The sequence below is a fragment of the Pinus tabuliformis genome, chromosome 5_2 (assembly GCF_031772625.1).
Source record: "Pinus tabuliformis cultivar Carrire ecotype Pingquan chromosome 5_2, CPIR1, whole genome shotgun sequence".
Lineage (NCBI taxonomy): Eukaryota > Viridiplantae > Streptophyta > Pinopsida > Pinales > Pinaceae > Pinus > Pinus tabuliformis.
Window position 1 is genome coordinate 214,307,489 of NC_142306.1, and position 72,089 is coordinate 214,379,577.

Consider the following 72,089-nt stretch of genomic DNA (forward strand, 5'->3'; position numbering starts at 1 on the left):
CGACTCTAATAGAAAGGAAGGAAAGAAAAACATGCATTAATGAATGATGATGATGATGGAGATGATGAGTTTTCATATGGATCTAAGAAGGTAAGGATAAAGAGGGAGTTGAAAATTTCCCTCAAATCCTTGAAACAAAGTATCATTACTTTATACCTCTCTCTTCCTTGATTATTATTGTTTTTCTATTAGTCAATCTCTTGTTGTTTCTTTTGTTGGGTTATAATAATTTCTTCCATGACCTCCTAGAGAGGGTTGCAAATACATCGTTAAGCTACCAAGGAATTTGAAATAGATGAAAGCATTGGGAAGATCAAAGCAAGTTTTGTGGCAAGAGATTCTCCCAAGATCGAGCATAAACTCAACTAAATTGATTTGTGTTCAAGAGGGAGAAATTATATTGATGACCAGAAGAGCTCCTAGTTCAGAGGGAGCAAGGAAGCCAACAAGTTTGAAGGATGATGTGGAGGAAATTGTACCAAACAAAAGTTAGTGGTAACTTCCAAGTGCATATAAGACGAAGTATGCAGTAGATGGAAATAGAGAGAAGTACAAAGCAAGATTCATGAGGATTCTCCTAAAAAGAGGGAGAGGACTATGAAAATAAATTTTCTTCAGTTTTCAAGTGCACTTATGTTAGTACTATTATTTCTATTTATTTATGGGATTACATCAGGTGGATGTGGAGATTTATTTTCTAAATGGAGTAAATGAGGAAGAATAAGTGTATATAGAGCTATCTCAGGGATTTGAGGTACATGAGAGGGAATCTCATCTTTATAGACTAAAGAAGGCTTTGTACGAACCTCGGGCATGGTATTCTTGGATGAATGGATACCTGATGAGTCTATTATCATATGACTTGTTTCTAATGAGAGTATAAGGGCTAACGTGAAAGAGGGAGAAATAATGGCAGGAGGATTTTCCTATATGATAAACGAAGCAGTGAAGCCCTGCTTTAGTGTCAGAGGGATTTGACCTCTAAGTTCAAGATGAAGGATCTTGGTTGGATGTATTACTTCTTAGAAATATAAGAATGGGAGAAGTCAGGTAAGCATATTATCATGATCCTTTAGATATTTGGGAGGATGGATAACCACTCCATGTACATTTACATTGTAACTAATCTCAAGAAGCACAGTGGTAGAGGGAGTAGCCAGAATGCTACAACAACATCTGCTTCAATGTCAAGAAGTTCTAGTGATGGTTCTAGTGAAGGAAGCAACTATAGTGATATATAAATTGAAATTGGGGAAAGAGTGGTGAAGATATGAAGAGCAAATCAGGATGATGATTTGATTTGGATTATGCTTGGGTAGGAAGAAAACTTCTATCACACTTAGGATTGGAGAGGCTGAGTATATTACAACTAGTTTAGCGAGTTGTGAAGCATTCAAAATATACTCACAGCAATGTTTAATTAGGTGCACGAGATGACCATGATGATAGGTTGAAGAACATCGATATCATGGTACCACCCCATTTGGGACATTGTACATAATAGAGAAGTGAGGCTCCAATGAATTTCTATATATGAACATGATGCTAACATTCTCACAAAGCCTCTGTCCCATGATGAAGTTTGTATACTTCAGGGATAAGCTTAGAATAGTTGAGAATGATTCCCTTTGTTAGATGGAGTGTTGATGTTGTAGCAACAATGGGAAAACATTCTCCCTAGGTATGGATATTGATATGTCAAAGACAATGACCAAGGGCCATGTAATATGGCTAGGGAGAATGGCCCATAGAATATCAAGGCCCAGAGTGCTCCCCTAGATTTCCAATAGGTACTTGGCTAACGGGTAGAGTGAGTACATTTTGCATCAGGAAGGTATGTTACCATTCATTTTTCTTGTAGGAATGGTAATAGCCCAAGTTTTCATCATAGGTCATAGGTGTTGAGAATGATGTTGATGCAGAATCCTTTCCACATGGTTCTGTTATAGAACATGAGGTGTATGGATTCATCAACATAGCAAACCCTTTCAACCTTTTATTGGGATGGATAAATTTTTCAACAAGATATCAACTGAAGAATTTATTATGAATAACTCCCTGGATAAGAATGAGTGTTGGATTTTGTATCTATGGTTAGTTAACAAATTGACCCTAAAAATAAAATTAAAAGAAAAAAATTAAAAATTAAAAGTGAATTTATTTTGCCCCAAAAAATCAAGTGAGCTCTTCAAAAAGGTCAATTCGGCCCATCATGTAGAAACACCAATTCATGCTCATTTCATAACTATATAAAGGCCATTCGACCTCTTCCACTAGACATCAATTCATATTGATCAAGTATTATATCTTATGTTCATCTATGCGAAGGAGAAAGGAAATAAACAACCCAAAGTTTAACCGAGCTAGTCCAAGCATTGACCAATAATTTCATCTCTATTTGACCTCTGTTTGAATTTGCATGTGTGGGAGAAGGCCAAAGTTTTTTTGTATCTTTCCAGGTAGTAGTTGAAATTTCGAGGAAGGTGCAAAGGCCAAAAATTTAGGAGGTTGAAATTGTAGCAGGCCAAAAGTTTAGGAGACCAAAATTTCTCAATTTTTACTAAGTTTGACCTGAGCTTTTTTTCTAGGAAATTTGACTTTATTTGACTAGAAAAACCATATTGTATCTATTGTTTAATTGGAAATATTCTCTAAGAAAAGGTTGTTGAGTTTTTCTCTAGAAGAGGGATTTCCTAAGGTAAAAATTTGATTCTCTTGTGTTTGGTTGTCTCTCTATGATCGTACTATCATTATTGTTTTTATTATTGACATCTTATGTGTAATTGACTAATGATAAATGTGAACATGCGAAGGATAAATTAAGGAATCATTAGAAGTGATTACCATATTATAAGGCCTTAAAAAATGAATATTAAATAGATTATCCATCACCCTTTGGAACTTGGAGATTTTTTGATCCCAAAGGTCATGACGCTCCATTCATAGTTCAGCTGGAATACTGAAAGTTGTTTTAAACTTATCTTCTTCTTTTATGGCCAACTTTTAGAATCCAGACTTGGGATCAACTTTTGATAATATCTTGGCTCTTGGAATTTTGTTCACCAAGATGGATTTGTGAGGTATGTGATATGTGACATCTACAATAACTTGATTCAAAGATATATAATTAATTGTTACCACTCTTGGAACACGCCTAATTTGTTCAAAGTGTTTGTTAATATAGAATCCATAATAGTTCCAAGGAATTTTTTATTATTTGATCAATCCCCTTTTTAGCAACCCTTTGATTTCTTCTTTGCATATTTCTTGATATTTTTCATTCATTGGGATTGCTTTGCTTTTGTAGAGTTTCTCTTAATATGAGGACTTATATGGAAACTAAAAAATATATTTATTTCCTTCCCAAAAAGTAGTGGTATTTTCAGAGCATACCTCTTTCTCAAACTACGACTAGAGTTTTGTTATTTCTGATTACTAATTTTCATATTTGAGTTGATCTTATATCTATTTATTTATCTTTACTTGCTTCAAATCTTCAACATTTTGTTTTTTTTTCCTGACAGTTTATGCTATTTGGACCATAGTAGAGAGTTGGGGCATAGATATCAAAGGAAAGATAATTTGTGTACTTGATTGGGCATTTGTAGGAAAGATAATTTGTGTACTTGATTGGGCATTTGTTGATCCTTTAATACTGGGTACACTGATAAAATATCTTGCTCTTCCTTCTAGTGTTCTCATGGATCCATGTGGCTCTACTATTGCTAAGAAAGGAGTCCACATCATGTAGGAAATAATAACTAAAATTAAGAACTTCATATCTAGATAGAAATGTCGAAAGCATAATGTAGCTTGAGTAACTTCATAATTCATTTGCATATGATTGATTTCCTAATCAACAACTGAGTGGCTTGTCTTATGCTAGTATATAGATGGAATCATATCTTTATGCAGGAATTTTAAATTAAACCAAAAATCACTAAGAGATTTTAATTTGTAATTTTTTCCCTAAATTTTGAATTTGATAAGCACATGATATTTCTAATGTTGTATTTCCATTATCTTCATGCAATTTATCCCTTAAACTATTTGGGCATGACACATATTAGTATTAGGGTTTTATTCATTTAAGGGGACATCCTCCAAAGGTGGAGGTCCCACTTCAAGCATCTTTATTTGGTTTTTCAATTCCCTAATTTCTTGCCTTGCCCATAAATCGATTCTATATGCATCTTCTTCCTCACTTTGCTCCTCCATCCTATGTAACTTTTCCTTTTAATTTTGTAACCTCCCTTTTACGACAATTTATTTCTTTTCCTAAATCATTTATTGTCAAAGGTTAGGTTCTTTCATTTATGTTATGTTTAATAAATGATTTATATTCTTCTCAAAATGTGCATCAACAAATAGTGGTTTCTTACTTGTGGGATTTTTAGACTTGTATGGTTTTACAATAGCCTTCAAAAATGAATCTAGTAGTATAATATTCACGACTCCTTTAGGATGTGCTTTCATCAGTGAAAGCATTTGAACGTCTCGATATGATATTCCTTGTGCCATACAAACCTTTAATTTTTCGACTGGTATATCATCTTCAAAATTTGATTCTTTTATTCCTTCAATATTATTGCATTCTTCAGAGGTGCAATCATAAATTTAATGATTTATGCATGTACAATGATTTATAATTAGCAGGGCTTCCTGTCCTAATTCTGAAATATCTTCTTAATCATATTCAAATTCAGAAGTTTCAGTGCTAGAAGAACAAAATCCTTCTTTCATTGCATAAACTTCTTCACTTTTTTATGAGAAAAATGGTTTGTGTCATGCCTTTCAGACCCACATCTATTAAAATGAATAGAAGTGGGTTGTCCTCTCTATCATTTCTATTTTTATTTTTTTTGCTTTAGCCTCTAAATCTTTTCCTTTTCCTTTATTTGAGGCTTCACCTTGTGGGATATGTTAGTAAGATGACTTGCTTCCCACACAACTACAAAGTAAGGCCTTGTTTAGCTTGATGTTTAAATGTTTTAAGTTTTATATCCTTAAGAGAATAATAATGAGATTTATGGAAATTTTTATACTTCTTTCTTTGTTGAGGTATTCTCTTGTGAAAATCTAGCCTCGATTTATATCCTCTTTTTGTGATTTTCTTTAAAATGGTCATAGCCTTTTTCCTCCTCCTCCTGATAGGGTCATCGAAAATGAGTCCATATTTTTCAAATTTGATTTACTATCTGGAAGTCTAGACAATTTTTGTGTAGAATTGTTGAATTTCATATTTTTACATAGGCAAACTAAAGCACTAGTGATGATACAATATATTTCACCTCAATTATGAAGTTCATAAGGTCGTTTAAATACATCTTGTGCTTTAAGATACTCAACAAACATACTTGGGATGGTTGTAAGATATACCTATTTCCAGAGAGAATTTTGTTGTCCTTTTCTTCATAACTTCTTTGGGTCCATTCTCTATGGAAATCCTCATGTTATGACATTTTCTTGCACTTCATATTCATCAAAATTAATGCATGCTTGATTGTAATATCTTTCTACATTCCATACCAATGTGCATGGATCATGGTGGTTAATTCCCCAATCATATTGTTTTGGGTTGAACCATTCTCATGCAATGTTATTTCCCCAATTTCATCTTTGAGCACTTACTTTTCCATTTTCTCAATTAGCATAGGGGATGATTCTGTTTCCCACCATTTTTCTAGGCTAGTAGTAAAGAATTTATTATATAATTACATGCGTCTACCTCTATTTTCCCTTCCATGCACATAACTTTGTATGAAACATACATTCTATCTATCACTTGTCTAATCTACCCTACAAACATACCACCAATGTTCCATTAAGTACGAGGATTTCCACAAATAATGGACCCAAAGAATTTATGAAGTAAAGGACAACAAAAATTTGTTCTGAAAACATATATATCTTGTGGCCATCCCAAGTAAGTTTGTTGAGTATCTTAAAACACATGATGTATTTAAATAGCCTTATGAACTACATAGTTGGGTTGAAATCTTTGTATCATCACTAATGCTTCAGTTGGCCTATGTACAAATATGCAAGACATCAAGTCTATACAAAATTGTCTATAATTCTAGATAGTAAATCAATTTGTGGAAATTATGTATTGACTTCGGATGACCCTATAAGAAGGAGAAAGAAGGCTAATATGATTTTAAGGAGAAAAAAAAAAAAGAGGAAATAAATCTAGGCTATATTTTCATAGGAGAATACCTCAAAAAAAGAAAGAAGTATAAAACTTTCTAGAAATATCATTATTATTTTCTAGAATATATAATACTTAAAAAGGTTTAAATAACAATATGAATAAGCCCTTGCTCGTTTTGTGGGCAAGCAGGTCATCTTGCTAACAAATTCCCAATAGGTGAAGCCTCAAAGAAAGGAAAGGAAAAACTGCAGAGGCTAAAGAAAAGAAAAATAAACAACAGAAATGGCAAAGAGGACACAACCCACTTTTGTTCACTATAATTGATGTGGGTCTAATAAACATGTCACAAAATATTGTCCTTGTCACCCTTTTCACATAAAAAGGGAAGAAGTTCACAGTTCATGTAATGAAAGAAGGGTGTTGTTCTTCCAACATTGGAACATATGACTTTGAATATGGTTTAGAAGATATTTCATAATCATAAAAGGAAGCCTTATTAATTACAAATCTTTGTACATTCAAAAATCAAGAAATTTATGATTGCAGCTATGAAGGAATTAGTAAATATGAAGGAACATAAGAATCATATTTTGAAGATGACATACCAGCCAAAAATTAAAGTTTGTATGGCACATAGAAGTTTAGATGGAGACACCCAAATGTTTGCACAAATCAAATCACTTCCTGAAGGAAACATGAAAATTTCACTATTGGGTTCCTTTTTGAAGACTATGGTAAAAACCTACAAGCCTACATAATACATTGGTATGAAACTAATATTTTTTTATGTATCTTTTGAGAAGAATACTAAATAATTGATTAGATATAATATAAATGAAATAACCCAAACTTTGACAAAGGTAAATAAGATGGAGGAGCAAAGTCAAGAAGAAGGTGTCTATAGAAAAAATTTATGGGCAAGGCAAGAAATTATGGAATTGAAAAACCAAATAAATATGCTTGCAGTAGGAACTCCACCTTTGGGGGATGTCCCCTTAAAAGAAGAAAACCCTAATATTAATCTATTCCATGCCTAGAGATTTGAAGGCCTAAATTCCATGAAGGTAATTCCAATACGACATAAGAATATCATGTGCTTATCAAATTTAAAATTCAAGGAAAAATTTTCAAATTAAAAGATCTCATTGATTCTGGGTCTAATTTAAACATCTTATATAAAGATATAATTCCATCTCTATTCTGGCATAAGACAAACCACTTAGATGTTGGCTTAGACAATCAATATATGTGAATGAATTATGATGTTCCTAAAGCTACATTGTATTATGGACATTTCTGTATGGATATAAAGTGCTTACTTGCAAAATTCCTTATTGCCTTCGTAATAGGCATTCCTTTCTTAGCAACAATAGATCTGTATGGAACCATGAGAACGCCAGAAGGAAGAGAAAGATATTTTATCATTGTACCCAACTTTAAAGGATCAATAAAATCACAAGTGAGTATAAAAATTATCATTCCTTTCATATCTATGCCCCAACTCTCTACTATGGTCCAAATGTGACAAACTATGAGATAGAAACAACAAAATATTAAAGAGTTGAAGCAACTGAAGACTAATAAAAAAATATAAGATCAAGTCAAAGATGAAAAAATGCAAGCAGAAGTAACAAAACTCCAATCATAGTTTGAGAAAGAGGTATGCTCTGAAAATCCAACTTATTTTTGGGAAAGAAGGAAATATTTTGTTGAGTTTCAATACAAGTATGCATATTAAGCGGAACACTAAAAAAGTGCAATAATCCCAATGAATGAAAAATATCAAGCATTATGCAAAGAAGAAATCAAAGGGTTGCTAAAAAGGGGACTGATCAAACAATAAAAAAGTCCTTGGAACTGTTATGGATTCTATGTTAACAAACACTCTAAACAAATTAGGGGTGTTTCAAGACTGGTAGTAAATTATTGACCTTTAAATCAAGTTATTGCAAATAACACTTATCCCATGCCTCACAAATCTAGCTTGGTGAAAAAAATTGCAAGAGCAAAGATATTTTCAAAATTTGAATTCAAGGATGGATTTTGGCAAGTGGGCATAAAAGAAGAAGATAAGTTTAAAACAACTTCCAATGTTCCATTCGATCACTATGAATGGAATGTCATGCCCTTTGAGCTGAAAAATGCTCCGGCCAAGTTTCTAAGGGTGATGGATAGGGTCTTTAAGCCATATTTCAACTAGTTGATCATTTATATTGATGACATTCTTGTGTTGTTTGATTCTATAGATCAACATTTCAAGCATCTAAGAATGTTTCTATATATAGTAAAAGATGAAAACCTGGTTGAGTTGAAGAAGGAAATGGAATTATTCAGGACTAGCATCAAGTTTCTTGGCCACACTATTTTTAAAGGTCAAATAACACTATAGACTAAGGCAATCAAATTTGTAGAAAATTTTGATTAAATCACTGAAAAAACCGAACTTCAGAGTTTTCTAGGGAGTCTCAACTATGTCAGCCATTTTTATAAACATTGTGTAAAAGATAATAAAAATTGAATGAAATATTAGGCAAAAATCCTCCTCCTTGGACTCACAAACATACAAAAGCAGTACAAAACATTAAATACAAGGTATAGGCTTTCCTATTCTTTATAAGTTGACGACGCATTGCATGAGATTGTAGAAACAAATGCAAGTGATATTGGTCAAGGAGCAGTGTTGAAATAAGAAAGAAAAGACAGAAAAAGAAGAAAATAAGGAATAATACAATTTGCCTCTGGAATTTGGTTTGAAGTAGAAAATAGTTATGTTGTTATTGACAAAAAATTTAATACATATTTGAATGCTATAAACACATTTGAAAATTTTCTAATAAATAAGTTGTTGTTGTTAGGAATTGACACAACAATAATGAATAAATTTCTGCACAAAGAGATAAAAAAGGTTAGTGAAGCCAAGTTTGCTCGATGTCAAGCTTTGTTTTCAAATTTTGGTTTTGATATCGAACATATTGAAGGTGGCCGTAATATCATTCTATATTTTTTTAGTAGAGACCATTTGCAGGCGAGCGAGTGTGGATCTCAAGCAAGTAGGAAAGTAAACCATAGTTACCAATATAAATCATCATTATATATATATATATATATATATATATATATATATATATTTCTAGAATTTTCTTTTTGTAAGTCTATCAACTATATATATAGAGAGAGAGAGAGAGAGAGATTATATCCTATGAATATTGTTTTCTGTTTCTAAACATCATGAGATATGTATTAACATTTTAATGTATAGAATGTGAATCATATATAGAATATTTCAACATCAACTATGTATATAATACATAAAACAAGTGAAGTAAAAAAATTATTAGAGTTAAAACATTGTTTTAGTGTGTTGTTCAAAACGAACATAGGTTAATCTTTAACCTTGGATCTACTAAGAACAAGAAGAGTCATTGTATATCTTTCCTCAAATTTTTCACTAGAAAAGGGTTAATGTCTTGAGAGATTTGATCCCTCTATACACTTGGTGCTAAAATTTAATCAATTTATATATATATATATATATATCTATATATATATATATATATATATATATATATATATATATATATATATATATATATATATATATATATATATATCATTAACCTGAGATTAAATAATTAAATTAAAGTCTCTAAAAAGTGGATAGCAAATTTCTTTGATCTATGAGTGGGTTATTTATTCAATTCCTGTGCAATACTTGTAATTACGCCGAAGGTGTTTCTATGATGGGTTTGGATGAGCAGATTCAACCAATAGTAGAGGCTTAATTTCTTCCTCCTCTATCCAAAAAAAATTTAACACATGGCAAAACACAACAATTATAAAGTTTGGTGAAAACACAAAAATTAGAAATTTTTAGCAATGTGAAATCCTTTTCCAAGACTATGTAATGGCATCGATGATTTTGGAAATTACATCCAAAAAGATTCATTGCATATTTTGGAAATTACACAATGAGTAATACCTAAGAATGCTAAATAAAATCACGAAAAGAAAAACATCAAATTGGAAACCTTACTCTTGTATAGTGCACATGGGTATACACATGCTTTTTCTATAGAGTGACTCTTGAATAAATCTTTATTGAATGACTCTTGATTTTTGATATCCAAACAAAGCCAATCAAAAGTTTAATTTTTTTAATGTTCAAAATATAAGTTATACAAAATTGAGATGAAGACACTCTAACAAAATATTGTATTCCAATGAACCAATTAACATTAAGAAGTTATAGGTATTTAAATAATAAATGGAACAAAATTATACATACATTAAGAAATTAAAGGAAAAATAAGCATCACGACTCTTGATTTTGTATATCCAAACAAACCCAATTAAGAGTTTAATAGTTTTTAATATTTAAAATATAAGTTACACAAAACTGAGATGAAGACACTCTAACAAAATATTGTAATCCAATGAGCCAATTAACAATAAGAAGTTACAAGTCTTTATTTCTCCCCAAAATAATCTTTCCTAATTTTCAAACCAACCAACTAGGCCTTCCATTTACAATAATTAAAAGTCTTCTTCCCCAGAGGACAAATTTCAGACTAAGCCCAAATTCAAGGGCATAGCTTCAATATTTTGGATGATCCAATTCACAACTTAAAGTATGCAGAGTGACCAAATGGAATTTGACCTCAAGTTCAAAGCTTCAGTTCAGTATTACACAGATTTTGCAGTATACATGGTGTCTAGATGGATACTAACCCCAAAATCAAGGTCTTAATTCAACTATTTTGCAGAGCCCATTTTACGACAAGTATCCACAGTGCCCACTATAATATACAACAAGCATCTTAAAACTCATATGTTCTTCATACACAACTAAACTTAAAAGTACCCAAATGCAAATATATAGAAATCATCGAGAACTGTAAGTTCTTAAATAAGAGAGCACCCAAAACCACCTAATTTTGTTCAGACTTATGCTATTTTACCTACTCTAATCTATATTTTAACTTAATTTTACTTGTCATCTACCATAATGATATGTTGTATAATAATTTGAAGATGATTGCTCACTTAGAATCTCTTTGATTGATAAAGTAATGATCCCAAAACATACACGATCTGCGAGGAGGACCACAACATCGTTGGGGCATTGGAGATGGAATTTGCATCATAGATCCAGGGATTGATGTGGATTTTTCTGGATGCCAATCAGCAACGAAGTATTAAACTAATTGGATAGTTTATCTTGGAAATTATGGGGTATAGAAAGTTTTAAATGAAATTTTCCACTAGAATTTGTGACCATATGCAACTTGCTCTAGCATGCACTTACAAGAAGAAGGATCTATTCTCTCTAATTCCAATTTCCTTTGTGATTCTCGATGCCCAATTTGTTTCATTGTGTGGGGTGTTTTTGTGCATATCAGTAGGAAGCATGGGCGATATTTTAGAAATTATGAATGAAGATGTTGTTGATCCCAAGTTTCCAATACCGGGGAAGAGGAATGTGTTAATAACAAGTGCGCTTCGTTATGTGAACAATGTTCCACACCTTGGAATTCTGATAAAAAATGTAGCTTGATTTGGCCTCATCACCAAAACCTATGCCATGTGCCTATGGAGTCGTCGTCATCATCCTTATCTATTGTAGTCATTGAGGTTCCTGGTATGGTGAGAGTCTACGAAGATGGAACAATTAAATGCTTGGTCCTCCTAGCTACACTTCCCCCTTCTTCACCAATGATTGGTGTAATCATGACTTATGTTGCCACAGTTTTGTGACTTGAAGACCAAGGCGGGGAATTTCTTCTCGTTGACGCTGCAATTTTTTTTACTGTGAAACAATTCCACGCATAAAACTTCTAATCTAATTTTTTTGTTTCTCTCAATTCCTAGGAAATTTTAGACTTTCAGTCTCAAGTCCGCAGAATATATTGCAAGATTTTTACCGTGCCATAAAACATTTCATCCCATTGATTGAATTTTTGTTTGAATTAAGCCAAGATTAGGATTGACTCTAAATTATCATTTTGTGTTTCATTTTCATAGAATTACTCGGCGCAAACAAATACCATCCATGGTGGATTAGAAATTACAACTGTAACAACGAACTTCACGCTCTTAAATCATGGGGCATATTTTATTGATGTTAATTTCACGTGAATGGTACTGTGCATCTCATAATAAGTCAAGACATATGCATGTGTTAGTTGGGTAATGGAAATGGACTAACTATATGTCTTCCAGTAGACCTGAACCTTAAACATGGGCTAACCATTAAATTATTTATTTCCTATTCATACAGGAATATTATATTTAACTTCAATTAACCTGTTGCCTATCTTTGAAAAATGTATATTAATTTTATCGAACTTCCAGAAGATTAGCAGCTACACTTTTAACAGTTTTAAATACCCTTTAATAATAATAATAAAAACAATAACAAATTTGCAGACTATTTCCCTATCTCCATTAAACAAAACTAAACAAATTTGCTGACTATTTCTATCTAACACCAAATGTCTTGCTGACAAATTTCTTACTAGATTTGAAACTTGCATAGAAGTTAAACATCTGCATTTTAAAAATGGAACCAAACCTCCAATGAATGGAAGACATATCAGTGACATTTCGAAGGATAGCAAATTGGTGAATGGATGTTGGAACAATATAGGGTCGGCAAATATTTTGACAAAAATTGGGAAAGCAATATTAGAGAGGCCAAACCCGTTGTGCAGCCTAGGGAACGTGCCATTGGCCTTATCGATCTTTATATAATATTTACTTTATTAGAAATAAGAGATTTTAATGTTTAGTGATTTAGTTTTTCAAAATAATCAAATTCCAAATATGTTATTCCTTTGGTGTACCTTTTCACATTTAGAAGCAATTGCTAGCTATTTCCTTGTTAAAGTTAAAATATATCATTTTCAGATTTTAATTAATTAAAAAAAAAAAACACTCCATTATGTCCACTATATCCAAAATATCACACATTCATATTACTTTCCACTACAAGGAAGACGTCCAAATCCTTTACTATCTAAAATCATTTCAATGTGTGCTTTCAATAAAGTACATGAATATTAATATTAATATTAAATAAGTATTTTAATATCAATTTTGTACATATAGAGAAATAAAATGAAATATTTTTATGTTAATCATAAATGAATAAAATTCTTCAATTCTTATTAATCAAAGGTGGATTTATATTGTGATTCTTTAAAGGTTTAATATGTTGGGTTGTGTTATATTCTTTCCACATAGTTAATAGGGGGTTTGAGGGGCACCTGTAACCCCACTTTATGGGGTCTGGGGCAGCGCCCCGGAAAATTTTGGTTTTGGACCATATGTTAGGTTGGGTGGACCCACCTATGGTTTTGTGCATGATTTTTGCACATGTTTTTTGGACGCGATGGTTTTCGGTCCATGGTATTGGATGCTTCGGCATGTATAAATATGTATTGTAACATTGAAAGGAACATAATGAAAAATCAAGCTGGTAGTCCCGGTTTTGGGATCCAGGGAAAAATCTCTGTGCATATGTGTTTTATGGGTTATGCTCTCGCATTGTTTATTTTCTTTGTTTAATAATTCGTATGCAGGTAATTTCTGTACAGGGTTAAAACCTACATTTGGTATCAGAGTTGTTTTGGCTTCAAGGGGACGCCTTTGTTGCTGAGGGGTTTCGCTTAGGCCTGTGGTAGACCCTGTTCAGTGGGAGATCTGCGAGATCGATTCTGGTGGTGAAAGAAGATGGCGAGCAGTGGAAAGATAGAGATTGAGAAGTTCAATGGTCAGAATTTTGAGTTGTGGAAACTCAAGATGGAGGATCTGTTGGTGGATAAAGATTAGTGGATCGCGGTAGATCCGGGTACTAAACCATCGGGAGTGACCAATGAAGAATGGAAGAAGTTGGATCGGAAGGCAAAGAGCACAATATGATTGTGTGTCTCGGATTCAGTATTGCTGAATGTATCAGGGGAAGCTATGGCAAAGGCTTTGTGGGTCAAGTTAGGGACTTTGTACCAATCTAAGTCTCTGGTGAATAAATTGTTCCTGCGGAAAAAGTTGTATAACCTGAGGATGAAAGATGGAGACTCGGTGACAGAGCATCTGAATGTGTTTAATACTGTGGTAAGTTAGTTATTATCTGTTGATATTAAAATTTCAGATGAAGATAAGTGCATCAGTCTGTTATGTTCTCTACCAGATTCGTGGGATAGTTTGGTTATTGCAATAGGTAGCAATGCAACTGCTTTGCAATTTGATGAAATAGTCTCAGCCTTGCTGACGGAAGAGATGAGATGGAAAAATATGGACAACCAGAATGGTGATGCCTTGTCTGTACAAGGACGGTCCAAGAACAGAAACAAAAATAAGTCATCGAGTGGGAGATCTAAATCTAGAGGGAGATCTAAATCTCCAGGAAAACCTACAAAGGTGGTGTGCTGGAAATGCGGAAAGGAAGGGCATCTCAGAAGGGATTGTAAATCTAAAGCTCCTGATAAAGGAAAGGGATCTGATGATGCTCCTTCTGCAGAGGCGAAAACCACCTCAGATGAAGGTGGGGATGTGTACTTGGCTTCTTCAAGTACACATGTAGATCATGAGGCATGGTTGATTGACTCAGGTGCATCCTTTCACTTCCCTCCCCATAGAGAGTGGTTCTGTGAGTATGAGAAATACGATGGTGGTGATGTCTTCTTAGGAGATGATAGGTGTTTAGTCAATTTAGTGTTTCTAAATTGATGTCATTAATTGTCAACCCGGGGCTCGTAAGCTGATGAAATGAAGGTGTACTATATGTACTTAAGCAACCTCTTAGATCTTTTTGTCGTTTGGGGGTGTCGTTTGTGGTCAATTTATCTTCCTAAGATGGAATGGAGTTTTTATAAACAGATGAGTGAGTGTGTGTAAGGTGATTTCTAGATGAGTGAGTGTGTGTTATAGGTGATTTCTAACTATCTTCTAAACTGCAAAGAAAAAGCTTAAAAGAAATAAATAACTTGAAATGAACTGAAAGCAAAGAACCACTTTCTAATGGCACTAGACACCATTCATGCTGCTGCAAATAAAAGGTAAGAAAACCACTTTAAAAACCAATGATAATGTTTATCTCTTCCTAACTCTCTGCTTCCAACATATGGTACTATGTAAAACACGATTAGGAAGTAGTTAGAGATGAGTTTAAAAAGTGATCAAAAATGAGAAAAATCTACTTTAAAGACTAGTTATAATGCTCAGCTCTTCCTAACTCTCTGCTTCCAACATATGGTACTATGTAAAGCACGATTAGAAAGTAGTTAAAGATTAGTCTAAAAAGTACTCAAAGCCAGCTGTAATTTATTAGTATTCTGATCTCTAAAAGATGAACAATTTATGATAAAGAGACCATCAATATGTTAGCAAACAACTTTGAGAAACTAAACTAGAAATCAGCTATGAAAATAAAGTAAAGGCAGCAACTTTGAATCTGTCAACTGAAAATACCATCAGATATTAAGCAAATACACAAAGACAAAACAATCCCGGGTTAAAAACCTGCAAAAAGAATACTGATCAGTTTAAAATGAATGCTGGAAATAAAATGACATGAAATCAAACTATTATACACGATAAAAGAAATAAAGATTGCTGAAAGCATGAAAATGAAACCAAACACTATGTACATGGGCTGTCATAGATGGGGGCCCTCCATCCACACAACCAACTTAGAAGATCAGCTACGAAAAGGTGAACAGAACAGTCTTCTTTTATAAAAACAACATGTCAAAAATACAGTGAAAAGTGCTGTAGGAACAGCCTTCTAAAACAGAGTTTTTATACAAAATCAGCGCAGCAATTACAATAATCCCAAAAGCTAATCTACAAGCGTTGGCACACGCTTATTTATAAGCACAGAGGCAACTACTCTCTGCGTGTATTAAGCAACTACAGCTTAACCTATTAACTACGCAGCAACACGTAGTCATAGCTAACTAGTTTGTCCAGCAAACACGTAGGTAAATCTGTGCACTTTTAAGGGAAACGGTCATCATGGGAGACAAATCTATGCTTGGATCCTGTCTTTAGCTGTCCTCGTGGCAAGGAAGAGGTGCCAGCTATAGTTTCGTGTCCCAACTGCTCACGGCTCCTGTGCCACCGTTCAGAACTTGACCGTTTGACCGAGGGAATACCTGCGTTGACCAAGGGCATACGTGACTGGTTTGGCTCAACCAATAGCATACAATCCATGTGTACATCCAACCCAACATGCCCATGTGGCTCGTTCCTTAAGAAGACACGTGGAGCATATCAAACAACAAAAAGGTTGCGGAATCTCTGAACAGCTGCGGAATTGCTGAACAGCTGCGGAACTGTTGAACAGCTGCGAAAACTCTGTTTATATGTCAAAAATCTAAACCAACAGTAAAACATAAACAAAGTTAACTAATTATGCTTAGAGACATCAAATGTAATGATCTGGGCGGAAAATAGAGCAAAAGAGAGGGATAAGTGAAGAAAAGATGTAGGTAATGATGGATAATCAAGTGCAAGTTAAAGGCTCTACATACCCCCACTACGAGGGTGTTGCATGTCCTCATGCAACGAAAACATTGTTTAGTCCACCTGCTGAGATGCCTCTGCTAAGACATCTAGTCTTCTCTTCTTCCTCTGTGTGGCCACATTGACTCTTGGTCTTTTCATCAAACATCTGAATTTTAAATTGATCAAAGCTCTGTTTAACTTTCTGCATTTCTTCTTGAGCTTTTTGTTTTCCTTTTGCCAAAGGCCCATATGAAGCATGGTGTTATCTTGGACCATCTTGTCCACATTGCTCTGTTCCTTCAGTCTTTCATTTTCTTGTTTGATGTGGCAATTTAGTACCTCTAGCTCAAATACTTCTTGCTTCAGTGATTGAACTTGCTGTTCAAGAGATAGAAGAGTGCTTGGACCAGCAACAGCTTGTTCTAATGTTTCCAAGTAGTTGTATACTCTTTGCTGGTCTGGGTCAATCTCTGGTGACCTCTTTGGACTAGGCTCATGCTCAAATTCAGGTTCATGTTCAAATTCAGGCTCATGCTCAAAAGGACTTTCCTCACATGGAGGGCTAGTCTCAACCTGCTCAACATGTGGAGAGCTTTTTTCAAAGTCAAGTCTTGTAGCAACCTTTTGAGGTGTGCTCAAGTCAATAAAGAATGACTCTTTGTTCTCTGTGGCCCCCATTTTTATTTGTATCCTGCTGCTCCTTCTCACGGTGGTGATGCTCTGTTTTTCTTTTTGTTGCTTCTATTTTTGTTATTGCATCTTCTTGGAAAGGGCAGCCTCATGAAGTTGGGCCAACCTATGTGCCAATGGCTGAGTGTCCTCTTCACTAGAATTCTCAAGATTAAGGTAGGTTTCTTGGGCTCTGGCTTTTCCTTTATCTTTCTTTTGTTTCTTCCTATTCTCCTTTTTCTTTTGAGCAGCTTCTTGTACAATTTCTTGTAGGGTTTCTGCAATGATTCCTTGAGCTGTTTGATCAATGTCTTCAGCAGGTTCAGGGTCAATTTCATGTTCAGAATGATGGGCAACATTTTCTTCTTCAACAAGGTCTTGGACAGTTTCTTCTTGGACAGCAGTTTCAGGGGTAACCTCTTCTCTTTTTCTTCTACTCTTTCTAGGCACAGAGGTTTCTCCTGCTTCTTCAAAGTGGTTTCTCACAAGAAACCTTTCCCAGGTATCCCTTTTGGCCTTTAACTATTCTTCAACTAGTATTTTGACAAGCCCATGATGGTATAAATGTGGCTCAATGTTTCTTGGATTTCTTTGGACTATTGAGCACATTTTTCTAAGGCTTGAGAGTAAAAAGTATGGAAGGTTAATGTCATGCTCTCCTAAGAAATGCATCATAATTTTGGCATGATAAACATATAGAACTCCAAACCTTCCCTCACATGTAAAGAATTTTTGTACTAGTAGAAGCAGAGCTGTCCATTCTTCTTTGACAAGATTAACAGGGATTCCTTTTGTAAAGATGCTAGTGTCCATACCTGGATTCTTCAGAATTTGCTTCCATTGCTAGTCTTGTACTGATCGGTTTTTGAACCATCTCTCTCCAGTTTGTGGTAGTGAAGTGGCCTGTGCCAAACTGCTCTCGGTGACTGTGAATTTCAGATCTACTATCTCCACTTGGTTGTCTTTCTCCTTGAAAGAACGTGCAAAAGTCTTTGTGACCTCTCTATGATAACCCTTGAATTTTTGAATGCACTGGAGCCAATTTGCCTTTTGCAAAGGGTCTTTGACTTAGGGATATCCTTCCAGAAATTTGGAGCCCTTTGGCTCTGCCCTCAGAAGTTTACCCATCGATTCTCTGGCTCTGTTTTAATACTCTTGAGGAAGGGTTATACGGCTTCAACAGTGGTTTTAACTCAACATCTTTACGGCTTCAACAGTGGTTTCCACACAGTAGTCTTACGGCTTCAACACAACAGCCGTAATACATTCACAACAGTGGTCAAAGTTTAGCAGAGGAGATAGACGAAAACAGAGTATGGTTACGATGACAGAGTGGTGAATAAGGCAGAGCAGTGGAAAGCAAGGAAAATGCGGAAGTGAAACAACTGCGTGAATGAGATAATACATGTGTAGGAGGGTTATGAATGATGGGAAGAAACGATTAAGTCCTTCAACTTCGGTCATGAGTGTACATTTGGCTGCGGAATCATAATGCAGAGAGTCGTAGTACAATTGTCTACGTCACTTAGGTACAAAAATTTGAATGGAAACGCAGCCGTGTGTGGGCTTTTAAATCGTGATAAATGGTGGCTGTTAAGATTGAGAGATATGGGGATTTCGGTCGAGTAATGGAGAGAATTGGCAATCATTACATTGAATGGCAAAAAACACAACCCGTAAACTATGCAAAATGTTATAACCATAGGTTTAGAGATTAGATCATACCTTAGGTGTCCGCATTTGATTCCTTTTGTTGATCTGACATTACCCTTTCATTATTTGTTGCTGCTACATGACCTCTCAATTTTTGCTGATGACCTTTGGACTGTAGATTCCTTCTTTAAACAGACTCTATTTTTTTTATGCAGGTACAGAAAGTGTATTGGCTGCGGAATTGGGATATTGGCTGCGGAATTGCTCCTCAGCTGCAGAAACTGCAGAAATACCCTTCTGACTGCACAAAACAACTTTAGCTATGTAAAAATAAATCTGACAATGACTTTATTGATGGAATGGAATGGAATGGATGGATGAATGGAAAGAAATGAGGTGGAGTGAGAGTGGTTGAATGAATAAGATGGTGAATGAAGTGGATGAAATGGTGAAATGAGATGGAAGAGAGAGAGATTTTTTTTTTGGAAAACAAGAGGTGTCAGGTGACCTTGATTTTCACCTCAGGTTTTCTGCATAAGACTGCCAATCAGAGATTGGTTTTCAGGCTTATACACTTATTCTTTTTTTTTTCTTTTCTTTTTTTTTTTTTTTCTTTTCTTTTTTTTTTTCAAAAACCAAAGATTAGGCTGATCGAGGAGAAGAATCCTTCTCCACCAACCTGATTGCAGAATCTTCTTTAAACAACTTAACAAATTCCTCTTTTGAGAGTGGCCTCTGGTAGATTTTCAATCTATGGCCATTCACAATAAGAGGAGTATGAAATTCATCAATAGTTTTCACTCGAACTGCTCCATTACTAAAGACTTCATCAACCTCATATGGCCCAAGCCAATGAGTTTGAAATTTTCCTTTGAATTCCTTAAACTTTGAATCAAACAATAGAGCCCAATCTCCTTTCTGAAACTTTCTTTCTTTGATATGACGATCATGCCATTTAGATCTTTGGTGCTGAACTAGATCGGTCCTTAGAATTGCATCTTGTCTTATTTCATCTAGCTCATTTAGCTGGTCCATTCTGTGTTTTTGGGCTTCTGAGAGGCTCATTCCCAATTGGACTGCCATCTTGAAGGTCTTGATTTGGAACTCAATGGGAAGCAGGACTTCCTTCCCATAAACAAGTTCATAGGGAGAATGTCCTGTTGTGTTCCTCCATGTGGTTCGATAGGCCCATAAGGCTTCAGGAAGCCTTTCCGCCCAATCTCTTCTATGAAGATGAACAGTCTTGGTGATAATGCCTTCAAGAACTTTATTGGTAGATTCCACTTGGCAATTGTATTGCGGATGGTAGGGAGTAGATGTTCTGTGTTTGATCTTATATTCCTCCATCAGCTTCTCCATCAATTTAGATGTAAATTGGCTGCCCTGATCTGTTACAATTTCCCTTGGGACACCAAAACGAGTGAAAATATCCTCAAAAAGAAATTGAACAACTGAATTTTCAGTGGCAGAAGGCAATGCCTTGGCTTCTACCCACTTAGTAACATAATCAGTACAAACCAGTATATACTTCTTTTGCTTTGATGGTGGATTAATTGGTCCAACGAAATCTAGAGCCCATTTCTCAAAGGGTTCGATGCATACCTGAGGCTGTAGTGGCATTTCATTTGAAGGAGTTGGTTTCCCAACTCTTTGGCAGCTGTCACACCTTCTAACATATTGCTTTGCATCTTTAAAGAGAGAAGGCCAATAATATCCTAGAGAAAGGATTTTATAGGTTGTCCTCTTGTCAGCAAAGTGCCCACCGCATAGTTCATCATGAAATGCCTTAAGGATGTCAGGCATTTCATCTTCCCGAACACACCTTCTGATTATACAATCTGGCCCTGTTTTGAACAATTCATTAGAAATCCAAGAATAATGTGAACTCTCTTGAATGATTTTCCTTTTTTCATTAGGAAATAAGTGTAGAGGAAGCTTCCCTGTAACTAGATAATTAGCCATATCTGCATACCAAGGAGTCTTGGTAGTTACTGCAAACAAGTATTCATCTGGAAACTTATCTTCTACTGGAGAATCCTCATTAGTGTTTTGGATTCTAGACAAGAAATCAGCTACTGTGTTTTGTTTTCCAGGTCTATCTAACACAGTAATGTTGAATTCTTGTAAGAGTAAAAGCCATCTTGTAACTCTACCATTGGTAACAGGTTTGTTCATTAAATATCTTATGGCAGAATGATCAGTATGGACAAAGGTTTCATAGCCGGTTATGTAGTGTCTAAACTTATTGATCGCATGTACCACAGCTAAGAACTCTTTTTCTGTAACAGTATAATTTAACTCAGTGGGAGTCAAATTTTTACTTGTATAATAAATGGCATAAGGGATCAAATCCTTTTGTCCCAAAACAGCTCCTAGAGCTGTATCTGAAGCATCAGTAGAAATGTGGAAAGGGAGTTTCCAATTTGGCCCCCTTAAGATGGGTGCTTCAGATATTCTAGTCTTTAAAGCTTCAAAGGCAGATTGACACTCAGGATCCCATTTGAACTCACAGTCTTTGGTAAGCAATTTGAAAAGAGGAGATGCTATCTTAGTGAAGTTTTCAATAAATCTTCTGTAATATCCAGTAAACCCAAGAAAACTTCTAACATCTTTCTGGCAATTTGGAACAAGTAACTTAGAGATGACTTCAACTTTGGATCTATCAACCTTAATCCCATCTCCTGAAATATGATGTCCTAAAACAATCCCTTCAGTAAACATCATAAAACACTTTTCATGACTTAAAGAAAGATTTGTTTCCTTACATCTTATCAGTACTTTTTCCAAATTTTCCAAAGCTTCTTCAAATGTATTACCATAAACTGTGAAATCGTCCATGTATACCTCTACACAATCATGAATCAGATCTGAAAAGATTCCTAGTACAGCCCTTTGAAATGTAGCGGGTGCATTGCACAATCCAAAAGTGAGTACTCAGTAGGCAAAAGTTCCCCAAGGACAAGTGAATGTGGTTTTGTCTTGATCTTCAGGTGCTACCTGAATTTGATTATACCCACTAAAACCATCCAGGAATGAGAAATACTTTTTACCTGCTAAAGTGTCTAGTACCTGATCAATAAAAGGTAGAGGGAAATGATCCTTTAAGGTTGCCTTGTTCAATTCTCGATAATCAATGCAAACTCTCCATTTACCATTCTTTTTGGGCACTATAACCAAGGGAGAAACCCATTGGCTATCTGAAATGGGGTAAATGAAGTTTACCTTGAGCAATTTCTGGAGTTCTTCTTTCACGATTTCCCTAAGGTTTGGATTCATCCTTCTTTGTGGTTGCCTGATAGGTCTGCTGTTTTCATTAATATAGATGTGATGAATACAAGTCTTAGGATCGATTCCTTTCATGTCAGTGTATTCCCATGCAAAGGCAGTGGAATGTTTTTGCAACAGTTTAGTTAATTCTTCTTGTTGTGGTCTTTCCAAGTTTTTGTTAATGTTCAATGGTTTTCCTGGAAGGATTTCAACTGTAGAACTACCAAACTCTTCCATTGAGAAGAGAGACATCTATCTAGAGGAGAGATATTCAATGTCTGCATCTAACTGAAACTGTGTAGAGTCATATTCTAAAGGTATTTCAAAATTTTCTAATGTATTTAGAATTTGACTATCCTCACTGATCTCAGAGATGGTTAGAACAGGTTGAATAGTATCCTCATCATCAACCCACTCATCTTCTCCTATTTCTGTTATTGCCTTTGCTAGAGGATACAAGTTGAATTTCTTGGTGGAATTACCATCTGATATATACATGTCCCCAGACCTACAACTTATGAAAGCATCAGCTGTGGCCAGCCAAGGTCTTCCTAAAATAAGAGGATGTCCTCCTAGATTGTTCTTGGGAGTTAAAATCATAAAATCAACTGGATATTCCCAAGAATCTAGGGAGACTGGAATGTCTTCCAATACACCATCAGGTTTAATGATTGATCTATCTGCAAGTTGCAGTAAAGTAGGTGTAAAGAGAAGGTTAGGAAGCTTTAACTGATCCATGGTCTATCTACTCATGATGTTGATAGCGGCTCCTAAGTCAATCAAAGTATTTGGGATTTCAACCCCATTAATATGAGTTTTGACAATAGGGCTACCGGGGTCCACATATTTTTGCATGGTAATCTTACCCATCATAATGTCTGCAATTTTTCCAACTAGATGTATCCTTTTGGTATCTCTGGTTCTCTTTCCTGTTTTCTTCAAACTCAACTCCTTTATTGTCTTCGCTAGAATGGGAATTTCCTTAATGGCTTGTAACAAGGGGATCTTGATACAGACATTCTTCAATTCATCTAGAAAACTATAGTCAGGCACCCATATTTGCTTTTCCACTCCTTTGTCAATTTGTAATCTTTCAGGAAAAGGAGGTGTAGCTAAAGGTGTAGGTTGCTCAACTATGGGAGTTGTAGAGGTTGATTCTTTTTCTTTTTCTTTTTGGATATTTTGGTTTTGAAGTGATACTTCATAACCCTTATTGAATTTGAGAGATTCTTCCTCAGAAATGCTTGGTTGTTGAACACTTGTGGAAGGTTGATCTAAGATTCTACCTGATCTGAGTTGTACTTCATTGAGAGGAACAACCATATAGGTAGGGAATGGTTGACCTTCCATCATGTAAGCATTTTGAGGGTTCCTATTATTTGGATTTGGTAATGGCTGAGAGGGAAGTTGATTTGATTTCTGCTGGGATTGAAGCGATAGTTGAGAATTTTGATTTTTTGCAGGAGGTTGTTGTTGTTGAGGGTATGGCAATGATAGTTGTTGACCTTGATTTGGAAGTTGTGGAGCCTGCTGATTCTGAAATGATGGAGGATATTGATAGAATTGAGCAAATCTCCCATAAGGATTTTGCATGCTTTGCATCCATGCTTGAAAAGCATTTTGAGGTTGAGGCCAAGGTTGTTGCCAAGGATTCCAATTTGGTTGGGATTGAGAATTCATAGAGTTGTTAAACCCTTGATTCTGTTGCCCTTGCCAAGGTCTCCTTGCAATAAAACAGAGAGATTCAAGTGTACTTGGATCCTCTTGAAAGACTGCTTTGAGGCCAGGTATTGAAGGACAATCCATAGTCTCATGAGTTTCTGAGCAAATTACACATGTTTCTACAACGTGTGTGTCCAAGGGACATTCCCTTAAAGCATGTTTCTTTCTAAATTTCGAGCAAAAAATGGCCAAAGCCTCAGCTTCTGCTTTTTGTTTATTGTGAATCTTAAGGGTATCTAGTTGTTCACTAAGACTCCCTAAGATGTCAGTTTTGAATTCATCAAGCATATTGCCGATTTCAGCCCTACTTACTGATCCTGTTGCAGATTTATTTGCTCTAAGGAGAGAAGGATCTCTAGGCCCTTTTTGAGTTTTTGATTTGCCTCATGAGAGATGGATACAAAGTTCTGCTATATCATTGAGTGAAAGTTGAGAAATATCCCCTTTCCCCATCATGTTTAAGATATCTATCCATTCATCCCTAATGGCTTTTAATAAGAGGGCTTTTAAGGTCTCTTCATCCAAGCTACTCATTTTTGCTCTTTTCAAATTATATTGAAATCTTTCAAGTAAATCTTCTAAGCTCTCATCCTCTCTTTGTATCATTTTAAAAACCTCTTCCTTGTGATTAGTAGGCATACAATAGTCCAAATACCTATCCAAAAATGTCTGTTTCATTTCATCCCAAGACCTAATGGATTGAGTGAGTAACCCCATGAACCATTTCAAGGCTTGATCCTTCAGTGTTGAAGGGAACAATTTGAGTTTCTGAGAGTCATCCAGGTAGTCATAAGTTTGATACACCACTTCAAACTCAAACAAAAATGTTTCAGGGTCCTCAGTTCTTAACCCATGGAAATTTGGGAGGACAGATGGTGATATGTTTTTCATAGTGGCTCGGGAATCCTCATTAACAATGGGAAACCCAAATGAATTATCCCCATCTCTATTTCCTCCTCCAAGGGGACCTCTACCTCCATTATTATTGTTGTTTCCTCCTCCTCCTCTACCTCTACCTCTACCACCTCCTTCTTCCTCTGCCATGATGGTTCTCCTAGGGACTTCAAAATCTTCTGGTTCCTCTACAAAAGGTGAATGAGAAGAGATTTCTCCTTCTTCTTCGGATGATTCCACTTCCTCAATTACAATTGGTCTTTCTGTAGGAGAAAGAGAAGAGTCTCTTCCTGGTTCAAATTCAATAGAAGGTGTAGGAGAGTCAACTCTTGGCTCTTGAATTCCAGGAATTCTAGGACTAGGAGTGTCGGTTGGAGATAAGGGAGGTGTCTCTTGTCTATCCCTTGAAGCAGATGGACTTGTAAAAATTGAACTTCGAGCTCTAGCTAAAAACCTTCCCCTAGAATCTCTAGCTCTATGCATGTCATTTTTTATTATTTTTCTTCAAGTCAAGTTAATAGTTCTTTTTCTGATCTTCCAGTTCACTCTAGGTGCAAGAAGAGAGCATACTCAAGAAACTACCAAATCAATAACTTTCTCTTTTCTGATCCTCCAGATCACCTTGCAGTGCAAGAGGAGAGCATACTTTGATAGGTTATCAACTTCTTTCCTTGAAATTTTTATGTTTTTTTGTTCTAAGAATATGGCTACTTAATTTCACTTCCCCGGCAACGGCGCCAAAATGTTTAGTCAATTTAGTGTTTCTAAATTGATGTCATTAATTGTCAACCCGGGGCTCGTAGGCTGATGAAGTGAAGGTGTACTATATGTACTTAAGCAACCTCTTAGATCTTTTTGTCGTTTGGGGGTGTTGTTTGTGGTCAATTTATCTTCCTAAGATGGAATGGAGTTTTTATAAATAGATGAGTGAGTGTGTGTAAGGTGATTTCTAGATGAGTGAGTGTGTGTTATAGGTGATTTCTAACTATCTTCTAAATTGCAAAGAAAAAGCTTAAAAGAAACAAATAACTTGAAATGAACTGAAAGCAAAGAACCACTTTCTAATGGCACTAGACACCATTCATGCTGCTGCAAATAAAAGGTAAGAAAACCACTTTAAAAACCAATGATAATGTTTATCTCTTCCTTACTCTCTGCTTCCAACATATGGTACTATGTAAAACACGATTAGGAAGTAGTTAGAGATGAGTTTAAAAAGTGATCAAAAATGAGAAAAATCTACTTTAAAGACTAGTTATAATGTTCATCTCTTCCTAACTCTCTGCTTCCAACATATGGTACTATGTAAAGCACGATTAGAAAGTAGTTAAAGATTAGTCTAAAAAGTACTCAAAGCCAGCTGTAATTTATTAGTATTCTGATCTCTAAAAGATGAACAATTTATGATAAAGAGACCATCAATATGTTAGCAGACAACTTTGAGAAACTAAACTAGAAATCAGCTATGAAAATAAAGTAAAGGCAGCAACTTTGAATCTGTCAACTGAAAATACCATCAGATATTAAGCAAATACACAAAGACAAAACAATCCCGGGTTAAAAACCTGCAAAAAGAATACTGATCAGTTTAAAATGAATGCTGGAAATAAAATGACATGAAATCAAACTATTATACATGATAAAAGAAATAAAGATTGCTGAAAGCATGAAAATGAAACCAAACACTATGTACATGGGCTGTCATAGATGGGGGCCCTCCATCCACGCAACCAACTTAGAAGATCAGCTACGAAAAGGTGAACAGAACAGTCTTCTTTTATAAAAACAGCATGTCAAAAATACAGTGAAAAGTGCTGTAGGAACAGCCTTATAAAACAGAGTTTTTATACAAAATCAGCGCAGCAATTACAATAATCCCAAAAGCTAATCTACAAGCGTTGGCACACGCTTATTTATAAGCACAGAGGCAACTACTCTCTGCGTGTATTAAGCAACTACAGCTTAACCTATTAACTACGCAGCAACACGAAGTCATAGCTAACTAGTTTGTGCAGCAAACACATAGGTAAATCCGTGCACTTTTAAGGGAAACGGTCATCATGGGAGACAAATCTATGCTTGGATCCTGTCTTTAGCTGTCCTCGTGGCAGGGAAGAGGTGCCAGCTACAGTTCTGTGTCCCAACTTCTCACGACTCCTGTGCCACCGTTCAGAACTTGACCGTTTGACCGAGGGAATACCTGCGTTGACCAAGGGCATACGTGACTGGTTTGGCTCAACCAATAGCATACAATCCATGTGTACATCCAACCCAACATGCCCATGTGGCTCGTTCCTTGAGAAGACACGTGGAGCATATCAAACAACAAAAAGGCTGCGGAATCTCTGAACAGCTGCAGAATTGTTGAACAGCTGCGGAACTGCTGAACAGCTGCGGAAACTCTGTTTATATGTCAAAAATCTAAACCAACAGTAAAACATAAGCAAAGTTAACTAATTATGCTTAGAGACATCAAATGTAATGATCTGGGCGGAAAATAGAGCAAAAGAGAGGGATAAGTGAAGAAAAGCTGTAGGTAATGATGGATAATCAAGTGCAAGTTAGAGGCTCTATAATAGGAAGTCTAGAATCATTGGTCGGGGAAAAGTAAAGTTGAAGTTGCAAGGTGGAAGGGTTAGAACACTTCCGGGTGTTCTACATATTCCTGCATTGGCCAGAAATCTGATTTCTGTAAGCAAGTTGTATGATGCAGGTGTAAAGACGGTGTTCGAGAAAGATACCTGCAAGATGGTTCGAGGAGCACTGATATTAATGCGGGGAGTTCGAATTGGAACTCTGTACAAGCTGCAAGGTAGCACTGTTGTTGATGGGTGCAATAGTTCTATGGTTCCTAAAAATGGAGTAGAGAATCTAGTGGTCTCTGGAGAGAAGACCATGTTGTGGCATCAAAGGCTTGGACATATTGGAGAGAAGGGCCTTCGAATACTTCATGGTAAAGGTATGGTAGAAGGTACGAATAATAACTCTCTAGATTTTGATTTCTGTGAAAATTGTGTATATGGGAAGCAGAATCGGGTGAGTTTCCCCTCTGGTGGTAAGAGGACGAAACAGATATTAGAGCTTGTGCACAGTGATGTGTTTGGACCTGTGAAGGTTCCATCACTGGGTAATTCTGTGTACTATGTATCATCCATAGATGACTTCTCAAGGAATACATGGATATATTTTCTTAAGAAGAAATCTGAAGTCTTTGACAGGTTTAAAGAATTTAAGGCTCTGGTGGAAAATCAGATAGATAAGAAGATAAAGGTGCTGAGGACAGATAATGGTGGAGAATTTTGCAGCAAGGAATTTGAAGAATTTTGTAAGAAGTGTGGTATAGCACGGCAGAAGACTACTCCATATACACCTCAGCAAAATGGAGTCGCAGAAAGAATGAACAAGATGTTGATGGAAAGGGCAAGAAGCATGCTCAATGGTGCCGGGTTAGGACAGGAATTCTGGGCAGAGGCGGTGGATACTGCATGTTACCTGATCAACAGATCACCTTCGTCAGCGTTGGAGGATAAGACTCCACAAGAAGTATGGACTGGTAAGAAACCCTCTCTTTCACATCTAAGGGTATTTGGATGTGATGCATATGTACATGTTCCAAAGGAGAAACGAACCAAGTTGGATAGTAAATCTGAAAAGTGCATCTTTATTGGGTATAAGGATGGTTTAAAGGGTTATAAGCTTTGGAACCCAGTCACACGGAAGGTTGTGTACAGCCAAGATGTGTTGTTCAGAGAGGTAAAAGATGTTATTCAACATGAAGTCCAACCAAAGGAACCTGAGAAGATAGAGTTTGAGCCAAAGGAGGAAGAATCAGACTCTGCAGCAGAGGAGGAATCAAAAGATGAAGAGCCACAAACTCCGTTTGTGAGAAGATCAGTTCGAGAAAGAAGGTAGCCATAAAGGTATAGTCCATCTACTTTCAGTTCAAATTTTGCTTTTTCTGTTACTGATAATGATCCCAGAACTGTGAAGGAAGCAGTGGACTCAGAGGATGGAAAACTCTGGAAAGAGGCCATGGTCGATGAAATGGCATCTTTGCACAAAAATGAGGCTTGGGATCTGGTTGACTTGCCGGTTGGAAGGAAACCCATTGGCAGCAAATGGGTGTTCAAGAAGAAGACAAATGCAGAAGGAAAGGTGGAGAAATACAAAGCTCGGTTGGTAGCAAAAGTTTATTCCCAGGTGCCGGGAATTGATTTTGGTGATATTTTTTCTCCTATTGCCAAGGTAACTTCTATTAGATTAATTTTATCCATTGGTGCTGCTTTTGATTTTGAGGTAGAACAGATGGATGTGAAGATAGCATTTCTTCACGGGGATTTGGAAGAGGAAATCTACATGAAGCAACCTGAAGGCTTTGCGGTGAAGGGTAAGAAAGAATTGGTATGAAAGTTAAAGAAGTCTCTGTATGGGTTAAAACAGTCACCAAGGATGTGGTATCAGAAATTTGATACATTTATACGAGGACTTGGCTTCACCAGAAGCAAAGCAGATCATTGTGTGTCTTTTAAATTAATTGGTGACCGTATTATTTATCTGGTCTTGTATGTGGATGATATGTTGCTGGTTGGAAATGACAAAGAAATTATCCAGGATTTGAAGACCCAATTGTCCTCCAAATTTGACATGAAAGATCTTGGTGTTGCGAACTATATTTTGGGCATGGAAATTAAAAGAGATTGGTCAAAGAGGAAGCTATGGTTAAACCAGAGGAAGTATGTCGAGACAATACTCCAGAGGTTTAATATGCAGGATAGTAAACCGGTGAAGGTTCCTATTCATGTAGGTGTGAGGTTATCTGCTGAACAGTGTCCCAAGACACAAGAAGAGGAAGAGGACATGTCCCGTGCTCCATATGCAAGTGCAGTGGGTAGCCTGATGTATGCAATGGTCTATACTAGACCAGACATTGCACATGCAGTGGGAGTATTCAGCAGGTTTATGTCAAAACCTGGGAAGGAGCACTGGACAGCAGTGAAGCGGGTTTTCAGGTATTTGCGTGGCACTAGTGATTATGGTTTGTGCTACCAAGGAATACCAGGATTGGACAGAGTGTTGGATATTCATGGCTTTGTTGATGCAGACTGGGCTGGAGATCTAGATCAGAGAAGATCTAAAAGTGGGTATGTGTTTAACCTATTTGGAGGTGCAGTCAGTTAGATGAGTAAGAAACAATCTGTAGTGGCACTATCAACTACAGAGGCAGAATACATGGCAGCCACTCATGCAAGCAAGGAAGCAGTTTGGTTGTAGATATTGTGTTCAAGTATGGGGTTAGTACAGGGAGCTATAAGAATAGACTGTGACAGCCAAAGTGCAATTTTCTTGGCAAAGAACCCTGCTTATCATTCAAAGATAAAGCACATTGATGTTCAGTATCACTTTTTGAGGGATATGATAGAAGACAGAAAGGTGTTGCTGGTAAAGGTAGACACTTTGAAGAATACTGCAGATGCATTGACAAAATCTGTGAGCTCTGAGAAGTTCTCTTGGTGTAGAGAAGCAATGGGAATCTCAGGGCTGAAAAAATGACTAAGCTCTCCTTTGGCCCCCTTGTGGAAAGAAAACAACAAGTGGGAGATTGTTGGGTTGTGTTATATTCTTTCCACGTAGTTAATAGGGGGTTTGAAGGGCACCCGTAACCCCACTTTATGGGGTCCGGGGCAGTGCCCCGGAAAATCTTGGTTTTGGACCACATGTTAGGTTGGGCGGACCCACCTATGGTTTTGTGCATGATTTTCGCACATGTTTTTTGGACGCGATGGTTTTCGGTCCATGGTATTGGACACGATGGTTTTCGGTCCATGGTATTGGATGCTTCGACATGTATAAATATGTATTGTAACATTGAAAGGAACATAATGAAAAATCAAGCTGGTAGTCCTGGTTTTGGGATCCAAGGAAAAATCTCAGTGCATATGTGTTTTATGGGTTATGCTCTCGCATTGTTTATTTTCTTTGTTTAAGAATTCGTATGCAGGTAATTTATGTACAGGGTTAAAACCTACATAATATAGAATTGACAGGTAATAGTTAAAAAAGAAACAATATATATATATATATATATATATATGTGTGTGTGTGTGTGTGTGTGTGTGTGTGTGTGTGTGTGTTTTATTTCTCCTTGTAAATATGAAGGGGAATGTTAGTAACATTTAAATGTGGAGTATGTGAATCATAAATAAAATATTTCAATGTCAATTATGTATATACCAACATAGATCCCTTTTCACCACTAATATAGCGAGTGTTAAGAACAATTAAATCCAAGGTAAAGGCTTTTCCTATTCTTTATAAGTTGACGACACATTGCATAAGATTGTAGAAACAAATGCAAGTGATATTGGTCAGGGGAGAAGTGTTGAAATAAGAAAGAAAATACGGAAAAAGAAGAAAAGAAGAAATAATACAATTTGATTATTTGCCTCTGGAAGTTGGTTTGAAGTAGAAAATAATTATGTTATTATTGACAAAGAAATTAATACATATTTGAATTCTATAAACACGTTTGAAAATTTTCTAATAAATAAGTAGTTGTTGTTAGGAATTGACACACAACAATGAACAAAGCTCTGCACAAAGAGATAAAAAAGGCTAATGAAGCCAAGTTTGCTCGATGTCAAGCTTTGTTTTCAAATTTTGATTTTGATATCGAACAGATTGAAGGTGGCCATAATATCATTCTATATTTTTTGAGTAGAGACCATTTACAGGCAAGCGAGTGTGGATCTCAAGCAAGCAGGCAAGTAAACCATAGTTACCAATATAAATCATCAATATATATATATATATATATATATATATATATATATATATATATAGAATTTTCTTTTTGTAAGTTTATCAACTATATATATAGAGAGAGAGAGAGATTATATCCTATGAATATTGTTTTCTATTTCTAAACATCATGAGACATGTATTAACATTTTAATGTATAGAATGTGAATCATATATAAAATATTTCAACATCAACTATGTATATAATACATAAAACAAGTGAAGTAAAAAGAATATTAGAGTTAAAACATTGTTTTAGTGTGTTGTTCAAAACGAACATAGGTTAATCTTTAACCCTAGATATACTAAGGACAAGAAGAGTCATTGTATGTCTTTCCTCAAATTTTTCACTAGAAAAATGTTAATGTCTTGAGAGATTTGATCCCTCTATACACTTGGTGTTAAAATATATATATATATATATATATATATATATATATATATATATATATATATATATATATATATAGATATATATATATATAGATATATATATATATATATATATATATATATATATATATATTCTTTAACTTGAGATTAACTAATTAAATTAAAGTCTCTAAAAGTGGATACCAAAATTCATTGATCGATGAGTGGGTTATTTATTCAATTCCTATGCAATACTTGTAATTACACCCGTGGTGTTCCTATGATGGGTTTGGCTTAGCAGATTCAACCAATAGTAGAGGCTTAATTTCGTCCTCCTCTATCCAACAATTTTTTAACACATGGCAAAACACAACAATTATAAAGTTTGGTGAAAACACAAAAATTAGAAAGTTTTAGCAATGTGCAATCCTTTTCCAGGACTATGTAATGACATCAATGATTTTGGAAATTACATCCAAAAAGATTCATTGCATATTTTGGAAATTACATGATGAGTAATACCTAAGAATACTAAAGAAAATCAAAAAAAGAAAAACATCAAATTGGAAACTTTACTCTTGTATGGTGCACATGGGTATACACATGCTTTTTCCATAAAGTGACTCTTTAATAAATATTTACTAATGACTCTTGATTTTTTATATCCAAACAAAGCCAATCAAAAGTTTAATATTTTTTAATGTTTAAAATATAAGTTATAAAAAATTGAGATGAAGACACTCTAACAAAATCTTGTATTCCAATGAACCAATTAACAATAAGAAGTTATAGGTCTTTAAATGATAAATGGAACAAAATTATATATACATTAAGAAATTAAAGGAAAAATAAGCATCACAACTCTTGATTTTTGATATAAAAACAAACCCAATTAATAGTTTAATATTTTTTAATATTTAAATTATAAGTTACACAAAAATGAGATGATGACACTCTAACAAAATATTGTAATCCAACGAGCCAATTAACAATAAGAAGTTACAAAGGGTTTAGCACTATTTCTGAACAGGTTCACCAACAGTTCTGGCAGCGCACAGAGACCGATTAATTGATCTTCTTCTCAGAGGCCGTGTTCTGGCCCGACAAATGGCAGACGGGGGGTCCACTGGGACCCCATCTTACAGAGAAATAGTCATGCAGAAACTCAAAACTCACGAGGGTTTCAATATCTCTGGGTATGAAGCTCGAAAAGACAGCTCTGGGACAAGTAGCGGCAGAGCAACCCAGGGGCAAAAAGATCCAAATCACGGATCAGAAATGCCAGGAAAAGTCAGCAACAGGCAGGAGAAGCACGGGAACAAACCGAAAGCAGGCCAAAATAGCTCTGACCCAATAATCGCCCCCTCAGATGAAGAAAAGGAACACAGGGAGGGAAAACGCCCCATAGATAACGAGGATAAAACGGAAGCTTCCAACCTCAGCCCTAAAAATACCCTGCAAGGAGTCTGCAAACCCAAAAAGAAGGAAGCCCTCCGAGTGGTCTTCTCAGATCCAGACATTCAGGCCTACAGAGACCACATGATGGAGCATGCAATCATTTGTAAATTTATGGGTCTGTGGCCAACAGAAAGAGCTCTCTGCCAATGGATCAAGCAACACTGGCGACCAAAAGGTGATGTCAGACTTCATCTCGGAGCTAAAGGTTTCTTTACTGTTGTCTTTTCTAACCTAGAAGACAAAGATAGGATCTTCGATGGAGGGTCTTACTTCCTTTCATCAGCTGGCCTCTACATGAGGCCTTGGAAGGCAAACTTCGTTCCTGAAAAGGAAACCTTCACCCAAGTCCCTATATGGATTCACCTCTTCTCTTTACCTATAGATTATTGGGGCCTAGCAACTCTAAAGCGCATAGGAGACTGACTTGGTACCTTCATTAAAGCCTCTGAGGCAACGATTCAAAGGAAGTACACTTCCTGTGCCAGGATCTGCGTTGAAATGGATGTCTCATGTGCCTTACATGAAGGACTGTGGCTAGAGTTCAGGGACGAAGATTACTTTCAAGCTATCGACTACGAACAGATCCCCTTCCGCTATAGGAAATGCCATGAACACGGTCACCTTGTAATGAAATGCCCATTAATCAAACCAGTGGAAGAAGCCAAGCCTGAGCAGCCAGCCAAGAACCAGGAGGTTTTCAAAAAACCAAAATCACGACAAAGGACCTACAGGAAAAGAGTAAACAAAGCAGTGACAGATCCCAGCATAACTCTTAATCCCTTCAGCATTCTGGACTCAGAAGCAGACTCGGAAGGTAACAATAAAGAGACAAGGCTTCCAGAAGCTCCTCAAAAAAATAAGACAGACCACAGATCAACGGATGCAGAGGAAACCACTGAAAACACAGCAATACAAACGCATGAAGTAGCAGATGAACGAGATGAAGACACAGACATGCTAACAAGCGATGGGGGAAGCGAAGACCTGGAACTCAATGAAGTTCTAGAAAAAGAAGGGGTAAACCTGTCAGATATGGAAAAGCACTGGAGGACACAAGGGTTGGAAAATATCCCGGAGGAAGAAATAAAGAAGATCGGCGACCTCTTCATAGCAAGACAACAAGCGGTGCTAGACAAGCAAAAGAAAAGAATAGGAATCATGAAATGCACAGGTAACCAATCCAAAAGTCTTTTTATTCATTCATTAGGACGGAAGAAAAATAAGAAAAGAGGCTGAAGGACGAATGGAGAGGTTCTTCATGATTTGGGTATCTTTATGATCAATTCAGGAAAAATGAAGGATTTACACGCCTTCCTGTCCTACCAATAACCACATCATTATCAATGAAAATCATCTCCTGGAATACAAGAGGGCTTAACAGCCACGTCAAACAACGCCTTCTCAAGAGGAAGCTACAACAGGAAAAGCCAGATATTATGCTCATTCAGGAAACAAAATGTGCCACTGATCAGCTGGAGAATATCACCAAAAAGTTAGGGAAAACTATCAAATATATAGACATAGCCAGTCACGGATGGGAAGGAGGCATTGCAACCCTCTGGGACTCCAGAGTAATAGAAATCACCTCCATGGAAGCTACCAGATCATACATCGCCACAGAATTTCAATTAACAGGTAATTCTGAAACCTACCTCTGTATAAATGTCTATGGGCCTCAGCGTTTAGAAGATAAAATTTCTTTCCTGAACTCGCTAATGAAGCTAAAGCTAAGATACAAATATTCAAAGATCATAATGGGAGGGGATTTCAACATGATTACCTCCCTCCTGGAAAAAAAAGGAGGCCTTCGGCGTCTGAACAAAGACTCAGAACTCTTCATTGATTTCATGGAATCCGCCCAACTGGTCGACATCCCCCCAAAAAATGGGCTCTACACTTGGAGTAACCGAAGAGGAGGAGAAAACAGGATAGCCTCTCGCCTTGATCATTTTTTGATCTCAGAAAACATCTTACTGGAAGGAACAACCGTTGACTCTGATATCCTCCCCAGTGGGGGATCAAACCACTGGCCCATCGCCCTGGAAGCTGCTTTTCTAGAGACTCCCAAAAACAGGCCTTTCAGATTTGAGAAATTCTGGCTAACTCACCCAAATTTTCCAGAGCTGTTGAAAAAATGGTGGGACGAACCCAGAAATGTAAGGGGGACCAAAATGTTTAAACTTCAGTCCAAACTCAAGTACATCAAACACAAAATCAAGGATTGGAATACAACCGAGTTTGGTAATATTTTCCAGGAAAAGCACAATATAGAAGACCGCCTAAGTCAAATTCATAAAGACTGGGCTTCGGGGATTAACAGGGAGGACTCAAATGAACAGGAAAAGATCCTTATGCAGCAATGGCAGCTTCGCTGCCAACAGGAAGAAATCCTTTGGAAGCAAAAGTCTCGTATCCAATGGTTGAAGGAGGGAGAGCAAAACACAAAGTTCTTCCATAGATCGACGATGGATTATAGGGGGGAAAACAAAATCCTTAAGCTTACCAATGCATCTGGAGAAGTCATTCAAAACCACAATGAGATCTCAACTTTGCTTACCAGCCACTTTAAGCAAATTTCCCAGGAATCTCAAGAAGATCGTTCGGAAGACAGAGAGGAAATAACACAGGCCATACCCCAAATCATCACTCCAGCTCAAAATGCCTCTTTGTTAAGAAAGATATCTATGGAGGAGGTGGAGGAGGCTGTTAAGGACATGCCAAATGATAAAGCTCCGGACCTGATGGTTTTACTATAAACTGTTGGCATTATGGTTCAGGTGTTGTCCTTGATGGCAAGCCATTCAGGTGGTAGATCACTGTTCTTCATGTCAGCAGCAAAGATTGATGATCATCTCTTAATTTATTGAAACTTTTAAGAAGGAAGCAGGTACACCTTTCAGAAAGTGCATACCCGCAGGTAATCCATGCATAGACCGCGTCCAGGGACACAGTCCAGCCGTTCAGAAGGTGCGTCCACCCAATGCACACTTTTTAAGGCAGAGAAAAGCACACGTGGGGGTTTCTTGTGATTTACTCCTGGTATCTATCCGACGGTATTGTGTTTTTAAGGTGTCGGCTCGTGGTATTGTTCCTTGATTTGAGGAGGAGCTTGCCTATATAAAGCAAAGGAGATCATTTGGTTTGAGTATGTCTTTGTTGAATATCTTATGGGGTGAGATCTGGTCTAGATCTAATCAAGGCGAATCTATTAATGGACCGAGATCTCTTGGCGCATGTTCAGATCTGTGGATCTGATTGTCTGGGTTACTTCTGAAGTCTTGAAATCATCTATGCCCAGAGGGACGCAGGTGCAGTAAGGGTTCAGGTGCGCCGGGACGCAGGAGCGAAGAGTTTCAGGTGCACCGGGACGCAGGCGCAGAAGGGTTCAGGTGCGCCGGGACGCAGGCAGTTCAATAGACTCAGTGCGAGGGACGCAGGCTAGCAGTTGAGCAGGGTGCGTCCGGGACGCAGGCTAGCAGTTGAGCAGGGTGCGTCCAGGGACTCAGGCCAGCAGTTGAGCAGGGTGAGTCCGGGACTCAGGCTAGCAGTTGAGCAGGGTGAGTCCGGACTCAGGCTAGCAGTTGAGCAGGGTGCTTCCTTCTCTTAAAATCTTTGTTTATCACTGTTGTGTTCTGGGTTTGGTCCTATTATTGTTGATCTGGTTACTACAATTGATTGGGTAATTCTCTTACACCTGATGATCAATTGATGCTTATGGATCCAGTTTGAAAATTTATGAAAAGTGGTCCTTGTATGAAAAGAAGTAGGGGGTTGTAGCTCCCTTCCAGGAGAGACTGGAAAACGAGAGAGAGTTGTAGCTCTCTGCAGGTTGCAGCCTGCGTACTGGTAAAGGACTGCACCAGTACAAAACCATTGTAAAAGGAGTTTCTAATTTGAAAGAAGATAGAGACATATTGCAGCAGGTGGTTTTCTCCCACATTGGGTTTCCACCTTACATCTTGTGTTCTTTGGTGTGACTATCTGTTTCTTTTGTTCATGTTCATTATTTTATGGTACTGACATGCAAAAATAATTCAAAGAACAAATAAAGAAGATTTATTAAACGAATTATATAATACTGATTCACCCCCCCTCTCAGTATTATTTCCAACATAAACTTCTTCAAAGCTTGTTGGCAAACTGTCAGAACAGAGGTATGGGAAGTAGTTGAAGATTCAAGACGATCTGGCTCAATTCTTAAAGCCCTAAACTCTACTTTCATAGACCTAATCCCCAAAGAAGAGGAAGCCAGAACTCCGGAAAAGTTTCGCCCCATAGCTCTGTGCAACGTGATTTATAAAATTATTTCTAAGGTCATTGCTAACAGGCTTAAACCAATCCTCCCTGACATCATCTCAGAGGAGCAATCAGGCTTCATGGAAGGCAGACAAATTCTGGACAACATCCTCTTGGCTCAGGAGATGATTCATACTTTACAATCCAGAAAAATCCCTGGTATGATGATTCAACTCGACCTTTCAAAAGCTTTCGACAAAGTAAATTGGAATTACCTGGAGGCCACCTTAAGTGCTTTTGGATTCGACATTCGGTGGATCAACTGGATCCTCGCCCTTGTCAAGTCAACAAATTTCTCTATTCTGGTTAATGGTTCCCCCGCGGCCCCCTTCTATCCTACTCGCGGCATAAGGCAAGGAGACCCTCTGTCCCCCTTCCTTTTTGTGATAGTCATGGAAGGGCTCAGCATATATATTCACAAAGCCAAAACAGAAGGGAAAATTAATGGATTGCACCCTTTCCCCTCCACACCTGCAACCACTCACCAACAGTTTGTCGATGATACTATGCTGCATGGCTCTCCAACGATCAAAGATGCCAAGGCTTTCAAATCCATCTTATCTATATTCAGCAAGGCATCAGGTATGGACATAAACCACTCCAAATCGACTATATTTTTCTTTAATACTCATGTTTCAATTCAGAACCATCTTACCAGCATCCTAGGCTTTCGAAAAGGTTCTCTTCCCTCGAAGTATCTGGGAGCTCCGCTCACCACTAAGCCTTGGCAAAAGCTTCACTGGGAAAGGCTCATAGCAAACATGGAAAAAAGATGCAAACATTGGACTCACAGGGCACTTAATTTTGCGGGACGCCTAGTTTTAACTAAAGCTATTCTTCAGGCCATACCTCAATATATGCTTTCTATCCTCCCGGCGCCTAAAGCAATCCTGCAGAAAATCCGATCCATTCAAAGATCCTTTCTATGGAGTGGCAGCGCAGAGAAAAGGAAATGGGCTCTCGTGGCCTGGGACAAGGTCTGTAAATCAAAACTAGCTGGAGGTTTAAACCTAATCGACCCCGACACTAGCAACAATACTGGTGGAGCGAAGCTGTGGTGGCGCTGGCTGAAGGAGACTAACCTCCCCTGGGCCAGACATTGGAAAGAGAAATACACTCCCAACTGCAGAGACCAGGACCTCATAAGACTTCAGGCTTTGCCAGAAGGTTCCCCAATTTGGAATTTGGCAAAAAAGAATAAAAATCTAATCCAAGAACACAGTTTTTGGGAGATCCGGAATGGGAAATCTGCCCTCTTTTGGGAAGACTCCTGGCAGCAGCACCCAAAGCTTGAAAACCCAGATCTTGCAGCGTACAAAATTAACTGTCAGAACAGTGGAAAGCACTCCGTCCATCACTACTGGAACCCTGATAGCCAGGATCAGGAATGGAGAGAATGGGCCCTCCCAGCCGCAGCAAACCCTAATGAAGAAAACATTAACCTTCAAAACCTGCTTCTAATCCTAAACAAAAGAAAAATCAGAATAACCGCAGATGAGGACAAGTTGAGATGGGGGCTGAAGGGCAATGGCAACTTCAATCTCAAAGAAGCCAGAAGGCAGATGGAATTCACAGAGCAGGGGGAGGACGCATCTTGGTTCATCAAGGTTTGGGACCCCCTCTTCTGGCCAAAAATTCAAACTTTTCTTTGGCTTCTCATGCGGCGAAAGACCCTCACTTGGGAAAACCTGCAGAAAAAGGGATTTGAAGGCCCTTCTTTTTGCCCTATGTGCAACCAAGCCGCTGAAACCATGAACCACTTATTCAATACATGTGAGTGGGCGAACCTCATTTGGCAAGAGATAGAAGCTATCATGCAGCAAAACAGCAGAGATTTAGACTCCATACACAACACTATTAACAATTGGCCAAGCAATTATTCAGAAAATCCTCAAATCAACAATATCTGGAAAGCTCTACCAGGTTTTATTACTTGGACTTTGTGGAAAGAAAGAAACAGAAGGATTTTTCAAAGCGAACACAGGAATTTTGAACATTTGAGAATTACCTTATTCCAGAACATCCGCCAATTAATTCTGGTAAAAAGTAAAGCCGACCCTGCCAGACGAATCTCGCCAGAGGAACAGAGAATCTTAAATGCTTTCAACATTTGCACCGGCCAAAGTCTCGTCCCCCAGGCCAAACAGAAGAACATTAACAGCACGCTAAAAGGATGGACTCGGCCCCCTGAAGGTTTTCTGAAGTTAAATTTCGACGGGGCCTCGAAAGGAAACCCGGGCCCAGCTGGTATAGGAGGCATAATCCGAAACCATTCAGGCGAAATTCTCCATATTTACAGCACAGCTCTGGGTGAGGGCACCAATAACGAAATGGAATTCGCAGCAATGGAAAAGGGGTTAAAAATCCTTCATAGAAATCACACAGAAAACGCAGTAATTGAGGGCGACTCTGAGATAGCCATAGCAGTGGCCAAGAAAATATACAGGGGCACTCCAATAAGCAAAGTAACGAAGCACTGGCGCCTGTCCATGGTCACAGACAATATTGGGAATTTGCTTGGAAGAATGAAAGGCCTCATCTTCCAAGCGGTAAGGAGAAAGGCAAATTCGGTCGCCGACCACTTGGCTAACCACGGGATCGAACACCCAGCTGAAATGGTGGACAGCTGTTGGCAAATGGTGGAAAATCATCATTTAAAAGACCGATGCTCTCAACTCGCTCGTTTAGATTTAGTGGCTGCGGAAAGGGCAGGTCAGCATTCCGTTTAATAATCTTACACAAGTACATGGATAGGCCGACGAGACTGGGGCCATCAACTCCTAACAACTACCGCAGGACAAGCCGGTTGAGGGCATTCATGAATATAGCAGGTTACAGGGATTTGTACAGAAACATGATCCAGGATGACATAGCCCGACGCAGAAGCGCTGGACGGAGGGACACGTGGCACACTCAAGATCGAGCAGGAGGCGGCGAAGGCAAACATTCCCAATCAATGAAAAACCCCTCCAATTTTTTGCACAATAACATTTATGGTGATCGGACAGGCAAGGATCACACCACGATCCACTCCCCAGCCCGAAACCTCCCCGCCAATTTCTATATATTTGCTCCTGCTCTCCATTGGAGCATCATGTTTCATGCGCTCAGAAGGCAGAGTCTCCATTTTTGCATTTGCATCCAGGAGAGAATCAGTCACGAAAGGTTTCTCATGGCGGGCAATAGCAGCCGAAATCAGTCGGCAAACAAAGATCTGTAGACAGCCCGAGAATTGTTTGAGCGGAGAACATCTCAGAGGAATAAGAGGAAAATTATAGACTTGGAGGCCTCTGCTCAGGAAGAGGAAGCCAAGCTCTCGGATCACCAGCTCAGCCAGGAAGTCGACTGGTTGCATGACCCTGGTACGCCCAGCACTAGAGCAACCCAATTTGTCCGCACTCAGGCCGAATCATGGCGTATAAAGACCATCTTGGCAAAGGCAATGGACGTTCAGGGGGAACAGGCGGAGCAACTTCGCACCCTCCAGCAGTTTGCAGCCACGATGACAAAGGAACACAGAGCTGTGGTCGAAAGCAGCGAATTTAAACTCTGCGCTCTGCATCAGGAGATGGATTCTATTAGTAAAAAGCTCTCTGTTCTGATCAAGCTCCTCCAGAAAGTCATTGAGAAGGATAGCAAGCCCGCTGATTCGCCGAAGGGAGGTCCGTCGTGCATCCACCAGGCCCAGGCCCCCAGGCACAGAGAGGCGCATGCAACCCCTCCCAACAACCATGATTAGTCTTCCCTGTCCCTTTGTGGGACTCTGCTATATTTTCTGTTACTGTGTTTTTCAGATATGTGATAATCAGTTTTTTTGGGACCAAGTCACCCTGCGTGGTGTTATTCTAGGCAGCTCTAGTTCTCTCTATGTCTTCTATAGCTCTCTCTTCCTTTTTCAATCTGTTGCTACTGAGTAAGGCTTGCCATGCAGCCAGCAATCTGCCTCGGCAGAAGTTTTGTACTATATGTTTTACTTGTTAATACAAAAGCTTATTTACACAAAAAAAAAACAATAAGAAGTTACAAGTCTTTATTCTGCCCCAAAATAATCTTTCCTTTTTCAAACCGACCAACTAGGCCTTCCATTTACAATAATTAAAATTCTTCTTCCCCAAAGGAAAAATTTCAGACTAAGCTCAAATTCAAGGGCCTAGCTTCAATATTTTGCATTATCCAATTCACAACTTAAAGTACGCAGAGTGACCAAATGGAATTTGACCTCAAATTCAAAGCTTCAGTTCAGTATTACACAGATTTTGCAGTATACACGGTATCGAGATGGATACTAACCCCAAAATCAAGGTCTTAATTCAACTATTTTGTAGAGCCCATTTTACAACAAGTATCCACAGTGCCCACTATATGATACAACAAGTATCTTAAAACTCATATGTTCTTCATACACAACTGAACTTAAAAGTACCCAAGTGCAAAATATAGAAATCATAAAGAGCTATAAGTTCTTAAATAAGAGAGCACCCAAAACCACCAAATTTTGTTCAAACTTATGCTATTTTACCTACTCTAATCTATATTTTACCTAAATTTTACTTGTCATCTACCATAATGATATGTTGTATAATAATTTGAAGATGATTGCTCACTCAAAATCTCTTTGATTGATAAAGTAATGATCCCAAAACATACACAATCCGCTAGGAGGACCACGACATCGTTGGGGCATTGGAGATGGGATTTGCATCATAGATTTGAGAATTGATGTGGATTTTTATGGATGCCAATCAGCAGCGAAGTATTAAACTAATTAGACAGTTTATCTTGGAAATTATGGGGTACAGGAAGTTTTAAATGAAATTTGCCACTAGAATTTGTGACCATATGTAGCTTGCTCTAGCGTGCGCTTCCAAGAAGAGGGATCTGTTCTCTCTAATTCCATGTTCGTTTGTGATTCTCGATGCCCAATTTGCTTCATTGTCTGGGGTATTTTCGTGCATATCGGCAAGAAGCATGGGTGATATTTTAGAAATTATGAATGAAGATGTTGATGCTCCCAAGTTTCCAATGTGATCCACAACGGATCTAACATAGACTTCTAAGTCTATGAATGTTCCTCATAGAGGAAAATGAAAGTCAAAGGATGCTCTCGGAAATAGTATCATTGCATAGATCTCTTCATTATGGATCTAACACAATTTTAATGGGCTAAAACGGACTCCAGATGGAGATATTGTAAAAAGAAAATTGCCCATTGTCCTTTGAAAAGGAGGCATTTTCTTATTAAATGGGACTTAAGAGAAATAAAGGCTTTCTATGGAAAAATCGCATAGGAAGGTTCAAAGGGGGGACTTAGACCAAAGGCCTTAAGTACCCTCGACTAGCAATCTCTGATATATCGCATCGGAGGAAGGCCTGCATGCGATATCGGAACCCTGGGTAAGATGAAATGCGATATGCCGACATTGCGACGAGCGATATGCAACTACAATCGTTGATCGGCATCGATGATATATATATATATATATATATATATATATATATATATATATATATATATATATATATATATATATATATATATATATATATATGTCGCCTGCACAGTCCATTGGGCCGTTGCGATTGCGATATGTGATGCACCGATATCAGCGATCGGCGATCGCAACCACATAAAGGGTCATTGACACATGCCTGCAACGATTGTGATTTGCGATCAAAGCACGGACCCGATGGGTTTATAAATGTGATTGAATATACTTTGAAATCCTGAATTAGGGATTTCTTTATATTTTCTCGTGTATTGGGTTTTTGGCCATACGCAATGCAATTGCGATATGCAATGAAAGGACGGACCCAAAAGGCTTATAGGGGTGATTGCATATTATTTGAAGTCCGGATTTTTAGATTTTCAGTGTATTCCCATGTATTGATGTTTTTGGCCATTTCTTGGGTTTTAAGTATTCCACCTATGCGATTGCGATGTGCAATGGCAAGACAGACCCGATAGGTTTATCAATGCGAATGAATGCATTTTGAGTTCTGATTAAACAACTCAATGCATTTTCCTGTGTATTTCCATTATTTGGCTATTTTGGCCAGAGGAGGCAAAATGATCGGTTGGCCATGCCCACCAATCCCTTTCTATTTGTAAATGGATTCTTGTAATGAAACAGTCGGTCTTCAATGATGGAGGCGACTGTAACTGTTGTATTACAAAAAGCATAGGGAGCTCAATTGACAGGGAGGCTGAAGGTTGTTGATATTCGCTTGGAGGTCAAGCGAAGCACTGATAACACAAAGAGTAAAAGTTATGCTCAAGAGAAGTGCAGAGAAGCCCAAGGGGCTCAAAGATGCTTGAACACTGGGTGTAAGCCCAGAGGAGGCAGTCTACAGAGTCGGGGTGACTCAGAAGCAGAGGATCACTTGGAGGTCAAGCAAAACCAGTAGCTTGTGAGAGCCAAGAGCTAGAGCCAGAGCTAGAGCCGAGAGCCAGAGCCAAGAACTAAGAGCCATAGAGACAAACGGTCAGGGATAAAAATGTTATTTTGAGCCCAATGGTTCAGTCGTAACCTATTGGAGTTGAGTGTGGAACTTGTAAAAGATTCATCCATAATTCCAAAGAGCCTAGTCGAGTTGACTAGAGCTCACAGAGACGTAGCCCAAGATATCAGGGTGAACTCCATATTAAGCTTGTTGTCTTATGGTTTGTTTACTTGTTGCATCTTTTTGCTATGTGTATGATTTTTATTTGCCGCAATGTTTCATTTTTATATGCTACATATCAGTTTTAAGCAAATAAAATTAAAGCAAATAAACAGTTAAGGGCAATCAAAAGCATACACCTACTTCAAGTTCTTTTAATTCCACAAATTGTCAAGCATAAGAATAGATCTTGGGAATATATAAGCTTTGGAGTGGGAGAGGTTCTTGTAAGCCTGATAAGAAGCCTTTTAGTGCCCCATTTTCAGATCACAATGCCGGGGAAGAGGAATGTGTTAATAATGAGTTTGCTTCATTATGTGAACAATGTTCCACACCTTGGAAATCTAATTGAAAATGTAGCTTGCTTTGGTCTCATCATAACTCAACTGTAGATACACCAAAACCTATGCCATGTGCCTATGGAGTCGTTGTCATCATCCTTATATATTATAGTCATCAAGGTTCCCCATATGGTGAGAGTCTACGAAGATGGAACAATTAAATGCTTGGTCCTCCTAGCTACAGTTCCCCCTTCTTTACCAATGATTGGTGTAATTACGACTTATGTTGCCACAGTTCTGTGTCTCGAAGACCAAGGCAGGGAATTTCTTCTCGTTGGTGCTGCAATTTTTTTTACTACAAAACAAGTCCACACATAAAACTTCTGATCCAATTTTTTTGTTTCTCTCAACTCCTAGGAAATTTTAGTCTTCCAGTCTCCAATACCACAGAATATATTGAAGGATTTTTACCATGCCATAAAACTTTTGATCCCATCAACTGAATTTTCGTTTGAATTAGTAGATCCAATTATTAATAGAATAATAAAGCCAAGATTAGTATTGACTCGAAATTATCATTTTTGTTTCATTTTCATAGAATTACTTGGTGCAAACAAATACCATCCATGGTGGATTAGAAATTACAACTGTAACAACGAACTTCATTCTCTTAAATCATGGGGCATATTTTAACAATGTTAAATGCACGTGAATGGTACTGTGCATCTCATAATAAGTCAATATATATGCATGGGTTAGTTGGGTAATGAAAATGGAGTAACTATATGTCTTCCAGTAGACCCGGGCCTTAAACATGGGCTAACCATTAAATTATTTATTTCCTATTCATATAGGAATATTATATTTAACTTCAATTAACTTGTTGCTTATCTTCAAAAAATGTATATTAATTTTCTCGAACTTCCAGAAGATTGGAAGCTACACTTTTAATAGTTTTAAATACCTTTTAATAATAATAAAAAAACAATAACAAATTTGCAGACTATTTCCCTATCTCCATTAAACTAAACAAAACAAATTTGTCGACTACTTCTATCTAACACCAAATGTCATGCTAACAAATTTCTTACTAGATTTGAAACTTGCATAGAAGTTAAACATCTCCATTTTAAAATGGAACCAAAACTCCAATGAATGGAAGACATATCAATGAAATTTGGAAGGATAGGAAATTGGTGAATGGATGTTGGAACGATATAGGGTCGGCAAATATTTTGACAGAAATTTGGAAAGTGAGTTTAGAGAGGCCAAACCCATTGTGCAGCCTAGGGAATGTGTCATTGGCCTTATTGACCTTTATATAATATTTACTTTATTAGAAATAAGAGTTTTTAATGTTTAGTGATTTGGTTTTTCAAAATAATCGAGTTCCAAATATGTTATTCCTTCGGTATACCTTTTCACATTTAGGGGAAATTGCTAGTTATTTCCTTGTTAAAGTTAAAATATATCATTTTCAACTTTTAGTTAATTAAAAAAACACTCCACTATGTCTTCTATATCCAAAATATTGCGCATTCGTATTACTTTCCGCTACAAGGAAGACATCTAAATCCCTTACTATCTAAAATCATTTCAATGTGCGCTTTCAATAAAGTACATGAATATCAATATTAATATTAAATAAGTATTTTAATATCAATTTTGCACATATAGAGAAAGAAAATGAAATATTTTTATGTTAATCATAAACGAATAAAATTCTTCAATTCTTATTAATAAAAGGTGGATTTATATTGGAACTATCAATGTTACAAGTTAATAACTCCATATGGAGAGAGTTTTTATTCTATGTGTTTTGAGATTTGTGATTATTTAAAGGTTTAATATAGAATTGACAGGTAATAGTTAAACAATATTAATATATATATATATATATATATATATAATTTGAATTTTTGAATGCATAAATGGATTCAATGCCTTGAAAATCCCCTTAGACACTTATATTTTGTAGATTACAGAGTTTAAGCTTGCCATTCAAAAAAAATCTTCGCCAAAATTTAGACAGAAGTGACCAAAAATATATCTGAAAAAATGACCAAAATCTATAATAGTGAGACTATCTAAAATGTTTTAAACACAATAATTTATTTATTTTTCAATTACTTTATATAATATATAAATAGTTAACATTGATATATTTTATTTATGGTTTACTTTGTCATATTAAAATGTTTTTTTGTCATTAATATATTTTTGAACACATATCAATACCTACATCGAATTATTTTTTATTATTAATATTTTAAATGCCACATATTACTTTTATACTAAGGATTTATGAACTACACATCTCTCTTTTATTATACTTATTATGATTAAAGATTGATATTTTACTCTAAAGTAGTTATGCCATTTTTTTCTTTTAATTATATTGATTAATTAAAAATAATCCTATGAAGAAGGGACATATAAAATGAGTTATGTGTTTTGGGCACATCATCTTGATAAGTCATGGTATTCACTTGTGGTGTTGTAGCAAATCCTATTTACAAATTAAGAATCTCCATGATTAAAAATCTTGTTAATTTAAAAGAAAGTTATAATTTATTTATTTATTTTGGAATCTCCATGATTAAAAATCTTGTTAATTTAAAATAAAGTTATAATTTATTTATTTATTTTAGGAATGTAAGGTATGTCATGAAATAATGTTTTTATATTTATTATATATTGAAGCTCCAAGGGTTATCTCAACTGATCGAGTCCTCGTTGTTAAGTATCTCATCGATCGGGAGGTCACAGGGTCAATTCTCCTCGACACACTTGGGGTTAGGCCCTGCTAGTATGGTCGGCGAGCTTTAAAAGGTTCCCTTTGAGGTTGATCTGACCAGATTTTTCGTGCATGTAGCAGCCACCCAGTGTCTGTGAACCACCCGTAAAAAATAAATAAATAAATAAAAATAAAAATTGATGCCTATCAACACTTATTAGCCATTCCATTTATATGGTTGTGCTAGTTATGGCCATATATATATATATATATATATATATATATATATATATATATAACAAGCCTTTTAACTATGAATATTTACTCCCACTTTTCCATGAACATGCCTATAAATAAATTTCCTTATAATATCATGGATTAGCTGTATGATACCCCCCTAGGAATATCTCAAAAATCCCACTAAATTTTTTGAGTTTGGTTGAGTTTTGTCACTGGGGTATTTTGTCAAACAATTTGCATGTACATGATTGTAGGTGCACTTTTAATATTTTAAATTCCAAATAGAGATACACTGTGCCAAAAAGAGACTAATAAAGACTTCAAACTAGCAACATGTAATTTATATCACACTTAGAAAATATAAAATCCATGAAAGAAGCTTGTAACAATAATGCAATTACATGTTTATAATATGATATGAACTTTAAAAGGCAAGAAAATGAAGAACCTGGGTATGTTCCAACAATATGATGTCATTGATTTCTTCTAGCATCTTGGATAGACACAGAGAAAGGCACTCAAGCCTCTTCAAGCAACAACTCAGCCCCTACACTAGGACAATAACTCAACACCTTCACTGAAGTAATCAGTCTCCACAAAATGATTGTACATCATAGTCCACTTGCCCAACTAGGTAGTGAGGCTCATGGCCCTTTATAGCAGGTGTAAACTCAACCTCTTTGATAGAAAAAATCAGCATCCTTTAAGATGACAAAATCAACCAGATCAACAGTGACTCCCTCCACCAACTTGACCAACACACAAAGATGAACTCAACCCTTCTTTAATTATTGAACTAGGCACACACAAATATGGAACTTGGCCTCTTTAAAATAGTAGAACATGACCCCCATAGAAAAGTTGAATCGACCAACTAATAGTAGAGGCAAACTTGGTCATATTACTGCAACAAAGAGATGTAATTTGGCCCTACAATATTTCTTAGAAACTCATCAACTGATAATGTCTTTAAAACTTAATCCATTTCTGTATTTCCCTCTTCTCTATCAACAATTAAGCCCAGCGTCAAAATCTAAGTTATTTCGCTCCAATACTAGCCAAGGTGTATAGTTTCAACACTGAAACCAACAACTAGAATGAGGGTTTCCAAATACCCTAGTCTCTTTATCAAGAGCTCTCCAAACTTCTAGCTTTCAAGTGAGTGAATGGAAGATTGAGGAGGTACTCCTCATTTTCACATTTCTATAACTCACTTGACTCTTTTGTCATCCTTTTACCTTTTATTTTATTAGTAAATTCACTTTAGTGGGTTTTCTCACTTTATAATTTAAAATTGACTTTTCGATACCCTAGGATCCATGTCCCCATTTCCCCCCTTTAACTTTTATAAGGTTCTCTTTTAGGTGAATTGTGTTCCCTTGATTAATTTTCTCATCCTATCCTACATGAACATAATTGCGTCATCATCCCTTTATGCCTCCTAAGTAGACAGAGACATTACAATCCTCCCCACCCAAGATTGCTTGTCCTTCAACAAAATTCAATCTGAGATGTTGGAGAACTTTTTCTCCTTCCCATGTGGTGTCTTTGACTGGAAAATATTTCAATTTAACTAGGTATTATTTAACGGTCCTATTTCTTAGCTTCCTCTCCCCTACCTCCAAAATTTCCTTTGGGACTAGAATCAATTCCCCTTATTCATACAATGGTGGAAACTTAGTAGAAGTGACAATTTGTTTCCCCAAGGCCTTCCTGAGGCATCAAAAAATTGAATACATTGTGTATCTTACACCCATTTGGAAGCTCCAACTCATAGGCCACCTTTCCTATGTGTCTCACAATTTGGTATGGTCCATAGAGTCTAGGTTCAATTTCTCTTCCCCCTTCCTTTTAAGTGAGGATTTTCATTGGGGTTGTAGGCAAAGATATACCAGGTCTCCAACCTCAAATATATGCTCCAACTGATGCCTATCTGCATAAATCTTTTGTTTATTCTGAGCCATCTACAAATTATCTTTTAGGAGTTGCACTATGTCCTGTCTCTCCTAAATCTAGTACTTACCTATAGGTGCCCTACTGTCTCTAAACACCTAATAAATTTTGGTGCATCATATCCATACAAGGATCTAAAGGGAGACTTACCAATCAACATATGATAACTGGTGTTATAATAATGCTCTCCCAAGTGAAACCACTTTGTTCAAGCTTTTTTTTGGTTCAACACATAGTTTACCATATGACCCTCTAGCCATTTGTTTTCTATCTTAGTATTCCCATCATTTTTTGGGTGGTAACTAGTACTTGACGTTAACTTTGTCCCAACCAACCTAAACAACTCTTGCAAAAATCCCCCCCATGAACTTGTTGTCCTTGCCATTGAAAATGGTATTTGGTAGCCCATGCTCTCAGAATATCTCTCTGAAAAATAACTCTACCACCTATTATGACGAATATCAGAAATATATGATGAAGAAGTGTGAAAACTTCATGAGTCAATCAACCGCCACATAAATTTAGACCTTCCCCTACACGTAAGATAACCCGATAATGAAATCCATCGAAATGATTTCCCATTTTTAATTTGGTATGGGAAGTGGTTGAAGTAGTCCTGCAAGATGAATGTGCATTGCTTTATCCTATTGGAAGATGTTGCACTCCATAGCAAATCTCAATACATATATCTTAAGGCCCTTCCATGTGAATCTTTCCCTAATCTTCCTATAAGTTTTCAAAGTACACAAGATGCCCTACCAGTGGTGAGATGCACATTTCTTGCATGATCTTTTATTTAAGTAGACTTTAGTACCAGGTAGATTTTATATTTGTAATAAATAATTTCATGTTTGACATGGTACCTATTATCGTTAATCATCCCATAAAGGATCTCACAAGTAAATTTGTTCTTGGAGTAATCCACTCGTAGAAGATATTTCTAGTCAGTTGAAATTTCCATCAAAGAGAGAGTGGGTGGAATTTTAGAAAGGGCATCATCTACCACATTGATTTTTCCCTTAACATACTCAATCTCGAAATCATAGTATTGAAGCTTACTAATCCATTTTTTTTATTCTCACTCAATTCTTTCTACTCCATGAAGAACCTTAGCCTATTGTGATCTATTTTTACCTTAAATATATTCCCCACCAAGTACAATTTGAACTTGGTCAGTGCATGCATGATGGCCAACATCTTGTTATCATATATGAAATAATTCCACTCATATTACCTAAGTTTTTGACTCTCAAAAGCAATGGGATGGTTATTCTACATCAACATGACTCCTATCCCTATCCTTGATGCATCACACTCAATCACAAATGGTTGAGTGAAGTTTGGTAATGCTAGCACAAGACATTAACTCATCAACTAATTCATCTTCTCAAAGGGGATGTGCCTCCTCTATCTAAAAAAATCCCCCTTCCTGGTGAGGCATATAAGAAGTGTTGTCAACTATGACGACCATTAACAAACTTCCTGTGATAGGTGTATAGTCATAGGAATATTTTTAATTGTATCACGTTCTTTGGGTTGGGCTACTCGATGATTGCCCTAAATTATCTTGGTGTATCTGGGCCCCATTTCCCTGATCACATGCCCCAAATAAGGCATCTTAGTCATACCAAACTCACATTTGGACTCTTTTTCATAGAGATGCTATTCTTTTAGGATTCCCAACACCTAGTCCAAATGCTTGTGATGATATTCCCAAGTCTCACTATAAATGCATATGCCATCAAATAAAACTGACAAATACTTATGCAATTTTTTATTGAACACATGGTTCTTGCAGGACTAAAATGTAGCAGGGGCATTGGTTAACCCAAATGGCATAACCAAAAATTCATAATGCCCATAATGGCATCGGAAATCAATCTTCGAGATATCATGTTCCCAGACTCTCATTTGATGGTAGCCAAAGTGAAGATCTATCTTCGAGAAGTATTTGGCTCCCTTCACTTCATCCATAAGCTCATCAATCCTTGGAATCAAATATCTGTTCTTGATTGTTTTATTATTAAATTCCTGATAATTGATACACATCCTAAAGGTTCCATCTTTCTTCATGGACAACACTGCCGAAGAAGTAAAGGGAATAGAATTATGAAAAATGTGGCCAACTACAAAAAATATTTGATGGTCCTTTCAATATCATCCTTGTATACCTGGAGGGAGGAGGAGTGAAATGGCTCTGACGCCGCGCATTATCTTAAACCGCGAAGGTTTCGGGTAAAAACAGATTCGCTGTTACAGGACCACAGGATCAGGGTTTCGGTTGCTAGGGTTCCGGAGCTGCTGACAGATCGACGGTTTCAGGGAACAAAGGTCGCTGTCCGGCATGGAGGAACAACGGGAAACGGACCTCGTGGACTATTCCGAGGATCCGTTGGTTGGTCAGACGATTTTCGCAAACCCTAATTTCGCTCCTTCGGGATATGCATCACCGACCACAGAGGTTCCTCCAGGACTGGACTTCCGGCCGGTGGTCTCATTGCCGGACACTGTTCCATCTTTCCACGGACTAGAGGCGCCGCCACTCTCGCCTGGTACCGCCTTTCTTCTCGCATCCTCACCTCCTGTTTCTTTGACTCTTGAAGAATTTCCATCGCCGCTAACAGATCCGCAAATCGCACAAGAAGAGCCGAGGGTTCCACCACAACAGAAGACAACTTCATCAAATCCCCCCCCGATCAATGGGCCAAAACCCTCTGGATGCTTTGGAACGCCGGTTTTAAATTCAAATCCCTATAAGCCCACCCAGGCTGGAACATCAAACCCACTCTCTGATCATCCGTCTGCTCCTCGCTCAAAGAAGCAGAAATCGAAGTGTGTTAGGGCTACCAGGAAAGACATCACTGTCTCTTTCGGCAACTCTTCAAGCTTTGAGGAAACTATGGCTCTAGCTTGCACAGTTCTGGTGGGTCACGTGCGAGGGCGTACATTCACGGCGGATCGGTTGCTACGCTGGGTTAAGGAGATATGGGGAACCCTGCTTCCACAGCTACCGGAGGTAGAGGTTCTCCCACGTGGATGGTTCTCCCTCCACTTTGCTAATGAAGGGCACACGAATGCAGTTCTCGAGCGATATTGGCACATCGAGACGGCTCCTGTACTGTTAAAAAGATGGACCCCATTGTTTGATCCTGAGAGAGAGCAAATTGCTGCAGGGCCACTGTGGGTAAGACTGTCGGGGCTTCCCCGTCAATACTGGAACGAAGAGGCCTTCATCAAGATTGGAAATGCTCTGGGGACTTATCTGGATCACGACCGATCCTATGTTGACACCCGCAAGAAAACAGTGGCTCGCATTTTGGTACATCTTGATACCAGGGAAGGATTAGAGGAGGATATCACTCTGCAATGGGGGAGGCACAGGCGTATTCAGATCTTGGACTATGAAGGAGTCCCATTCCGGTGCAACCGGTGTCACCAAGTGGGGCACCTATATAAAGATTGCCCTCTAATCAAGCGCCCGGACAGTCCTCCAAAGATCACTCCTATCGCGCCCAGAAGGACTGCGCCATATATTCCACCGCCAGTGCAAGGAGTCTCGGCACCCCAAGGAGCTCATCATAATCCAGCGATAATCAACAAGGACTCATCCTCTCCCCCTATGACGCGGGCTCGGGCAGCTGCTGCAGCTGCTCAATATTCGGGTACAAATCTCTCTCCCCCCTCTATCTCTCCTACTCTTTCATCTGAATTTTTAAACTCCAACTCATTCTCAATGGCACATTGCACGATTCCACCGCCCCCTCAGATTACTTCCACTGTTCCGCCTTCCCTCACTCTCGCACTTTCTCCTCCCTCATCCCCTCCACCTGAGTCTCCCTCCGGATCAAAGCCCCCTCACCATTATTCCCTCCGCCCCCGAACCTCACACTCTGCATCATCTGATGCCCAATATGGGCTGGGCATTGTTCCTTTAGACCAGGGACCCTCTTCCACCAGGGGTCGGAAATCAAATCTAAACAAAGCTATCCGGCGTGCTGGGGCGGAAGTCGCTTCTGGACGTCAATCCACCATTGTTGGGGCCCTTAGAGCAAAAAACCCCCTACATCGGGGTCCCCCATGAAGTGCCTTTCCTTCAACTGCAGGGGTTTGGCTAGTTCCCCTAAAAAACAAGCACTTAAGCGACTTTTTGAGGTCGAAATGCCGGATATCATTCTTCTCCAGGAAACCCTAGGTCCTGCAGAGGCCATAACACACTCCCTGAGTGCTATATCGCCTAGATGGCATTTCATCGGGCTGGATGCCATGGGCAGATCAGGCGGACTGGCCATGGGCTACAACCCAAAATCCATTAGAATGGACTCATCCTGGGGAGGACAGGGTTTTATGGGAGCTGACATCTTCTCAATGGACCTGGGCATGTCTTTGCGCATCTTCAACATCTACGGGCCTTGTCAGCAGAGAGAAGGTTTTTGGAGAAACCTTCTCAGTAGGAGTCTGATGACTCCGGAGCATATAATCCTGGGGGGTGACCTAAACTTCTCAATGGGGTTTCGGGAGTCATGGGGATCCTCTGCACAAGCAGATCCCTTAACAGATTTTATGCGAAGATTGCTTGAACAACATGATCTAATCGACATCCCAATGCAGAACCCTCTCCCAACATGGAGAAATCGCAGGATTGGGACTGCAGCTCTGGCTCGAAGGCTAGATCGTTTTCTGATGAAAGGAACGCTGGTCCACCAACTTCATCATTATAAGCAGTGGGTAGGAGCTGGGGGTATTTCGGATCACTCTCCAATTCTAATGGAGATCTTGGGTCCCCACCCAAAACCAAAAGCTCCTTTCAAGTTCAATCACCTCTGGCTCCAGGATCCTAGCTTCTCCAAAATTGTCACGGAATACTGGCAAGCCCACCCTATCAGCCGAGAATCTTCGATGGCAAGGGGCTTTGTCAAAAATCTAACTGAACTCAAACATATTGTGATAGAGTGGGCAAAAACGAAAAAGGCAAAGGAAGATGAGCTGCTCATCACGGTGGAAGATGACATTAAAGCCCTATTGGATGAGAACAACTTGGGCTTCATCTCTGTGGAGAACAAGACCCGCCTAGTAGAATTGGAGAAGCAAAAGCAAAGTATCCTCAAGCTCAGGGAGGAATCGATCAGGCTGAGGAGCAGGGCACTCTGGCTAAAAGCTGGGGATGAGAACACAAGATTCTTCCATAACTTTGCAAAAGGGAGGAGAGTGGCAAATACCATCTGGAATCTCCCCATCCCGGATGGGGGTCTGGCGGACTCTTTCAACAAGCTCTCCCACCTAGGCACATCGCACTTCAAAGGCATTTTCAAGAACCCTGAGGGCACAAACCTAGCCGAAATCATCAATGTGGCCTCACATTTTCCTAGGTTTGTAAACAATGAAGATATGGATGCCCTCACTGATCCGGTTACCATGGAAGAACTCGAAAACACCATAAAGTGGTTTCAAAAGGAAAAGAGTCCAGGCCCAGATGGATGGACCATTGAGTTCTATCTGGCTTTCTTTGACATCATTGGTGAAGACATCCTGAAGGTCGTGGAGGAGAGTAGAACCTCGGGACAGCTCTACCATGCCATAAATTCCACATTCATTGCACTCATCCCTAAGTCGGACTCCCCTTCATCCTTTGCTGACTTTCGACCCATTTCACTGTGCAATGTCCTCTATAAAATCATCTCCAAAATCATTGCCAACAGGATCAGGCCCATCTTGTCAAAGCATATTGCTCCACAGCAGTTTGCTTTCTTGGAAAACAGACAGATTCATGAAGCCATAGGCTCTGCACAGGAAGCCATACACTCCATATGGACCAAGCATCTCAAATGCATTCTCCTCAAAATCGACCTCTCCAAGGCTTTTGATCGAGTCAGCTGGCTCTATATCAAGATGATTCTTATTCATCTGGGGTTCCCTCATCAGCTCATCACTTGGATTATGGCTTGCATCACTTCCCCCACCTATAGTATTCTGATTAACGGAGCTGCATCTCACTTCTTCCACTCGGAGAGAGGACTCCGACAGGGTTGCCCTCTATCCCCTCTGCTTTTCCTTCTGGTTATGGAAGCCCTCAGCCGCCTCATCATCTCTGCTAAAAGGGAAGGAACCATCAGGGGACTCAAAATTACAGAGGAGTGCTATCTTACTCATCTACTGTTTGTAGACGATGTCCTTATACTCCTAGATGGCAGTGTCCAGGACACATCAACTTTCAACAGAATCTTAAAACTGTTTGCACATGCCACCGGGATGGAGGTAAACAAGGAAAAGTCTACCATCACATTGGTGGGCACCACTGTCAATGAATCCTTCTCAGCCAGACAAGCTTTCCCATATTCCACTCAGCCCTTGGATCGGGGTCTTAAATATCTTGGCTACTGGCTAAAACCCACTAACCAAAAAATAGCAGATTGGGTTTGGTTGGTCTCCAAAGTGGAAAAGAGAATATCATGCTGGTGCTTCAGATATCTCTCCAGAGCAGGAAGACTAACACTGATCAAATCAGTCTTAGAAGCAACTCCGGTTTTTTGGATGGCACTCGCTTGGATCCCCCGGAATATCCTTGCAAAGATCCAGAGACTCTGCAACAGATATCTGTGGGCAGGCAATGAAGAGAAACGCACTTTCGCATGGATTGGTTGGAGCAAGATAGCACTGCCCAAGAAATGGGGTGGCTGGGGCTTGAAGGATCTAGCATCTTTTGCTAGCGCTCTGGCAGCCAAAATGGGCTGGGCTCTGCTGACTACACATAGCCTATGGACAGACATCACCTTCCATAAGTACATCTGGCCCCTCAACTCTATTGAATGGGCTAGGCTACCCAACTGGAACAAATCTGGCATCTCCTCAATTTGGAAAGCCGTTCTGCACTCTCTTCCTCTCATTAGGAACAATATTGTTTGGCGTATAAGGAACGGAAGCAGAGCCCGAATAGGAATAGACCCCTGGAGTGGTTGCGGGGGGAGACATCGGCTTCCACAAGACCTGGTTGAATTTCTCACTTCTCAAGGTATCAGGGTGATTGCTCAGATAGCAGACCAAGAGGGATCCGATTTATTCCACCAGGCATGGAAGACTGCCATCCAGCTAGACCTCCCGCAAAGATGGCACATAATCTGGCAAGAATACTGTGCTGCGCTCACTGAATCTCATATCAGAATTGTGGAGGGACCAGATGAACTCATTTGGCAACAGGCAGAAAGTGGGATATATACTCCAAAAGAGGGCTACAAACAAATCATCATACAGAGGAAACCGGAGGTACTAGATAGATGGTGGCAACAAATCTGGAAGTTATCAGCGTCGCCCAGATCAAAACTATTCACATGGTGCGTCCTCCGGAATAGAATACCCTCAAGAGAAAACCTCATGCGCCGGGCTATATATGGGCCAACGAGATGTGTGCTGTGTAAATCCGATATCGAATCTATAGAACACCTTTTCATGCGTTGCAACACTGTACAGAAAGTTTGGAAAAACATTAAACCATTTGTACAATACTCAGGGGAATGGAATGGAACAGATCTTATCAATACCTGGGTAGAATGGGGCAACATAAACAAGGGCACGAAGGCCGTGAACTTACCCATCATTGTTAACTGGTCCATCTGGAGGACCAGGAACAAAATGATCTTCGAAGATCGGGAGGTACACTGGCCACTCATAGAAGCTGGCATTATCACTGCATACAATGAACTTCCAGATCCGCCACCCTGAAAACAGCGCAGACATAAACCTCCTCCAAATATCGATCAAGATACCCCTTGGGCATTTTTTGATGGTGCAGCAAATGCACAAAGCTGCGGGGGGGGCATCATCCTTCACAAATCCGCGAACCATTATTACCACATCAAAGCGGGCCTGGGCGCCGGAACAAATAACTTTGCTGAGCTCATATCCCTTCGTCATCTGCTGCACTTTGCATTAAGTCACCATTGCACCAGCATCAACATATTTGGAGATTCTCAGATTGTCACAAATTGGATCAATAGAATATCTACATGTCACTCGCACACACTAAATGTCATACTTGATGAAGTCTTTCAGTTCAAAGAAGCTTTTAACCAAATCCATGTATCTCATATCTACAGGGAACATAACCAGGATGCTGACAAACTTTCCAAGGAGGCCGCGTTGATGGAGAATGGATTATGGGAAATCACAGAGTTTTTGGATCAGCAGGAACGGAAATTTTATCACCGCCCATATATAGACCCGACTTATCCTACAGCGGGTCTACATGCGACATAAATAAACTCGCAGTTTTTGACAGCAGTTATTATAAATGACAGTATATTATGTATAATCTTTTTGTATAGACTGAAGGATGCCAAAAATGGCATCAAAATTTTACACAGCATACAGAGAACTGTTAACAGAAAAACAAACAGTATAGATATGCTTTTTTGAGAAAATGTACAGACAAACAGTGAATCAAGGCATATGCTTTAAAGCATCTACATATGTAATCTTTCATATTTAATGAAATATTACAGATTTTTCCAGTGGAAAAAAATCATCCTTGTATACCTTAGGATTATAGTAAGGGCTAGTTATGACTTCCTAAACACCCTCTAACTCTTTGACATGCTCAAATCCTCTATCTAGTGGTCTACCTAGAGGAATATTTCCAAATATGTTTTAATGTTTTTGGAGAAATGCCTAGATATCCTCTAGATATTTTTGAGGTTGATTTCGTGGCTTCTATTTAGAAAATAACATCTAATTTCCCATTCTATGTCTCCATGCCACAACATTGCCTCCATACTATGAGATGAAACTATCTTGGGGGAATACTTATGCATGGATTTCAAAACTACCTTTTTTCCATCATGGTACGTGAAATTCATCTCCATACTCCTCTGATGTGTAGTGTGCCGCCTAATGGAATACAATGACTATAATATGAGTAAAACATTGGTATTCAATACATCCACCACAAAAATTCATTTGTCAGTGTGTAATTTCTCATGATTGTTTTTAGATTGGGAATCCACCTAGTGCACCCCATATGATTTCCACCTAATATTACCATTATGAAGCCCTAAAACTCCTCTATCAAAATATCCCTATGATCCACCATGGTTACGTCTATAAATTTATTGGATGCCCCACTTTCAATCACATTTTCATCTTATCTCCCAACAAAAACCTCTTGATTTTGAATATGTGGTACCTAGGAAGTCTTGACATGGATGCATTAATAGGTCCTTTATCCCTAGCCTGTGATTTCTCCTCACTTGTTTTCTGGTGTCCCTGTTCATGTACCAACTCCTCTTCCTCCTTATCATTGTCATTATCTAAATAAACCCTTAATGTCATGGGTTTTATCAATCTTGTCTTTCCTTGTACCTTTGTGTCCTAGTGCTTAAGGATCTTGACAGCTAGAACATAGAATTTCCCTCATCAATTCTTTTAGGGTCTCTTCATCCACATTGGTTTCTCGGTACACTCCTTTTGAAATGGTTTAACTTATTTGTTCTTCTTGGGGATGATGGCTTAGGAGGAAATATACTTTTAGGAACATCATCTTGCATGTCTTTTTCTCTATTGACTACATCCTGTAGAGTGGCAGGCTTGTAAGCCTTACCCAACCTCACAAATGTTCAAATAAACCCTAAAAAAATAGCATCACTAACCAAGCATCGAATATATCAATGACCATCACTGCCAGTCTATGAAAATCTGAGATATATCATTCTTGACTGGCATGTTGAATTTCCATGATCTTGGGTCTAGCATAGAATCTTAGAATCTCTAACACTACCAAACCAAGAATATCAACAAAGCTACTTTTCACAATGAAAAAATATAAAGCAGTAAATAATACATGCACAAGTATATAGAAATTTTTACAAACTTCAACCCAACTTCATTATATTGATCAACATATAATACAAATTTCTAGGGCTCCCATATAAGGGATAATGACCCTCAATTATCCATAAGTAGAAGATTACAAGATACACTAACAATATCGTTGCAGTCTCTATGTCTTATCTCGTCCTCTTAGTCCTTCACTCTCATTCTTCTCTCTAGCTTCCCCTTAGTCCATCAAAGGACAACACATAGAGTCTCTAGGACACGGGCTTATCCAATCTGCTCTTCTAGCCTGGCCAATGCCTAAGCTCCATTCTGCTATTCTAATAGTCTCTTTCATCCATCAAAGAGCTACACATTAGGCTCCATGCTTCACACAACCTTCAGCTATCAAGCTCTCATTATGACTGCTCATTAAGGGCTAATTTGGGTCATCAACACCCTACCCTCCACCAATCTAATGAATCCCAATACTCCACTGTGAAATCTACTCCTAGAAGGGGCTTCTAACCACTAAGTTAAGCCCTTCAAATGGCTCCCAAAGGCTGCTACAGATATGTCCACACTAGGACATCCTCCCTAACACCAAATCAACCCAAACACATCATAACATACCTTGGTTTCAGAGATTTTTTACTGCTATAATTTGTTGCTCCTAATTAGGGCTTGTGACTCACTGTTACAACCCCCATAACCTTGCACAACTAGCCTTCTATAGATGTGGTCCCGTTGTACCTTGCTCCTGTTGTTTAGGACTATGATCTAGGAAGAGTATTGACTTATATTAGGCCTCCCATCCCTCTCCTAGCTCTCTAGAACTCCTCCATATCTCTATGACACCCTACAACAACCCTTAACACTCTTCAACTAGGCCTTTTAACCCCGTGCAAGGAGACTACCCTCTGTGGCCCTCAAACAGAGGTACCCTTTAGCAAAACTGCACCTCAAACAATCCTTATAACCCCTCTCGGTTATGCAACCTGATCCAACAATAAACTTGGACCTATGATAAAGGTGAAACATGCCCAAAACAACCTTAAACCTCCATCTTTTGTCCTTATTTTCCTATGGCCATCTCAAATATGAAATGATGATGATTTGATGCTATTTTATCTCTAAAATGATTCCATCCACCTTCAATTTACACACTTTAGAAGGGATCAACGAATTAGTGAAGAGACATGACTTTTGGCTAATTTCACTTCAAGCTTACATGACTTAAACACCCAAAAATTCATCGTCAACTTCAAAAATTCATATCTCATCAAGGACATCTCGGAATTTGATGATTCTTGAAGCGTTGGATTCTCCTTGTTGTCCTCTATCATCTCCATCCATCACATTTCCAAAATGTCTCAAGGTTTTGGTCCAAACATCGATGGGTGAAAAACCCCAACCTTGGGTTCCAATTCCACAAGTAACTCTTGTGGTGCTCCAACCTCCAAACCCTAAACCCTAGGGATTGGAGTACCTCCCAAGCTACTCAAAATTCAACATGCTAGTGTGCTTGAGTTGTGCTAGCTCTCAGAAGTGAATCTATAGGTCCTTATTATCAAAATGTTCAATGAGCTTCTATGTAAACTCATCATATGTGGTTATTCTAGCATGAAAAGAGATCACTAATCCATGGTACAACCATTCATGGGGCTCATCATCCAAATGTAAGGTAGCCAACTTAATGGAACATGTCTCTATCATCTGATGGATATGGAAATATGTGTTCAGCTTCTAATCCCATGATCTAGTTAAACACTTTGAGGATCCATGAAAACATAGGATCTTCAGTTTCCTTAGTGTCTTATGAAGCTCCTAGTTATGCATCATATACATCTTGGTTCCTTTAGGCTTGTTTTTCATCTTAGGTTGCAGAAGTCTATGAAAGTCATGGAAACTTGAAAGTATTTCCCCTACCTCCTATACTCCAAATATGCCCCAAAATGCTCCTCGTGATCTAATGGAACCATTTGGCCTACTATTGCCTCATCTAAAAAATGTGGTAAAGTGGGTTTAGATGAATTTTTATATATGTGGGTGGATTTTCATGGTGGTACATGCATGAACACCTTCTTTACTGTTATACCCTTCACCATTAATATGTTCCTTATTTTGTTGTTCCCCCTTTTTGTTATTGGTTAATTTTCCCATCAACTCCATCATATCCTTATTTCCCTTAGCTAAATCATTTAGAATGCCAATTAGATTGTTAAATTATTGGTTTTCCCCATCTTCCATGGCTGCCTCATCCTTTTCAAACCATACTTATCCCTCTTCTTATTCTTATGGAACCTCTTTCCTCTTCTTCCTCCCAATTAGGTTGGGTTCTCTACACTTGAATCTCCTCCTGTAGGTGATAAGTTGATGGTCTTCATTACTCATCAAATTACTTAACTACACAATAGTCAAATACAATGCTTAGATACCATTGTAAGATAACCCCCTAGGAATATCTAAAAAATCCCACTAAAATTTCCAAGTTTGGTTGTGTTTTGTCACTGAGGTATTTCGTTAATTAGTCTGCATGTACATGCAATTTTGATGTTTTTAATTCCAAATAGAGATGCACTTTGCCCAAAAGAGATTGATAAAGACTTCAAACCAATAACATGTAATTTATATTTCACTTAGAAAATATACAATCCATGGAAGAAGCTTGTAACAACAATGTAATTCCAAGTTTATAATCTAATATGAACTTTACAAAGAAATAAAATGAAGAACTTGGGTATGTTCCAACAATATGATGTCATTGGTTTCTTCCATCAGCTTGAATAAAGACAAATCAAGACACTCAACCCTCTTCAAACAGCAACTCGGCCCCTACACTAGGAAAACAATTGGACCCCTTCACTAAAGTACTCAACCTTAACAAAATGAATGTACATCATAGTCAACTTTACCAACAAGGTAGTGACACTTATAGCCCTCTATAGTAGGTGTAAACTCGACCTCTTTGATATCAAAACTCAACCTCCTTTAAGATAATGGACACAACCCCATTAATAGTGAATCCCTTCATCAACTTGACCAACAAGTAGAGATGAACTCATCCCTTCTTTATTTTTTGAAATAGGCACACACAAAGATGAAACTTGGCCCCTTTAAAATGGTAGAACTCGACCCCCATAGAACAGTCATCTGGACCTATTACCCTAACAAACAAATGTCACTTGGCCCTCCATTATTGTTTAGAAACTCAACCCCTTAAATACTATGAACTGAACTTATATGTGACATGTAGAATATCCAATATCATATTATAAAATCAATTAATAACACCTTTAAAACTAACTCAATTTCTACCTCTTCCTTTTTCTCCATCACAATGAAACCCAATGTCCAAATCTTAATGATTCCACTCCAATACTAACTAGGGTGTATAGTTTCAACATTGAAACTAACAACCAAAATGAGTGTTTCCAAAAACCCTAGTCTTTTTTGTAAGAGATTTCCAAAATTCTTTTTTTTCAAGTGAGTGAATGCAAAAATGAAGAGAGACTCATCATTCCCCCTTTTTATAACTCACTTAACTCTTTTTCCACCCTTTTATTTTAATAAAGTCACTTTAGTGGGTTTTCTCACTTTATAGTTTAAAAAGTGACTTTTTTTTAGCCTTGGACCCTTGTCCCTTTTTCCTCATTTTAGTTTTCATAAGGTTTCCTCCTTGGCAAATTGTGTTTCGTTGATTAATTTTCTCATCCTAGCCTATGATAACTTAATTAGGCTAGTGAAACCACCCCGTTATGTCTCCTAAGGAGATGGGGACATTACATTATTAATAACGCATGCCCAAAAATCCATAACTCACTTCATATGACACTTATTCATATGATATACATATTTTTTAAATTAATAAATTTAATTTCATAACTCGTTTCATATGACACTTGTTTATATGATTTTTTTTAACTAATCAATTTAATTAAAATAGAAAAAATGGAAAACTACTATGGAGACAATTCTCAACCTTTGATTTGTGCATATTGCTAAGAATATTTTAGGAGATCTAATCTCTACCATCCATCTAATAATAATTATTGACAACTAAATTAAAATTATGAATACCATATTTGAAAATATACATGTCAATAGGCATGTCTATGTTGGAATAAGGATTCTAGGATTTTAATTTAATTATCAATAATTATTAGGTGGATGATAGATATTTTATTTAGTAGTAGTCACAAATCAAAGGTTGATATTTATCTCCAAAGTAGTTTGCCCATTTTTACTTTTTAATTAAATTGATTAATTAGAAAAAATATCATATGAACAAGCTTCATATGAAATGAGGTGTGTTGGAATTGTAACAAAGCCTATTTATAGATTAAGAATCTTCATGATAAATTTGGGGTGAATCTCCATGGTTAAGAATATTGGTTTTTTAAATGAATAATATAAAATTTTATATTAATTATTTTTAATAATAATAATATTTTTTATGATTTTATAAATGTGAGATGTATTATGAAATAAGAGTTTTGAGGCTATCTAGATACACCAACCATTTAATTTTAATATATATAGATTCCCCAATTTTACTACTAATATTCTTAACTCGTAAATAGACGTTACAGTACCATGGTCCAATACCACGGTTTATCAATACTACATGCCCAAAAAACCATAATTCATTCCATATGACACTTGTTGTTCTAAATTTTTTTTTAAATAATTAATTTAATTAAAAGAGAAGAAATGACATAACTACTTTTGAGACAAATGTCAAATTTTATTTGTGAATATTATTAAGAATATTTTAAAATATTGAGTGGATGTTAAATCCATACCATGCACCTAATAAACATTAATGATTAAATTAAAATTTGTAAGTCCTATTTCAAAATAAACACATATCACTTAATATATATATATATATATATATATGTGTGTGTGTGTGTGTGTGTGTGTGTGTGTGTGTGTGTGTGTGTGTGTGTGTGTGTGTGACATCCCTAGCTAATCCCCTCTTAGCGTAAATATAATCTTTATTTTGCTAATTAAAATCACTGAGAAATTGGGACATATATTCTAGAGTTTGGGGAAGGAGATTTGCTTGAGGAGACCTAGTTGATATTAATGATCAATTATGTCCTTTAATGAAATGATTGCATAATAAATTCAACTGGAAAAGGAATGGTTGAGAACCATACTAATTCTCTAGAAAAAAATATATGCAAAGAGAAAATTAAAATTTAACGAAGTTTACTTGTGTTGGCAAACTGATAGGGAGACGAAGAGGGTATGGCCATGCAACCAGAAGAAATGACTACAACATTTAACAAGAGAAAAGCCATGACTCTACAATGGAACAAGAAAGCATTGAAAAGGAGAAGAATCCATGACTCTATGCATACGAAAGAGGAAAGATTGGAATTATAAGGCATGAGAAGATAATTATTCAAGGGATCCTTCTTTTATAGAGGGTGATTCATTAGATACAAGAAAAAAATAATTCTAACAGAGAGAGTCCACTTTGTAACAACACAATTGATTAAACCACAACATGTGGATTGTGAGCTGAGTAAAAAAAAGAATTTAGAGAGTTGTGGCTTACCTTGAGGCTAATGAACCCACTAAGCAGCTTGTAGATTGATGAACCTACTAGCCAGGAGGTGGAGACATTTGAGTACTTGAGAGGCTGATGAACCACGAGTTGTAGCCATAGTTTGGGAACAATGGTGCCTGCACTCTCTAATGAAATACCTAGATGGACGATCTCCACACTCTAATGGTATCTTGTTTGTTGATGAAATTTCCCCAAATTTGAAAGAACTCTCATCTTGGTATTGAGTTGTAAGTCCTTATGATATTAAGAAATTAATAATTAAGGTTGACTTAGGCAACAATCTATATGATATAACCACTAGGAGATGTTGCAGAGCCTAAGGAAATGGATTCTTATATCTTGTATTTGACTTTTGATTAGTTTGGGGGTAAAGAATATTCGACCTCTAGAGACCCTGTTTCAGTTGTGGTGTTGATTTTACTTCTAAGCACTCCTTCTCAAGCTCTGGAATCTGGCTTGGGGTGACTACTACAAGAAAGGTTTGGCTTTTGTGTGTTTAATGATAGGTGGAGAGTTAAAGCCACAATCTTGGTTTCCAATCCCACTTCATCAGATAAGTGTTTATTTAAGCCTCCATATTTTGAATATCATGCATATGTTTAATCTACTCGTTGATTTCTCATGTTAGTGTTGAGGAGTTCTAATTTTGGTGTGAATGAAAATCTCTAAATTTTGTGCAATGTACGAGGAATTGAAGGTTCATGAAGGGTTGATATATTAATGATTGTTTATTCTTAATTGAATCTAATGTTGCATACTGGTCACTATGAGGTTAAATTTCTCATAACATCAATAAGAAGCATGATTTCTCATATAAATAGGTGTGGATGGTCCCTTAAATCCTTCCTAAAGGAATGGACTGATACATATCCATCTCAATGACAGCCTAAAAGGTGTGAATATGGGAGATGGGCATGTCTTTGTTAATTAAATGATGGCATGGTTGAAAGGATTTAGTTATTAAGCCTTAAATTCTAAATTATAAGCTCAAACAAGATAGTGTAGTGTTTATATATATATATATATAGTCATTTAGTGGCCATGGTTGAGTCTTGATAATCTCAAGAGAGATATCAACGAAGGAGATTGATAAATATTATATATACATATTCATGTGTGTGCGCGAGGGTAGAACCTTAGCACCTTAGAGGAAATGGCTTAAACCCTTTTCAACCCTATAATTAGGTGTGGTGACCAAGTCCTTAATCAAGAGGAATATGGGCAGTTGAGGGTTGAGCATTGTATAACTTGTGGATGGGCCCCAAAGGTTTGGTAACCCAGAGACTTTGAAGGGAGATTAGGCAAATCCCAGTGGGATTTATTTACCAGGACAATGTGGCATAGTGGGACTATTTGCCTAGCATTAAGTGTAACCCAATAAAGGATCCCCTTAAATATTTTGTAATGTAATATATGTGTTTAACTAAGGGATGAAGGGTCTGGTGAGATCTTTTCCATCCTAGCAAGCGTCATGGCTAGGAGTGATGTTGAAACACTTAATAGGTTGGGTGAAGGTTGACGTTAGCGTGACGTGGTGACATGAGGAAGGACATGTCACCTTAGTGATAAAGTTTGGTCACATCACCCTGATGTTTATTCCTCAACGATATCATATGGTGCTAGGTATAAAAGTCATAGGATTTTATTGCCGAGAGGACATGGCATGGTAGCGATAAAGTTGGGTCACATCACCCTGATGTTTATTCCTCAATGGTATCATATGGTGTTGGTATAAAAGTCCTAGGGTTTTATTGCGGGAGGACATGGCATGGTGGGCTAGTTTTTATGCCATGAACAAAGGCCTAGTCACCCCAGCAGTTTTAATGCATTGCAAAGGGAAAAGGACAGGACAATGTGGTAAGGTGGAGCTCGAGTGCACAATAATAACCAGAAATGAGATGACACGTGGAAGAGGGAACCACAAAAGGGCCACGTAACCTCGATGCCTCTACCCCAAAATCTTTGTTAGAGTTGGGTGCAATCTCGTCGGGAATTTATTCTGGGTTATGTAGCCATAAAGGGACCCACACCACATACTTTGGATATATATATATATATATATATATATATATATATATATATATATATATATATATATATATATATATATATATATATATATACATATATATATATATATATATATATACATATACATATATATATACATATATATACATACATATACATATATATATACATAAAAATATATACATATATATCTATCTATATATATATAGATATATATGTATGTATATATATATGTGTGTGTGTGTGTATACCAGCCCCAAGGGTTAGCTCAATCGGTCAAGTCGAGGCCTTGCCAAATGGGAGGTCACAGGGTCAATTCCCGAAAGCTCTTGGGTATATGTATATATATGTGTGTGTGTGTGTGTGTGTGTGTATACCAGCCCAAGGGTTAGCTCAATCGGTCAAGTCGGGGCCTCGCCAAATGGGAGGTCACAAGGTCAATTCCCGAAAGCTCTTAGGGTTAGGTCTTGCAGTAGGCCGAGGGGCGTTAGCCCAGATTTTTCCAGTGGACGTAGCGCCACCCATTGACTGAAGGTGCCCGTGAACCAAGCGCAAAAAAAAAAAAAATTATGTGTGTGTGTGTATATATATATATAGATATATATATACATATATATATATATATATATATATATATATATATATATATATATATATATTTATATTTATATATTTATATATATATATATATATATATATAGATATATATATACATATATATATATATATATATATATATATATATATATATATATATATATATATCTATATATATATATATATAAATATATATATATAAATATATATATATATATATATGGAAGGACATGGCATGGTAGCGATAAAGTTGGGTCACATCACCCTGATGTTTATTCCTCGATGGTATCATATGGTGTTGGGTATAAAATTCCTAGGATTTTATTGCCGAGAGGACATGGCATGGTGGGCTAGTGTTTATGCCATGAACAGAGGCCAAGTCACCCTAGCAGTTTTAATTCATTGCAAAGGGAAAAGGATAGGACGATGTAGTAAGGTGGAGCTCGAGTGCACAATAATAACCAGAAATGAGACAACACGTGGAAGAGGGAAACACAAAAAGGCCACATAACCTCGATGCCTCTACCCCAACATCTTTGTTAGAGTTGGGTGCAATCTCGTCGGGAATTTTTTCCTGGGTTATGTAGCCATAAAGGGACCCACACCACATATATATATATACACACATACATACATACATACATACATACATATATATATACCAGCCCTAAGGGTTAGCTCAATCGGTCAAGTCAGAGCCTCGCCAGATGGTAGGTCACAGGGTCAATTCCCGAAAGCTCTTGGGGTTAGGTCTTGCAATAGGCCGAGGGGCGTCAGCCCAAATTTTCCAATGGACGTAGCACCACCCATTGATCGAAGGTGTCTGTGAACCAAGCACCAAAAAAAAATATTTATGTATATATATATATATATATATATATCAAACTTACAAACCATGTAAAGGGGATGATATGGTACTAGGTGTGAATGGGTTGAAAAATGATATAATGTGATCTAACATGATTATTTTGGAAGCTACCAGGTAGACTATAACATGGATGCCCACGTAGGCACCACACACATGGTAGGCCAAGGTGACATGGAACTATCTAATCGACCATCTCTTTTCATCTGGGATTCAAATTGAGGAAAATTTTATATCATTTAAACGGTCTCCATAAGACAAACACAACGATGTCATCCACCTTACGTTCCGAGGAAGTTATAAAAAAAATAGAGCCCATTTTCATAACTAGAGTTTGGAGGTCATGTCATTAGAGTAACTATCTCCTTCTACATTTAGTTGGGGCTAAGGATAGTAGGGGGTGTATTACAAAGTTGTATCAAAGACTTCCAGATTCAACACTTGCATTGGATGGCCTCTATCGCAAAATTAATAGAGCAATGGTTCAACACTAGGCCTTTGGAAATCAAGTGAGGACTTAAAGCCTTATGATAATAATTAGAAACCTCACTATTGCGTGAATTGATTATATGTATCCTTTGGTGTGTTTTCATGTGATATCTGCATGTAGCATAGTACTAATGATTTGGCATTATTTCATTGAGATTAATGTGCTAACTTGAAATGACTTGTTTCAACTAGCCTCATACCAGTAGTCTCCAAGAAAAGTCAAGGTGATAATCTACATGGTACAATTATGCATGTTTAAAAGTAACAATTATGTGTGTGTATGACAACACATGAAGGTCAAAAACTGTGTGAAGAACAAAGGATGGTATAGTATAGAACTAAAGGAACAAGGAATGAATAGCATAATGGTACAATATAATTTTGACCTATCATAGCATGGGCATGAAGAAAGATGAGTTGAAAATGAGAAGGGGAAAATTCTCCCGACCTAATTGATATCGCGAGGAGCTTAAGGGAAAAAATAAGAAGTTGTAAGGCTAACAATGAAAGGTTTGTCACAGAATAGGAAAAACAAGAAGAAGTGAATGCAGTCATATTGTAGATCATGTTAGACTTATAGAACCAAAAGTGACATGAGTTGGGATCTAGCCATAGAAGTAGGCAAATTTCCATAGAACAAGAATAAAATAATAATGGAGAAGATGAGAGCATATCTAAGAAAAGACATAGGTTTTCAAGTGAGAACATCATAAGATGGGTTAGTCAATTAGATACCATAGAACAAAGGAAAAGCCACCAGAGGAAAAAAACCAAGTAATGTTCATGGGAAACATCATCATCCACATCATGATAAGGGAAAGGGAAAGGAGTATCTAACAAGAGAATTTAAGAAGGCCAAACCTCCTACATTTATGGTCATGAAAAGAAAGAAAAATATGTTGAAGCATGGTTACTTGGGATTAAAAACTTTGTCAGAGTTCATGGCTACTCTCAGAATATGAAAGAAAAATTGACTACCTTCAACTTGAAAGGAAAAATCTAACATCTGGTGGGAATACTTAAAGAATTTAAAAATCATAATAGAAGAATAAATTTCATGGGGTTAGTTCGAGGTACATTTCAAGAGAAAATATCTATACAAAATGTATTATGATAGTGAAGCTAAGGAGTTATATGATCTGAGAATGGGGTTGATGTCTGATGAGGAGTATATTACTAAATTCATAGAGGTATCACAGTATGTTCCTTACCACAAGGAGGAAAAGGAAAATGTTCAAAGAGTCATCAGTGGTCTACCACAATCCCTCAAAGACATAATCAAATTCAATGAGCCATGAGCATTGGAAGATGCAATTCAAAAATTTAAGCACTATTATGAATAATCAAAACAAAAACCAAAATTCAAGGGTGATTGGAAGGCAAAAGGTGGTCTAAGGTACAAAGGAAAATTACATAAGAAGGATTGAAGGTTGCAAGCTATGAATAAAAGAGAAGGCACAACTTCAATGAACCAGGGATGAACCCAACAAATATTTAATTCTATGAACATAGGTCAAATTAGCCAGCCCGTGAGAGAAGAGACCAATAATTTTGGTAGAAGGCCACATAAATGTTGAACTTGTGGGGAAAATCACCTGAGGAAGGATTTCCCATAGCATAAAAAGGATGGAATCAAAGTTTTACAATATTCGGGAGGCCGATTTTTTTTATGAAGTGGCCTAGAGCATATGTAAGATCTACACAGTGTTGGATAATAAATAGGTCAATCATCAGACATACATAATTGAGATGGAAAGCAAGATTTGTGAATGAACTATCTCTATTTTAATTGATCTAGGATATAACTATAGCTATGTTAGCCCATAAGTCATGGAGAAGTGCCTACTAACCAAGATATCACATGAGGAATCATGGCCAATCCAATTGGCTAGAGGAGCAAAGAAAAGAGTGAAGCATTGGGTGAGAGTGTTCCCATTGTATCTAAATGGCATGCCTATTGTTTCCAATTTAAACACATTACCCCTAGAGTGTACAACACGATTGGGAATGGAATAGTTGTATATGCATCACACCAAGGTAGATTGCTTTAAGAAAGTCATAGAATTATTAAATGAGTTCGGGGAGAGAAGAATATTGAAAGGGAAATTAAAACTCGAATATGTGAGGTTAATTACAGCTATACAAGCCAAAATAAGTCTTAGGAAGGGTGTACCTTATTTACTGTTCAAATTTACTACATCACTAAAGTTAAAAGTAGTGTTGAAGGTGATGGCCAAGAAATTTTAATGAAGCATCCCATTTTAAACCAATTTCAAGATTTATTTCTTGAAAAAATTCCCAGGGTGCCTCCTCATAGAGAAGTGGATTTCTCCATTGAATTAATACGAAGGGTTTCCCAACATCCAAGGTTCCATATAAAATTATTACTCCAGAACTAATCAAGCTAAAGTTATAACTCAAATAAATTTTGGACAAAGGATACATAAGGCTAGGTGTGTCTCCATGGGGAGCATTGATCTTATTTGTGAAGAAGAAAGATGGAACTCTTAGGTTATGCATTGATTATAGGAAGTTGAATAAGGAAACCATTAATAACAGATACCCCCTAGCACAGATCGATGACTTATTTGATCAACTAAGGGGAGAAACAATCTTCTCCTAGATTGATTTAAGATATGGATACCATCAAGTGTACATTAAATATGAAGACATCCATAAGAAAACATTCTAGACCAGGTATGGGAATTACGAGTTTGTGTTAGTGCCCTATGGGATTACTAATGTACTTAAACTTCTATGCATCTTATGAAGAGTGTGTTGCACCCTTACTTGGAAAAATTCATAGTATTTTTTGTTGATGACATTTTAGTCTATTCAAAGATCAAGGAGGAGCATGAAGAGTATCTAGTTGACATACTACAACTATTAAGAGAGCATAAGATTTATGAAAATCTTAGCAAATGTGACTTCTTCTTGTCACAAATACATTATTTGGGACACATTCTCTCGAAGCAGAGAGTATTTTTTGATCTAGAGAAGATCAAGGAAATCATGGAATGGCTAGTATCAAAGAACGTGAATGAGATTAGATCCTTTATAGGATTCTA

General features: G+C 37.5%; 1 protein-coding gene across 1 annotated transcript; it reads left to right on the forward strand.

The window, feature by feature from the left end:
- Window positions 1-33,991: 33,991 nt before the first annotated feature.
- Window positions 33,992-40,518, forward strand: LOC149158308 (uncharacterized). The gene is made up of 2 exons (XM_089433943.1): window positions 33,992-34,664; window positions 37,646-40,518. The coding sequence occupies exons 1-2, from the start codon at window positions 33,992-33,994 to the stop codon at window positions 40,516-40,518; spliced, it is 3,546 nt and encodes a 1,181-aa protein (XP_089290069.1).
- The last annotated feature ends 31,571 nt before the right edge of the window (window positions 40,519-72,089 follow it).

Excerpts from the sequence above, each read along its gene's own strand:
- LOC149158308 (XM_089433943.1), top strand. The coding sequence starts at position 33,992 with ATGGATGTCTCATGTGCCTTACATGAAGGACTGTGGCTAGAGTTCAGG. Across the intron at positions 34,665-37,645 it reads AGGAATCATGAAATGCACAG|AGGTATGGGAAGTAGTTGAA; the intron begins GTAACCAATCCA and ends CTGTCAGAACAG.